The 66,580-nt window shown below is 38.2% G+C and overlaps 13 protein-coding genes across 34 annotated transcripts in view; 7 read left to right on the plus strand and 6 right to left on the minus strand.

Moving 5' to 3' along the window:
• Positions 1-3,617: 3,617 nt before the first annotated feature.
• Positions 3,618-6,411, minus strand: Pka-C1 (Protein kinase, cAMP-dependent, catalytic subunit 1). The gene has a single exon (XM_076692756.1). The coding sequence runs from the start codon at positions 5,526-5,528 to the stop codon at positions 4,467-4,469; it is 1,062 nt and encodes a 353-aa protein (XP_076548871.1). The 5' UTR covers positions 5,529-6,411; the 3' UTR covers positions 3,618-4,466.
• A 2,708-nt stretch (positions 6,412-9,119) lies between these two features.
• On the plus strand, positions 9,120-11,757 carry LOC117608344 (Decondensation factor 31). Its single transcript, XM_034333340.2, has 3 exons — positions 9,120-9,304; positions 10,515-10,705; positions 10,774-11,757. The coding sequence occupies exons 1-3, from the start codon at positions 9,285-9,287 to the stop codon at positions 10,932-10,934; spliced, it is 372 nt and encodes a 123-aa protein (XP_034189231.2). The 5' UTR covers positions 9,120-9,284; the 3' UTR covers positions 10,935-11,757.
• A 536-nt stretch (positions 11,758-12,293) lies between these two features.
• LOC117608330 (putative ATP-dependent RNA helicase DHX35) lies at positions 12,294-18,983 on the plus strand. 2 transcript variants are annotated; one of them, XM_034333289.2, is made up of 12 exons: positions 12,294-12,511; positions 12,606-12,820; positions 16,355-16,534; positions 16,592-16,732; positions 16,830-16,992; positions 17,167-17,328; positions 17,400-17,546; positions 17,617-17,758; positions 17,841-18,127; positions 18,188-18,493; positions 18,600-18,692; positions 18,812-18,952. In XM_034333289.2, exons 1-12 carry the CDS (start codon positions 12,481-12,483, stop codon positions 18,853-18,855), a joined length of 1,911 nt encoding a protein of 636 aa, XP_034189180.2. In that variant the 5' UTR covers positions 12,294-12,480; the 3' UTR covers positions 18,856-18,952. The 2 variants fall into 2 exon arrangements, with proteins under 2 accessions (XP_034189180.2, XP_034189179.2); XM_034333288.2 differs by having other exon boundaries at positions 12,295-12,511; positions 18,600-18,753; positions 18,812-18,983.
• LOC143305202 (ceramide phosphoethanolamine synthase-like) lies at positions 12,680-15,745 on the plus strand. Of its 2 annotated transcripts, none has more exons than XM_076692429.1 (2): positions 12,680-12,820; positions 13,004-15,745. In XM_076692429.1, the coding sequence occupies exon 2, from the start codon at positions 13,707-13,709 to the stop codon at positions 14,781-14,783; it is 1,077 nt and encodes a 358-aa protein (XP_076548544.1). In that variant the 5' UTR covers positions 12,680-12,820; positions 13,004-13,706; the 3' UTR covers positions 14,784-15,745. The 2 variants fall into 2 exon arrangements, with proteins under 2 accessions (XP_076548544.1, XP_034189181.1); XM_034333290.2 differs by having other exon boundaries at positions 12,688-12,820; positions 13,256-15,745.
• A 145-nt stretch (positions 18,984-19,128) lies between the features above and the next one.
• LOC117608340 (WD repeat-containing protein 89) lies at positions 19,129-22,564 on the plus strand. The gene is made up of 7 exons (XM_034333330.2): positions 19,129-19,600; positions 19,703-19,929; positions 20,086-20,420; positions 20,483-20,611; positions 20,672-20,766; positions 21,023-21,125; positions 21,351-22,564. The coding sequence occupies exons 1-7, from the start codon at positions 19,440-19,442 to the stop codon at positions 21,504-21,506; spliced, it is 1,206 nt and encodes a 401-aa protein (XP_034189221.2). The 5' UTR covers positions 19,129-19,439; the 3' UTR covers positions 21,507-22,564.
• Positions 22,565-22,712: 148 nt separating this feature from the next.
• Positions 22,713-34,673, minus strand: cyst (rho guanine nucleotide exchange factor 18 cysts). 3 transcript variants are annotated; one of them, XM_034333252.2, is made up of 18 exons: positions 34,263-34,673; positions 33,915-33,984; positions 32,482-32,775; positions 32,043-32,419; positions 31,839-31,988; positions 31,381-31,574; positions 30,926-31,063; positions 30,661-30,736; positions 30,416-30,545; positions 30,160-30,349; positions 28,314-28,367; positions 27,698-28,247; positions 27,396-27,625; positions 26,744-27,288; positions 26,418-26,623; positions 26,095-26,274; positions 25,346-26,037; positions 22,713-25,274 (listed from the first exon to the last, which is right to left on the minus strand). In XM_034333252.2, exons 2-18 carry the CDS (start codon positions 33,952-33,954, stop codon positions 25,034-25,036), a joined length of 4,287 nt encoding a protein of 1,428 aa, XP_034189143.2. In that variant the 5' UTR covers positions 33,955-33,984; positions 34,263-34,673; the 3' UTR covers positions 22,713-25,033. The 3 variants fall into 3 exon arrangements, with proteins under 3 accessions (XP_034189143.2, XP_034189144.2, XP_034189146.2); XM_034333253.2 differs by lacking the exon at positions 30,926-31,063; XM_034333255.2 differs by lacking the exons at positions 33,915-33,984; positions 34,263-34,673 and adding an exon at positions 32,988-33,132.
• Positions 34,674-37,417: 2,744 nt separating this feature from the next.
• Positions 37,418-40,174, minus strand: LOC117608339 (beta-1,3-galactosyltransferase 5). 2 transcript variants are annotated; one of them, XM_034333328.2, is made up of 3 exons: positions 39,265-40,174; positions 38,352-39,116; positions 37,418-38,261 (listed from the first exon to the last, which is right to left on the minus strand). In XM_034333328.2, exons 1-3 carry the CDS (start codon positions 39,395-39,397, stop codon positions 37,978-37,980), a joined length of 1,182 nt encoding a protein of 393 aa, XP_034189219.1. In that variant the 5' UTR covers positions 39,398-40,174; the 3' UTR covers positions 37,418-37,977. The 2 variants fall into 2 exon arrangements, with proteins under 2 accessions (XP_034189219.1, XP_034189218.1); XM_034333327.2 differs by having other exon boundaries at positions 37,418-39,116; positions 39,265-40,173.
• A 1,577-nt stretch (positions 40,175-41,751) lies between these two features.
• On the plus strand, positions 41,752-49,811 carry Cadps (calcium-dependent secretion activator 1). Of its 10 annotated transcripts, none has more exons than XM_034333256.2 (16): positions 41,752-42,890; positions 43,101-43,581; positions 43,653-44,195; positions 44,257-44,424; positions 44,785-45,276; positions 45,380-45,786; positions 45,855-46,319; positions 46,457-46,816; positions 46,912-47,151; positions 47,406-47,708; positions 48,016-48,182; positions 48,250-48,701; positions 48,799-48,957; positions 49,037-49,153; positions 49,284-49,519; positions 49,590-49,811. In XM_034333256.2, exons 3-16 carry the CDS (start codon positions 43,773-43,775, stop codon positions 49,792-49,794), a joined length of 4,194 nt encoding a protein of 1,397 aa, XP_034189147.1. In that variant the 5' UTR covers positions 41,752-42,890; positions 43,101-43,581; positions 43,653-43,772; the 3' UTR covers positions 49,795-49,811. The 10 variants fall into 10 exon arrangements, with proteins under 10 accessions (XP_034189147.1, XP_034189154.1, XP_034189151.1 ...); XM_034333263.2 differs by having other exon boundaries at positions 43,101-43,564; XM_034333260.2 differs by having other exon boundaries at positions 43,451-43,581.
• A 3,829-nt stretch (positions 49,812-53,640) lies between these two features.
• Positions 53,641-56,329, plus strand: Pdhb (Pyruvate dehydrogenase E1 beta subunit). Its single transcript, XM_034333335.2, has 5 exons — positions 53,641-53,810; positions 53,998-54,060; positions 54,487-54,693; positions 54,798-55,428; positions 55,498-56,329. The coding sequence occupies exons 1-5, from the start codon at positions 53,802-53,804 to the stop codon at positions 55,647-55,649; spliced, it is 1,062 nt and encodes a 353-aa protein (XP_034189226.1). The 5' UTR covers positions 53,641-53,801; the 3' UTR covers positions 55,650-56,329.
• On the minus strand, positions 55,789-58,077 carry Fibp (acidic fibroblast growth factor intracellular-binding protein). Of its 4 annotated transcripts, none has more exons than XM_034333333.2 (6): positions 57,850-58,077; positions 57,576-57,777; positions 57,263-57,490; positions 56,945-57,172; positions 56,580-56,691; positions 55,789-56,518 (listed from the first exon to the last, which is right to left on the minus strand). In XM_034333333.2, the coding sequence occupies exons 1-5, from the start codon at positions 57,932-57,934 to the stop codon at positions 56,580-56,582; spliced, it is 855 nt and encodes a 284-aa protein (XP_034189224.2). In that variant the 5' UTR covers positions 57,935-58,077; the 3' UTR covers positions 55,789-56,518. The 4 variants fall into 4 exon arrangements, with proteins under 4 accessions (XP_034189224.2, XP_034189225.2, XP_034189222.1 ...); XM_034333334.2 differs by having other exon boundaries at positions 55,789-56,532; XM_034333331.2 differs by having other exon boundaries at positions 56,580-56,834.
• Positions 58,074-61,658, minus strand: daw (activin beta chain dawdle). Of its 2 annotated transcripts, none has more exons than XM_034333326.2 (4): positions 60,598-61,657; positions 60,172-60,429; positions 59,390-59,772; positions 58,074-59,228 (listed from the first exon to the last, which is right to left on the minus strand). In XM_034333326.2, exons 1-4 carry the CDS (start codon positions 61,100-61,102, stop codon positions 59,061-59,063), a joined length of 1,314 nt encoding a protein of 437 aa, XP_034189217.1. In that variant the 5' UTR covers positions 61,103-61,657; the 3' UTR covers positions 58,074-59,060. The 2 variants fall into 2 exon arrangements, with proteins under 2 accessions (XP_034189217.1, XP_034189216.2); XM_034333325.2 differs by having other exon boundaries at positions 59,190-59,306; positions 60,598-61,658.
• A 198-nt stretch (positions 61,659-61,856) lies between these two features.
• Positions 61,857-66,580, minus strand: part of CtsL4 (Cathepsin L4) — a 4,943-nt gene continuing 219 nt past the window's right edge. Inside the window, exons 2-7 of one of the 4 annotated variants that reach the window (XM_034333339.2) lie at positions 66,227-66,571; positions 64,416-64,814; positions 64,164-64,340; positions 63,729-64,088; positions 63,154-63,314; positions 61,857-62,548 (exon numbers count right to left, since the gene is read on the minus strand). In XM_034333339.2, coding sequence (XP_034189230.2) covers positions 62,353-62,548; positions 63,154-63,314; positions 63,729-64,088; positions 64,164-64,340; positions 64,416-64,556 — 1,035 coding nt within the window. In that variant the 5' untranslated portion in view covers positions 64,557-64,814; positions 66,227-66,571 and the 3' untranslated portion in view covers positions 61,857-62,352. The other 3 variants (XM_034333337.2, XM_034333336.2, XM_076692430.1) reach the window with 3 other exon arrangements.
• Mitf (transcription factor Mitf) overlaps positions 65,838-66,580 on the plus strand; it is an 11,551-nt gene continuing 10,808 nt past the window's right edge. The window contains exon 1 of the mRNA XM_034333309.2: positions 65,838-66,145. Coding sequence (XP_034189200.2) covers positions 65,838-66,145 — 308 coding nt within the window. The remainder of the gene's footprint in view (positions 66,146-66,580) is intronic.

Below are 66,580 nucleotides of genomic sequence, written 5' to 3' on the forward strand. Positions count from 1 at the left end.
GACGTATTTGAAATCACAGAAGATCAAGATTGTTGATTCTGAAGAAGAATCATGATAAGCCAAGTATTAGATAACAAGGTTTGTTCTCGTCGAAAGTGTCAAGAGCTACCTATTATATCAGGATCGATGATAACATCTGGGAAGTAGAAATACTATCGTGAGCACAGCCACAGATGAGGAACATCGACTAAAAGAGCCGATGATTAATTCATTATAGATCAATGTTGCCAAATTCAATGATTTTTCAACTTGAAAAATCAAACCTGTTGTTTGAAACCAATGAAGGACTCAATGTGAATAGAATAAGAATCAATTTTTAGGAGCGCGGACCTTAAAGAGGGACCCACTTTGAACTAGAAAAATCAAAGTCATTTCTCATGATTTTTGTTCTGGCTGGTGTATGTACACTGATCAAATAAATGAAAAATTTCTACTGTGATTGAATTTTTAACTTGATATTATAATAGAAAAAAGTTGAATTAAAGGATGGATTTTCATCGAACAACTCTGAGAATAAAAGGAATAAGCTTCGGCTTGAATTGCATCCGTTGAAAACGATCGAACTTTCATTCTAAAGTTTCATCTTCTCTTGGTATTTTAACTTTTTCTATTTTTCAGTGATGGATTTCAGATCTGCTGGAATTAAAACTCAGGAAAACTGGAATGGAAATTCAATTGAAAAAGAAATTGAAAATTTCTAATTGAAAACATCCTATCCTAATGCAAGCTACCCTTTATAATTAATGATAAATAAATTAATGATATTAATTCGTATAGTTGTTGTTTAAAATATGCTTCAAAAGTTTTAATATTTTATAATTCAATTTCAAATAACAATAAATATTGCAAAAATAAGAAATCGTATAAACATTAATCAATATCTCTTACAATGTTCATTATTTTTGCATTTTTACATAAAAAGTTATTAAAAATGTTAGGAAATACATACTTGAAACTGAAAAAATGTTAACAGATAGATTTATCAGTTTTTCTGAAAAACATTCCCAAAGATGTTCGTGTTTTTGACTCTTCGCAGACACGCTATACACAATGGTATTTAATCGACATCGAAGACGAAACGTTACATAAGAATGGAACAATAAAATAACGCAATTGACCGCTTTTCATGCGTGGAATTGCACTTGATCGACATTCAATAAATAATTAATTTCAATTTCGAGAGAGCAAAAATGGCGGACAAAAACCATACAGTGCTAAGTTTCAGATCTATCATGTAAAAAATACAGAGCCAACGAAATTTTCGTGCATTTCTATGAATTTTAGAATAATTCTCAATTGAAACACTAGCCAAATTAATGTTAGGTTTTAATATGAGGAATTTCCAATTTAGATTTCAAATGGCACAAGTTCTCAACGAAAAGTTGAGAAACACTGGGCCTATAGAGAGTATGGCAGACAAAAGACAAACGTAAAGTACGTGAAACACAAAGAGGAACAAATTGTGATTACCGGCATGCGTGTTCACGTAACGGATGCAATTTACCACTTTACAGTACGAACTTGAACGAAGATGCTTTCGATGCGATTACGTAAGTATTTATACTACGAGAATATTTAAAATTATATAAAACACTCTCTAATAAATATTAACACTTTGACAATATTTGTATAATTTACGTTGCTAAACTACTCAATTTTATCAGTTAATAAATTCTATTAAGTTTCTATTAGTTTTCAAAACTAAAGAAAGCGACAAACCGGATGGCGTCAAAAGATGAATGGAACTTCAGGCATTAATGTCCTTATTACGTGATACCGGCCATCAAAGTGTTAATATCACAATTAGGACTTGATGATTCTATAATCATTCATAAATCAGCTTATTATCATCGCGATCACAGAAAAGTGATACGTCTTATCTCTTGAAATCCGAAGTATTCGTTACCGAGTAATCACAATCAGATATGATTCATTGCTGAAAACGCAATGATTAGAAGCAACTGTCTCATTCATAATGAAGCTCGATAATTATTTAATGATTTTTTTTCTTGATAGGTACACTTAGATATCACTGTTAGATGAGATTCTTTATAAATACATGGAACAGATTTTCTATTTACTTGATAGTTTCTCCAAAAACAAAAAAAACAAAAAAAGAAAAGAAAAATAAAATAACAAGTTTATTTGAAATGGCCAAGAAAGGTGCCTCATTATAATCCTAAATTTATATCCACCTATCTTAAATTGGCAACGAAATACCGAATTTCCCATTCAGATAATTATCATGTTAGCAAGTGTGTCAGTAGTACCAACATTATACTGTTACGTATATTATGCAGATAGAACCGTGGCCAAGATTCGACCATTTCTAAGCGTGGTTCTTCGCCAAGAATTTCACATCTCTTTGCCTCAATCTATCCTGTTTATATTTAAAAAAAAAAAAAAATTTCATTCATACAAAATGGTTTATGCTTGTATTATGCACCGTGGCCGACTCCTGGGTCAATTTGACCCATTGTGCACACGATGCGAGTCTCGTAATGCAATGTTATTTGTGTTACGTCCTCCATTTCATTCTCCCACTCACTCTTTTCCTCCGATCGTTAAATCCTGTTTCGAAGGAGGACGAAAATGGAAAGCAACCATACATGTCTCTCCCCCCTTTCACTCTCTCAACGATCAGCTGATCTGAAACCATGACCATGCCACCAGAACCAACGTCACTGATACGAATCGTGTACCCTCCCTAACTGGTAAGGGAGGGGGCACCTATGGTCGTCCTGGGTTCTCTCAGTTAAGGATCTAACTGTCCTTGTACTTTATTTGTGAGGGCAGGAGGGTTTAGATTGGATTAGGTTAAGTTCTTCTTAAATTGAAAGCAAATGTACAGTCAGGAGCAATGTAAGCTCCATTGGGGTGAGGATAGGGGTCAGGTAAGATTTCTTCCATCATTTGCCTTCAGTTTTGGGAGAGTTTAACCTATAATTCTATGTTTTAGGACATCGAGGATAGATTTACGTTAGATTTTTCTTAGGTTCTCCCTAAATTGAAGGCAAATGTGAATTTGGAAACAAAGAAGCTTCGGAGAATAAGAGTCGGAGAAGGTACCTTCCTCCATTTTAATTAAAATTTAGGAGAGTTTAACCTCCTGCTTTCAAAAATAAAGGGCTTGGACATTATAAAAAGCCTAAATGGCCGAGCACACTAGCCTTCCTTAAGGAAATGGCGACAGAAGGAGGCTCCACCACTCGACTGCCCTAGTGTTATCCTTCCAATTATATTAAAGATTAACACTTGACAGCTTTACCTGGGTATGATGCCCATTAGTTACTCGATAAATTTTCCAATTTACGACCCAACTACTCTTCTCATGCAAAGCAGGCATGAATGCCCCTTATGGTGGGCCTCCTGCCCATTGCATTCCTTCGCCTTAGGGAGGGCCACCGCGTTTGGCAGTGTCACTATGCGACGCATGCTTGTTCCATTGTGCAACCATGAGTTATTAATTAAATAATAGTAATCAAATTCCGAATTTTGCTACTGCTGCTGTTGCTGTACTGTTCGAACGATCTCATTATTGGCCCATCCCTTGCACGATCAGGATTGTCCGTATACGTTTACTAAAAGTGCAGGCTCTATATAAAAGATAACGTTGCTTATTAATTTTTTTTTTTTTTTCTGTTTCTTTTGCGCACAGCAACATAAGGCGATATATAATACTCTTACAATGTATCTATGTACGAACGCCGGTGGTCCTCTATTAAAAACGTTCCAAAAATGAATCCTTCTGTATTCTCTTCGTACTCTGCCGATCGTAAATACTCTCACTCTCTCTCCTATCGTTTAAGGTACAATAATTCAACAACGAGCATCTGCAGCCAGTATATAACGAGTATTTTTTTTCTTCTTTTTCTATTTTTTTTTTTTTTTTCTTCACAATATACTATAATAAAGATCTCTCTCTCTCTCTTTCTCTTTCTCTCACACACACACACACACTCACTCACTCTCTCTCTCTCTCACACACACACACACACGCGCACGCACACGCACAGTCTCTCTTGTTTGATGAAAAAAAGAAAATTAATCGTGTGACGACTAGCAAAATGAAGATGCTCGTACGACAAATAGACAACAATGCACGACATGAGACAATTTGATCTCCTCTCTTTCGGCTGTGCTAAAAAGAGGCTGAGGGGCCCGAAGAACATTCACATAGGTGGCTATTTATGTACAAAATAATCCCGGTCGAAGCTAAACTTTACACGCGCCATCTTTAGGGAACACACATATATTGAAAAAAAATTGAATTTTTCTCTTGTAAAAGTGGTGTTGGTTAGTGTATGCGTGTGTGTATACGCCTGGCCATGTGTGCCCTAATACACACACACAAGCATACTCTTACTCAGATTATAATTCCATCTTACTTCGTCCATCTCTCTCTCGCGCTTAATACAAAGCGTTACACGTGTGATCATCATCATCTTCGTAGGATCATTGGAACTTCAAAATTCGGCGAACTCCTTAGCACACTTCTCCGTCAGGGAGATCCTCAGGGTCTCCTCCTCGTAGTCGTCAAAGTTGCTCGTATCTCCGGGCCCCTTGCATTTCGGGATGAAGGGGGCCTCGATTTTCTTTTGGAAGACTGCTATCCAATCGGTACTGGCGAACCACTTGTGGCCCTTGATGTCGTTCACACCAGCCTTCAGGTTGCCATACCTTTTGGTCAGGTCGACTTGCAGCAAGTTACGGAGCAAGTCCTTTAAGTCCGAGCCGAAATGTGAAGGAAAGCGAGGTTTACCGTTCACGATCTTTTCGTAGATCTGTATCGGCTGGTCGGCGAAAAATGGCGGATAACCGGCCGCCATCTCGTACACCAGCACACCCAGCGCCCACCAATCGACAGCCTTGTTGTAACCTTTGCTGAGGATTATCTCGGGCGCTAGGTACTCGGGGGTGCCGCACAGGGTCCATGTTCGGCCCTGCACTCTTTTGGCGAAGCCGAAGTCGGTGACCTTCAGGTAACCCTGCGAATCGATCAACAGATTCTCCGGCTTCAGGTCCCTATAGATCAGGTCGAGGTAGTGTAGGTATTCGAAGGCCAGCACGATCTGTGCCGCATAGAAGCGTGAGTGGGGCTCTGAGAAACGACCGACCTTCCTAAGGTGGCTGAACATCTCACCCCCCGGTACATATTCGAGGACCATGTACAGGTACGAGTTGTCCTTGAAATGAAACCGTAGGGAAACGAGAAACGGGAAACTGATAGCCTGCAGTATCCTCTTCTCGTTCAATGTGTGCTCGACCTGCTTCAGTTTCACCACCTTCTGTTTGTCTAGGATCTTCATGGCATAATACTCTTTAGTCGGTTTGTGTTGAACGATCATGACCCGACCGAATGAACCGGTGCCAAGAGTCTTGATCCGCTCGAAATCATCGAGACCAGCAGTGTTGGTTGGATTTTTCTTCCACTTATCTTCGAACTCCTTCTTCGCCTTGTCGAGGAACTCCTTCACGCTCTCGGCGGCGTCGACCTTCTTATTAGCGGTCGCAGCATTGTTGCCCATCTTAGCAGCCGCGCTGGTGCCCGAGCCGGCCGGGGCTCTACGCAGCTCGAGAAGTTCCAGAAGACTGCGTCTTCGTTTTCCTTTATCCTTTACCGTAGCCGAGCCTGAGGCTCCGCCGTGCTCCGGCCTCCTCAGAATTTTTCTGCCCACTGTACACACCTTCGACCGATGACCTACTATCGTCCGGCCCTATGTCACACCGTCCAGCAGGCCACTAACACTCAGCAGGGCACACACGGTGGCTTATTTTTTCACTTAAGGCCGCCCTTACGAGCAACACCTAGCGATTTCGCGCGGAAAAATGGGTCAGCATTAATTCTCGTCCGCGCCTCGCGCCATCTTCCCTGTCAATCGTACTAGCCCGTCGTTCGCCGTCTACTACCGTGCTCTCGGTCTTTCTTATCCGCCTCCTTTCATGCACTCACCAATACACTGAAAACACACTGACTGGAGAGAATGTCGCTGTTCGATCGACTCTCAACCCTCCGACAGCTTGCGAAACTGTCGTCTGCTCTTCTGTACATACACGCCACTCACCACACTGAAATGAAAGTGTTAAACGAACATCGCGAACGACCGTGCGTTGTGTCTCTTCGCGCGACAGGAAACAATGTACACGGTATGGAGGCACTGGGCACACTTATCGAGACTTTTAAAGTTGGAAAAACCAAAGCAGTGAAGACAGTCAGTACCGTTCCTAAAGATGGCGACGCGGCTCGCTCACTCGTTCGTTCGGGATTTCGCACAGATGCGAAAATGACGAAGTGCCGCTCCACGAAGCGAGACAGCTACTGTACTGCACCAATCCACTGCTGATTCCGTTTACCACCGACAGATGTAGCGTGGACGGCAAAAAAGACAGCCTCGGATGGTGCTGCCACCGTACCACAGCGTCGACGTACTTTTAATTCAAAGAAAGTTGTTTTCCTCAAGGTTTTTTGTGAAAATTCTGCAAGAACGTAATATGATCAGGAGAATCTTCATAAGATATATGGATATATGAGACAAATGATAGGATTGAAAAAGCCTATAGGTGTTGTTCAGATTATTTCAATAGAAATATTCTTATACGAGCTCCTTGAATCTTCTTCTAATTACGCATGCGCATTAATTTAATAAATATAATATGCATTATGTGTAAATAACACTAATATAATATTTATATACAATATAATATTAAGGTATAAATTACATTTCATTGAGAAAATAAAATTTTCAAGAATTCTGAGGATTTTGTATTTCTTTCCCAGATATATTCAAATATGCCGCGTAATAGCTGTCAATGGCGACCAGGCATGCACCATAGACAAAGACGAAAGTTGGCATTATGCAGCATTGTTTTTCCATCTCTATAAATACATCACACTCTTCTTGGATACAAAATATAGACAGAAAGATACCTTGGGAATTTTAAGGCTTTTGTACTTTCCGCCACAGAGATGTTCAGATATAGCGCGCAACGCCATTCAATAAGCGATTCCGCATGCGCAGTTGAGCAAGGATACAAAATGCCATTATGCAGTGTTCTCTTTTCATCTCTACGGATAGACATAGGTAGTCTTTACAGATAAAGAATAAGAAAAACTAAAAACATTGAACTCTTTTTTTAATTAATAGAAACTCTTAGCTATCATTAAGGTTATTTTAATTGATTTTTTTTTTTTTTTGTATAAAAGACAACCAAAAATACTATACGCATGCGTCTATAAAATTGATTATAAATCTTATTTTGTTTAAGATTCATGATCAATAATGAATTTCCTTGACGTCATTAATGAATAATAAAAATTATAGTGAAACAAAGAAAAGTATACTGAGGTATGATAAAGTTTTGGGTTAAGGGTAACCGTGCATCCCCCACCACACCATTCAAACTAATTTTATAATTAATTTGAATTATTTCTTTTATAACTGAAAGGTTATGGCGTCGTTTAATCTCATGGTTAGTTAGAAATTAATCCGCCGTTCACAGTTTATCATTAATTCGGTGGTTTTCATGGCTATTAATAATAATCGAGCGGTTTTGTAGCGTGGTATTGAACCGTGCCACGCGCACGGAAGGTTGAACACTCGCTGACCTGTGATAATCCTTTAGCGATTAGTTTCTAACTGTAGATAGGGCAATTTTAGAGCGGCGAGAAAGCTACTATAGGTGGAGGCAGGGGACGAACCGGTTACCGTGCGATCAGGTCAGGCCTTTTCGGATACACACTGTATTTTTGTGTGAAGACCCGGTAAAAGACACTTCAACGTGTTTCTTCGGTTTTGTTTCTACCCTATGGGATGCGCGCGACCGCTCGCTCTATCGATTCCATGACCCGAGCTTGTGCCAGTTTGAAGGAAAGTAAAAATTAGGATTGCATTACTTTCCCTTGGCCACTTTCTAATACGCCGCAGTAAAGGCACGCAAAAGTAGGAATTTAGTCCAGCGAAATGAAAATTTAGACGCGTCATTCTATCTTTAGTTTGACACTGCAAAGTCCGTGGAAATATAGGTTACTGTCATCGAAATAGCCTGCGCCTGAACACTTCCACTGACCCACTAAATTTAATTTAAGACGAATACCTGATTACCTTCAAATATTTATTTTGGAACAGAGACATTCATATGAAGGACAAAATAAATACGCCTTCCATGAAATTCTAACTCCATGTTTTATTGTAAGGAAGCATCTGCTTTCTTCACCTGCACGAAGCAGCTGCCTCGTATTATCTTCGTGCTTACGTAGGCCTCTGGCACGTGGTATAGAATATACATATGTATTTTCGAAACTGACACGTTTGCACAATTTTTTGCTAACCCATAGATTTACCTGTTGTGCCTCGTTAACTTTCCCTTGTCTCGTATTGACCCTACCTAGGCAAAGCATTATTTCGTCTAAGAACATAGGCAACCTGTAACATGGACGTACATAAATGCAACGGAGCCTTTCGATGCGTAGATCAACCTGAAAGCATCGCGCACCTTTTAATATACACCGGAAACGGGGTCGCACGCGAATCTTCTAGAACCTTCCTTACCCCCTTCCCATTTGTACATAACCTATACTGTATGTAACATTTTATTACAATCAATCCATCTTAAATTTTATGTAGAATTGAATAGTAAGTACTTTTGAGAATAATTCTTAAGGAATATGGTCGGCAGCGCCGGAAGCGCGGGGATTTTTTATGGGTTTTGTAAGAAACCCTCTGATTGGTCAATACAGAAACATGGTGGGACGAAACTACCATTTAAGATATTCCTTATTTCAAAAAAGAAATAAGATAATATAAGAATAAATTATGTAAATTAATAAATTGTTTAAATTCTTAATATTATTTTTTCAGGAAAGTATATTGAGTATGGTTGTATTTATAATTAAATTATAGCGCCAAATTTATACGTCTTTCTGTTGGAATAAGAATTGAGGTTAGGAAATATTCCTTTGTATGGGGATCAAAAAGTATATTAATTCCAATTGTATAAATATGTTTTTTTGGAAATTGTATTTGCGAGAAATGGCTGATGTGTGCGCCATCTGTAAACGAGCGGGAAAGAAAAGTGTTTGAAGGCCGCCGGCCTGCCGGCCGGGCCGAGTAACTCGGGTCTCGGGCGAATCAGTGTGCGAGTCTCTCTGCCATTTGCGCGTCGGTACGCGGTAGTGGTGATACCAGAATTCTACGTGTGCTTACCGGTGCGTAGAGAACGCAGCGTTTATTAAGTGCGTCTTCTTATCAGAGTGCATTATCGACCATATAAATAAATCGATCAGCATGGCGGATACAGAAACTAAGTGAGTATTTTGGAATAATATTGATTTCCAACGTCCAAAAAATCGCACGCTTCCGTTATCGAATTCAGTAACGAACAGGCGGGCTTGAACAGACTTTCCTCATTAACTTTCAATGTAAATATTTTGGTTTCTTTTTTTGTGTTATTATTATGATTGTTATAGTTTAGGAAAGTGTAAGTACATACGCAGTTTTGTACGCAGACACGAGAAAGGGACAACTGAGGGGCTAGGGGGAGGGGGGATGCCCTCTCTACGTGATATTCTCAGCTTGATTCGTAAGACGCGTTACGTTCTCAGGATTACCTGCTTTTCCCATCATACGTGTTCTACTTTTATTATTTTATTTTTTTAATAGGGCAATAACAATATTATAATTACATTTATTTTATTTTTTAATATAAATTCATCCAATTGGCTGTTTGAAGTTTATGGAAATTTTATAGGAAAATTTTTTAATTGATTGTACGCGCATCACCTTAAAAAGAAAATGGACAACGTATCGATCTGCTCTCCCTTACCAACCCGATATTCAAGATACTATTTTAATTTGTAGAAGAGATACATTGTATGTGTAGTAATAAAAAGTCGTGTTATTCAAGTTCCAACTGTTTCGGAAAAAATATCTTTGTGTAACATTGATGTGTATATTTACGGTCCACGAGCATCCACGATTTGCCGCGCCGAAACATTCTCTGTGTGTTTGCGTACGTGTTGGGAAGGGGGGAGGAAAGCGGGATAATATTAAACATCGGTAGGTGCCGCCACGGCTGGCGTCCTATCTCTGTTTCTCTCCTTTGTCGTTCCATCTTTGTTCAACAGCCGTGAAGTTTCGACAGGCGTAAGGGGAGACATTGGGTAACGGCCATTTTGCTTATTTAGCTCTCTGATTGGTTGATTCATAGCAGATCGGAAGCGAAAGAACGCGCGCGCGAAATTCGTAACACACTTTCAAATATTTTTCATAACAACTGTGTTGCAGATTTATTAGATGAATATTTAACACTAATTTATATATAATAAATGTATGTTTAACTGTTAAGGAGTTTATTGAACGAGTAAAATTATTTATTGTATACGAATATCCGAAATTGCGTTTGTATTAACGCGCTAAGCCAATCAGCAAAAAGCAACCAAAGTTCAAATATCATCTAAGCAATATGACTGTCGATATTTATAAAAAAAAAAGAGAGAAACTAATTTTAATTTTCAGAGATACCAAAGTCACAACAACCCCTGAGAAAAAGGTAGTCGAAGAAAAAAAGGAAGTAGTAGAGGAAGTGGACGAAGATTCAAAGGCATCTGAAAACGGAGACGCCAAAGAAACCAAAGAAAATGGTTCGAACGAAGAAAAAGAGGTAGAAAATAAGGAAGCGGAATCAACAGAGAATGGAGATTCTACAGGTAATATTCCATCTGTAAAATTAATAATTATTTAAACAATAGTATTAATCTGTTGTTTCATTTTGTAGATGCTCCTGCTGATAGTTGTTGTATAAAAAGGAAATCAACAACTCTAAGTGATTCAACAGAAGACACTGCCACTGATGGTGCAAGTCCTGAAAAAAAATCAAAACTCGACGATAAGTGTGCCGAAACAGAAAGCAACGGCGACGCGGAAGCTACGGCCTAATATTTTTTACGTTTCATTTAAACCATAGATGCAATTTTTACCAGTTAAAGTCGGAACATGAAAAATTTCTTATCTGTGCATCATTACTTTATGTATTAACGACTTCCTGTGTTCAGATACTTGTATGTACGTTTGTGACTGATTGGTGACAGTATTGAATATATCCACAGCATCATCATACATTATCTTATTCATGTTTTTTGTTTTACACACTGACGTCCATGTGTATATATATATATGAATATATATTTTCACATATAACGAAGATGCAATAAATATTACAAATAATATATTTCTGATACGTGAAAATAGATGATGGCGTGGTGCTTGATAAAAAAAAAAAAAAATGTATTAGGTGTAGAAATTAATTTGGTGCCTTATTAAAATCGTATTCTCGCACCACTTTTTAATTCTACCGAAGCGCGGGAAATTCAAAATGCTAAAGGCACAAAATTCATTTGTATACCTAATATATGAGAAATATTTCATTTTTTTCTGATGCACAGATATGACATACACCTCATATCGGAGATAGAAACAATATTTTTCTGTAAATCAAAATACATTCCTAAAATACATTGAAACTCACCCAGTGATTATTAAGAAAAATTCTGACAACAAAGCACACTGTTTTACAAACGTATAATTTAACCTTCACGAGTTGTCATGTGTTTGGGTGCGTTAACTTTGAATTTAAAGTATGTTTAATAAAAAATATGTACTATTCTTTAATCATCAAAATTCACTTTGTACTTTTTAGCAAGATACCTGACAATATATAAGTGTATGTACAAAAGCCATTGATGAGTAAAAACATTCAATGTTACATATCAAAAATTTGAACTTCGTGAAAAGTTTAAAGCAACCTAATGTATACTGTATAAATGTAATGTTAAACATTGTTTAAAATGAATAATTGGTTTATGTTTATAATGTTACATGCCTACTATTCAAATACAAATCAGATTGTCGTGTATTATTTTTCATGTAATAAATACTTGTGAATTAGGAATACATGGTTCATGTATTTACAAAAGAGTTGTTATAAACTATCTATGTACAAATAAAGGTCAAAAACATTTTCTATATGTTATAAAAATAATATATTAGACTCAGAATATGAATAAAGTTGTAGAACAATACATCATTGTATGTACTTAAATTATTTTCAAACTTTGAAATAACGATACTGAAGCGTCCTCTGCTGGTGAATTACATATTAAAAAATTCAAAGAATTCGTATCAGTATGTATGTATGTATGTACATACAATACATGCAATATCATATCAACGTGACCGGCCGCCGTGTGGCGGCCGGAAATTTTGGTCGGACCTAACCAAACCCAGATATGCGAACCAATCAGAAGATAGGTAGAAACAATATGGCGTCGTACTAACCTGTCAAAGCACGCTAAATACACTTTTTTCACATAATCGTATTTTTTTAAAAAGTGGTTTCCTAAACTTTTAACTGGCATTTTCGAATGTTTCAGGTCGAAAACTATAAAATTTGATATTTTTTATATGTAAAAAGTAATTTTACAAAATGAGTTCAAAACCAGTATTCTCCAAACCTGGTAAGAATAATTATTCTGAACTTATAACCTGTAAATTTTTGTATGGTTAACGATCATAACCTACACATATAATAAACAATGTTTAATATTATAGGAGATAGCATGTGGCAAGAAGATAAACCAGACATAGATGTCCATTCATCGACTCAATTCGTTTACAATGCTCATCATTCCCTTGCCCTTGATATGCAACGTAAACGTTTACCAACATTCAACTATAGAAGCCATATTATTTATTTATTGGAGAAATACCAAACGTTAGTTCTAATTGGAGAAACAGGATGTGGAAAAAGTACACAGCTTCCTCAGGTATTTTATTATTAATTTTATATTTATGTATCATATATACAGAACGTTGTTAGATATATAACCTTAAAATCTTCTGATAACACGAGTATTTTATATTTTTCATTCCGTGAGTGAACTTTTGGTATTCGCTGACTTTTTTAAAATTTTGAAATTTATGTTTGACTGATATAACATATACCGCAGTTCACCAGAGTCCATAACTGCGAAAAGACCAGTTTTCGTTCTTCGCGCATCTCCAGTACGCATCTTCGCCCTGATTGGCGATACTCCCAAACGAAGTGGAAAGCGATTAGCAGAGAGCTCGCTGCGTTCCCTCACCATCTTCCAACCTGCGCGTCGCAGTTATGGACTCTGGTGAACTGCGGTATAGTTATAACACGTGGCATTTTATAGTACGCATGCGTACAAATTTATACCGCCATTCTATTATTGTAGAAACAAACAAGTTCAGATATGTAATATATGATTGTCCACCGAAAGTGCAACGTACAAAATTTCTTAATCTAGTGAACAGTCATATTTTACAAACACATACATCATTTAAAAGAATGAAACCGAAAGTTATGTGATAACAGTGCAATAAGATACTGGCTATCAAAATTTTACTTAACCATATGTAACCCCACCACGCCAAGACTTCCCTGAATATCCGACTGAAACACGCTCGAAAATCTTTCTATATATGTATATATATATATATAGTGTAATAATAACGATATAAAAAAGATAGACGTTTTTGAGTGAGTCACGCGATGGGTTCAGAAGTCATATTACGTTTATTAACTGTGATACGTCAATCGTTGCATCGCAAAATTTTGAGTAACAGTAAATAAAACTTCTTTCGATTTGAAAGTTAACCAAAGAAATCATATAAAAACGTGCCAAAATGTTCGGTACAACTACTTTGATAAGCAGATCGTTCTTAGCGCTTTTGATAATACTGACATTATATTTCCTTGGAATGGATCTTCTGTTATATTCCAGAATACAGAACTATGCTATAAGACCAATACCAAATGACACACAATACACCTCAATTATACCCTGTGATTTTAATCCACTGTGCACAGTGACTGTAAAAGGAATGATGTTGGATCATCCAAATCATTTCCTTCTAAGCCCTTTGGCAGCTATAATGGACAATCTGGTACAAATAAGCAGCTCCTGGACATGGGTCACACCAAACATGATCAGTTGTTTCCATGTATTAATAGCAATATTGTCTGGCAAATGTGTTTCCAGTGATTCATTGTCTTATAGACGGCTTGGTGTGATACTGTTTCTAGCAAGAACTTGGTTAGATGATCTTGATGGACATGTTGCCAGAAAAAGAGCAAATATTTCTGGAGAAAGATCAGATGCTGGCTCTACAGGATATATGGTCGATGGACTTTGCGATGCTGTTGGCTGCGTTGCTTTGATCATTGGCCTATACCAGTTTCTTGCACGTAACTCAAGCAGACGCGGAGGGTATGACAAGCTTTCACAGCTTCCAGTTTCCTCAGTTGTGGAGCCTGGAAATCTGACTTCAAAGACCTCTAATGCAGCTCTTCGTAATATACTATTCATGACCGTCCATTTGTTCCTGACTAGTGCTGCTTGGAACCGGTATATATCCTTGTACCAGGATCTTTTGGAGACTGAATACAGAACACCATCGATTAGCAAGGAACATCTCTATGTCAAACAAACAACTATATTCAGAAGTTTGTCTTTTTGGGTGATAGTACTATGCTGGAAATTTGTCAATTTTCATGCAGCTATGGATTACCTGCTTCTGGCAATATTTTTTGATCGTCTGAGGGAATATATGAAACTTGTGAGATGGTCTTCGTTTGTAATTATATTGCTACTTGTTTATGTAACCGAATTTCATTTTTTACGGGCCTATACATATGTACAAGGTGTACCATCGTATATTGACGAAGAGATATCTTCTTCTGATGTATTCATTCAGGGATGACAGTGCGAATGGAAGAGGCTATTTTCTATACTTGCTCATTATCGGTGATACACGATAACACCTATTTGCCAATTTATTTATCTGTAAAAATTTGACTGCATGTATTGTATAAATGACTGACTAATGTATAGTGGAATGTATATAACCCCTTAAATATCTTTGACTTATTGTTAAATTTCATTTTAATATATTAGATTATTCGCTGGTTCAAGGTACTTCGTTCCTTCTTAGATGTATTTTGTTAGGTGTTCAAATTATTCAAATTCCCGCGCTACTTTTCAAATCTATCGAAATGCGGGAAAATTTGAACATACTAATATGTGTACTTACACCTAGTGCTATGTCGCAATTATATTTAATTGATTTTCGTGATAATACTCTCTGATCTTCAATATTTACTTCCTAATTTAAGGGGTTAACATGTATATTTAATGAATCACATATTTCAATGGATATTTATTTATCCATGTTGTAAGGGTTATTTAAAAAATAATGTATATGTGGTATAAATATGTATTTGTGTTAAAACATATGTACAATAAGCTGGGTAAAATATGTTGATATGTGATATTTAAGTACTTGCTACTAACTTTCTATTTATCATGAATTAATAATTCACAATGACTCTTGCCTTTTATCTGGATATTTTGATGTGATCCCAATTATCTAGTTACAACATTTGTAAGTTTGCCGAAGTTACGTGGTAAGCTGTTATAACGAGCTTTGAAATCTGATATAAATATGACAGATACTTATGTGATATATGTAATATTCTTCCATTACAAGATTACTTATATTAAGGTGACAGATAAATTCAAGCATACATAGAGCTTCACGGGAAATTTAAATAAGCGTCCGGTGTATTTAATATAAATGTACTAACAATCAATTTTGTGTGAAATATAAAGTTTACTTACCTCAATTATTATAGTTTTAATTGACCTTTGTACAATCCATGGTAGTATTTATTTTCAATAATATAGATTGTGTTAATTACAAAATTTTCAAGGTCTGCAATTTCAGAATTTTTAAATTCAAAAATTTCAAAATATTATATCCGAGTGACCTGTCCCGTCTCATTGAAAAATCCTAATTACACCAATGGACGTAATAAATATACTAACAATTATACATATTTGTATGAAATATATAAAGATTACTTAACTCGAACTTTGTCCAGTCTATGATATTATTTATTTTCAGTGTTATAGATATCATACAATCATAATTTTAACGCGAAAGTACTCTCTTCGTTTGAGATAACACACGTGCTGAACCATCTGAATTATGTACCGCATCTTAAGAGGATTTCTCTTATGAATTAACGTAATCATGATGTGATTTGTAGACGTTCCTTATTAATTATTTTTAACGTGATTGACGCAACACTTCATTATCGTGGAATGTAGAATATTATCAGCTGACAATTAATTTATTTCATTAAAATTATGCAAATTTATAATTGCTCGTGTTGATTAAGTATTAACACGCTTACTGCCTCTCATCCGATATCGCGATTGCAAATCATTTAAAATAACGATTTGTAATATTATTTTGTACATTTATTGCAGTATCTTCTGGAGGCAGGATGGTGTACAGACGGAAAAATGATCGGTATCACGGAACCGAGAAGAGTCGCAGCCACCTCTTTAGCTAATCGCGTCGGCGACGAACGAAATTGTATTTTAGGCACCGAAGTTGGTTATTCTATTCGTTTCGACAATTGTACAGATGAAACAACAAAAATCAAGGTATTCAACGATATAAATTGCGCTTATATAGCGGTCTAATATAACAATTATTTACAGTATATGACAGAAGGAATTTTGCTCCGGGAATTAATGAATGATCCTCTACTGACCAGTTATTCAGTCATTGTTGTAGATGAGGTACACGAAAGAACTCTTCTTACCGATATTATCATGGGTCTCTTGAAGAAGATCATTAGGGTAAATTGAGAACTGTAAATTCAACAAAGAGAAATTCATATTATACGTTAAACTGATGTATTTTTTTTATTTTTTTTATTTTTTTATTTTATTACAGAAAAGGAAACGATTAAGGATCGTTGTTTGTTCTGCAACGGTTGATGCAGAACAATTGAGGGATTTTTTTAATACGAATACTACTAAAGACTCAACGAAAGATACGGCGATAATTTTGACTGTTGAGGGAAGATTATATCCGGTTGATATTTTTTATGTGAAAGGTGTGTATTTAAAATTTTTAGAATTACAAGTTTCTAGAATTTTCAGATTTGATCCAGATTTGTAAAATTGTAGAACCTCAGTATTCAACGGTTCCGAAACCAAGTATTTACAACTGGCTTAACTCCCCATCCATTAAACCCAAAAATCATTAATGCTATTTTTATGCTTTCCAGAGCCAGTAGCAAATTACGTAACAAGTGTAGTAGACACGGCATTGAAGATTCATGAAACTGAAGAATCTGGCGATATTTTAGCCTTCCTTACCGGTTTAGATGAAGTAGATCAAGCGGTTTCTCTTTTATCAGAGCATGCAAAGCTTATAAAAGAAGGCAAACGTGAGTAGCATTTAAAACGTTTGCCCTGTTACATAACAATTTAATTTAGCCATTGTGTTGTTCTTTTTCAGAGAAACTTTTACCTCTGGCTATGTACGGATCCCTTCCGAACTCGGAGCAACTGAAAGTATTTTGGAGGGCTGCCAAAGACACTCGTAAAGTAATTGTAGCGACAAACATTGCTGAAACATCTATCACCATTCCGAACATTGTTTATGGTATTATAAAGAAATTTTATTTTTTCACATATGATTGTTATAGAATGTTAATAATCATATTACCATTTAGTAATTGATTGCGGTTTTGTCAAAATTCCTTGGTATGAAGTGGAAACTCAGACAAATTCTTTGGTAATTGTTCCTGTATCTAAAGCTTCTGCTGATCAAAGAGCTGGTAGAGCAGGACGTGTTAGAACAGGCAAAGCATACAGGTAATTAACTTGTATTTAAGTATAAATATAAGCCACCGAATTAATTTTTCTCCACTTAATATATTTCTTAATCTTTGCACAGATTATACACAGAACAAGCGTACTCTGAATTATTCGAATCAACTCCACCAGAAATGCAGCGTTCGGATCTAGCACCAGCCATCTTACAATTAAAAGCTTTAGGGATTGACAATGTTTTAAGATTCAATTTTCCCTCTGCTCCGCCAAGCAAAAACCTGCTCACAGGACTAGAATTACTTTATGCATTAGGTGCAATTGACAGTAATGGAGAATTAACAGCACCATTAGGTTTAACAATGGCAGAAATGCCTTTAGAACCTGTCTTGGCAAAATCGCTCATAGTATCAGGTAAAATTCAAACATCTAATCAATTGAGCTACAAAAATGATTAATTAATTGTTCTTATAGGAGAAATGGAGTGTTCTGAAGAGTTGTCGATCATTTTAGCAATGCTTCAAGTGCAAAATGTCTTTATTAGACCTGCTGGAGGTCAAGCTGCTATTAAAGCAAGAATAGCGCACAGGAAATTTGAGGTCGAAGAAGGAGATTTGTTATCGTTTCTTAACGTGTACACTGCGTATGAGAAAAATAAAACGCCAAGCTGGTGTCAGAAACATTTTCTTAATCATAAGGCATTGAGGAGGGCTACTGAAATTAAAGCACAAATGCATTGTATGATGAGAAGATTGGATATTCCATTGATTTCTTGCAATGGTGGGATAATACAAAAACGCGGGGAACTCAATTTAAAAAGCATGATACCAAAGGCATTGAATTAATTTGTACACATAATACAATAATACTTTTTTTAATTTTATAGGAAATGTGCAACAAATATTGAAGTGCCTGACAGCAGGTCTTTTTCCTAAAGCGGGGTATTTACATTACACTGGAGTATACAAAACAGTGCGTGGTAATAGAGATTTGTACATACATCCAAACAGTTGTTTGTATACGCTTCAACAACCTCAATGGTATATGTTTTATTGAAATATTTATATTTATGTGAAATTAATTAATTTTTTTTTTCAGGTTACTTTTCTGTGAAGTTTTACAGACAAATAAAACTTATATGAAGGACATAACTGTGATACAACCAGAATGGTTATTAGAATTAGCTCCGCATTTTTATGAAAAGAAGTCCCTTGAACCCATTTAATTCTATTTTTGTAAATTACTTTAATAATAAAAAAGAAAAAAAATTAATTCATAAATGTTTCATGGCGTGATTAGATTAGAATTGATTACGTTAAGTTCAAAATTCAAAAATTCCACAAGTTTAATTCAATGGTAGATCTGTATGTATGTAAATTATGTATATATATATTCCAATTTTGAGGGTACCGTGGACCCCCAAGGTGCGGTTAGGTCTGCATGTATGTACAATAATCTAACCTCAAAAGCTGAATGTATAATACATATCTATATATATATATATATAACTTCGCAGTCCACTGTCTGTACATACCGACATTTGAAAAAATAACGTCTTAAACTCCTTTGCGCTTTATAACCTCATAAATCTACATTAAAAAGAAAATTTGGAATAATACTCTTATTTACTTCGAAGTGGCAAATACTTTGCATTTATATATAAGAAAGACGTATGGCTGCATTCAGGACGTGATATTGACTTTAATTTTGTGATATCTTACTAAAAATGGCTAAAATAGTTGAATCGCTGAAGAGATTGAGTGTTGAACATGACACAAGGAAACCTAATGACAATAGAACCAAGAGAAAAAGCGAATTAGTATCATCAATAGAGGAAGCAGTATCTATTAATCATAATTACATCCTTGCTGTCTGTGGAACACAAAGGCAAATCTTTATTTTTTTTTAAACTTATTTTTAAAAAGCATGAATTTTTTTTTTTATGTACATTGTTCCATAATTACAAAGTGATCTTAAAATACTTTACAGTGATCCAGAATTCAGGATTGGTACTGCTCTATCCGATCTCACATGTGTAATATATTCTGTTGGAGAGAGAATCAGCCGGACCATTACTCTAACTTGTATCAAGTCACCCATTGTTGATATGAGGTTTAGTCCTACTTCCAGAAACATTTTTTATTTAGCAACAAACAGTGGACTAATTACAGCATGCGATTTGCGTGCTAAGGGAAAGGTTGTCGCAGAGTTTAAAGGTGCATAATTAATTTATGACCAGTATAACTAAGAAGGAACCAGGGTAAAACTCCCAAAATTCCAGAATTTCACAATTCCAAATTTCAAAAATTTCTAAGATATCTATCCCATCCCCAAAAAATCCTATTTACATTTCTTACCATTTTTATTTTCAGATAGTACAGAAGATGGAAAAATGAAACCCCTCTGCAGTTTCGATATGAGTTACGACGAGAGGATTATAGCAGGCGGTACCGAGCACATAGGAGGAGACGCCTTTATATTATTTTGGGATATAAGACATGCTAACTCAAAACTAGATGACAAAAACAGTCTTCTTGGTGGGTACTGGGAATCTCACATGGAGGATGTCACCTCTTTGGCATTTCATCCTAATAAACAGGATATCCTAGCTTCTGGTAGTACAGATGGATTGATTAACATCTTTGATCTTACACAGCCATCTGAAGAATCTGCCCTAACTTATTCCTTAAACACTGAATCATCTGTGGTGAGTTAATATTTTTAGTGGGGTAAAGTAAAATGTATTAATAATGCTTTTTTAAACGAAAGGATAGGATAGGCTGGTTGAACGACGATAATCTCTGGTGTACAACTCATACACATTCATTGCAACTTTGGAATTGCGATGGAGTGGCTCCGTATGCTAAATTCGAGCGTAGTAATATAGCTGTTTCTCAGGTTAGTGTTCATAAGAGAAATGGAGTTTTTTAATGACTCAGGAATATATTGTTATTTTAGAATGATGATCCAGATAATTGTTATGTGGTCAGATGTCATGCTTCCAGCGTGCTGGAGCATCCGTTTCTATTAGCAGGTTCCAATAACGCGAAAGGGTAAATAAATGTATAATTTAACTATTACCGATGAGGACAAATTGATTCCAGAATTTCAAAAGTTAGCATATTAACTTTTCGCGCGCATCAGTGGATTCGAAAAGTGACGCGAAAATATGAGTAACGATAACGATTATTCCAATAATTGAATAACATCGAATTAATTTGTACGCCTAATTAATGAATTCGTCACATGTTTTAATATTGACGCATTGGTGTCAATTAATGAAATAGCATTTTTAATTAATTCTTCCAGGGAAAATTTAAGGTGTTTGAATATCATAAATGATAGATTAGAAGTGGGTCATAACATGATTGGAAATAAACAAATAGTGCGGGATAGCTGGTTACACGAAAAGGTAAAATGCCGTTAATAATACCGCCTTTAAAATTTCAATTTTACGCGCTTTAGTGGATTTAAAAAGTGGCGCGAAAATTATGAAAATATTTTTAATAAATGAAGTAACAAGTAATAAATTTAAAAAAATAAATATTCAATTAATCTTCAATATATCAAAATAATATTGTATTAATTAATATTGGAAACATATAAACAGAAGCTAATATTTTAATATGAATTATAGAGTGGTTCCTTAATAACAGTAGGCGAAGGTGCGCTAATAAATATTTGGAGGCAAACAGAAACAACGTCCATTGAACAAAATTCAAGCCACAAGTTAGTGGCAAAAATTGGCACTGGTAAAGGACGTGAACGCCAACATAGGACTAAGCCATATTAAAACGATAGGATTAAAATTTATAAATCCAAAATGAATTTTTGTAAGTAAATATAATAAACTATCACGTAACATTTCCCTCACGTTCTTCTTTATTACAATAACAGTTTGTATGTACATTTATAATAAATAGATATTATTTTTCTTTTATGCGATTAATGTAGCATATGTGTGTGTATATAAACGTTAAGGAATGTAAATCACATACTAGTATATATAGAATTGAAACAGGAAGAAAAATACTTGTAAATACTTGTTTAGTTCTGTCAAGTAATAACGGATCGTCTTGAGGAAAAATTAGGAGCATTATGACGTGCATTTGTTGCAAAATAGACGCATGATATATTCAAATAAGTAAAAGAAATCTCAAAATTCCCTTCCCCCAATTCTAGTTACGCTTCTAATTAGGATTTCGAAAGACCCTTCAATTATAAAGCAAGGACACTGTGTGAAAATGTGAAATAAAGGGCAGTAATATTTTTGAAAGCAAATCCACGGAAGAACGTTAGAAATTTAATTTTTAATTTAAAAAGATGCTATAGTGTACTTTGGATTTGTATTTTCATGAATAAAGTCGGAACGCAATGACGCAGCGACGGAAGGACAGTAATTAATTCACTTTGCATGAATCTCATCAAAAATTTCGGTAAATTAAATGCAGAATCTGAGATTGCTCGCGGGCACAGACTCGAATTAGTAGTTTAATAGTGACAAAACCACACTAGAATAATCGCAAGCCCATAAAAAGCTCACAGGCACCCGAGTGTGTCCCAGGGGCAATTTTATTAAAAACCGTTTTAATAATGTTTTAATAACCAAAAAATCAATGGAAAGTGATGTTACGTATATACGTGTGTAGGTATTTCTTAAATATATTTAGCGTTAAATTCCCGAAATGATTTCATAAACTTGTTTCCTACAATAATAACAGTTAATATTACATATTATATATAACGGGCCTTAAACTTGAAGAGAATTAATGTGAACGCGTCTTAAAACAAATACACGTCCACTTATATAGATATATATAATTTTACATTAACATTTTCCAAAGACGATCGCAGTAGCGAGTATCACAATGATAACAGTAGATATATATAATTTTTAGAGTAAAATAGTAGGTACAGAGTAAACGTACAAAAATACTTCCCATGAGCATCAGGGGACGTAAAGATTCATTAAAACGTGGAAAACCGCGTTGCTAATCCGTTTTGTTTTTTGTTTTTTTTTTTTTTTTTTTTTTCTTCTTAAAACTTATGCTGTCACGAGACATCGAACATGATGGATGTCATCGGACGCATTGTAGGCCGACGCACTACTCCTTATTTGTTATTCCAATTTGATTCGTTACCCTGAAGATGGTATGCGACTTCATTGCACAAGGAGGGTAACAACAGTAGTGCAATTTATACTTGATGTCTCGAGAGTCCATAATTAAGCGCGCAGGTTGAAAGATGGTAGGGGAATGCAGCGATGGTGGGGGAAAGCGATCCGCCAATCGCTTTCCACTTCCGCTGGAAGTATCGCCAATCAGAGCGACAATGCGCAGAAAAGAACGAAAACTGGTCTTTTCGCAGTTATGGACTCTCGTGACATCAAGTATAGAATGATACAGTCAACCTCTCCGTATCCGCGGTAGGTTTTGAAACGTAATGCTGTGGATACTGGGGACCGACTGTATTTCTTGAAATGAAGTCGAACACCCATCCATAAAGGATCTTAATAAATTTATGCTCGGCATTTTGTTAATTATGTTTGTTTTTTTTATCTCTGCTCTCGCGCTTTACGTCTTATTGGAAATACTCTTTTTAAGAACTATTGTCACCACGATTGATTGAGACAAGTTAATAGCATTATTTATGTTTCCTTACGAAGATATCGGGGATGCAAATGAATTCGGTGACTTTAGCAGTTTGAATATTTTCCCGCTTCGGTGGATTCGAAAAGTGGCGCGAGAATTTGAATCACAATGGCAACCAAATTCATTTGTACACCCGATTAATTAATTAGCCACGTGCCTCGACGACGCTGCCCTTTTACTGGATCATATTGCACGCTACAGCATCTTGTGAGGCGAAACGGAAATTCTGATTTTAAAATAACGATCTACATTCTAGGATTACCTTAATTAAAATTAATTTCAAACGTGCAGTATGATCATTCTTGCACTGAAAAAAGTCTCGTATAAATAAAATATTTTTGCCCTTGCACAATGCAATAAATAAAAAAAATTAAAAAAAATTAAAAAAAAAAAAAAAAAAAATGGTTACACAACGTTAATGGCAGTGAATAATCTCAAATTAAAACGATCAAAGGAATGATAGAATGATAGTGTAAAATCAATGATTTCTGTGACTTGGCACATTACGATAACATTATTGTTTATAATAAATCTTATCCGTCGTTTTAGCACGTATTAAAATACTTTTAGAGTAAGTGGTATAAGAATAACGCGTTCGTTCATGCATACACATCTACAATAGTGTATGTGTACACTTTTTTTTTAATTAATTGTACACGTACACCTACATTCATTAATTGCATTCGCACGCACGCGCCTTCTTTTCTTCAACATACGTACACATAGTGTCATACATATGTCATGAAAAAAGTATATATACACATCCATGTATATGCAATGCTAATACAGGGCATTTTCGGCCTGGTGGTTTAAAAAAGGTAAATCTATCTTAAAAAAAAAAAAAAATAATAATAATAAATAAATAAAAAATATACAGCGACATTTTTTATAGAGAGCTCTACATTTTTTACTTATTTTTTCAATTAGATTCATCTTTTTGGACCACCTAGTTGGAAACAACCTATATAATTCTCTATCTTGCTTTTTTTTCTTTAGCAAGCAGTAACAGATTTGCTTAAAAGATTTGTCTAAAATCATGTCAGTCAGCTTAACCTGTTAACTGGATTATTCAAGCAGAAAAAGAGTTACTTCCTTCCAGCGGATGTGATAAAAAGTGAGCGAAGAAGAGTTCATTTCTCTCATGCAACTCGAGACAAGTTGCACCCAAGTGTAATCTATATACTACTGCATACCTTGAATGCACGAGTATAACAATATATTATTAAAGGCAAAAATCTTTCAGACGAGTTAATTCGTCATTCCCGGTTAACAGGTTAATAACATAAGGATTCAACAAGATCAACCCTTTTAATACTTCCTTTTCTCTCTGAGCATTTCTGTGAGACTTGGCATAAAAATGATATTATTGCCCTCGGTAGCAGTTGAAAAAGAATAATATGTATGTTTTCTTATTGACAGTCACGCCATTATCATGGACACGATAAATGCATCGCTTATGTACTAGTTTCAATATACAAATGAAATAAAGGGGGAGAAAAACAAAGGATTCTTACCGAGAAAATGTTGAAAGTCAAAATGACTTTACACGACTTCTGGGTTGAGCATCTTTTGATTGATTTCGGGAGGGAGTTAAAGTAGTAGTCGGAGTCGCCTCACCGGCTGCAGGGCGAGAAGACCGAGAATGCTTCCGGCCGAAACGAAAGAGTCGTCAGAAAAAAATTACTTCCTCTTCCATTGGCTGTTGCTGTTCGCTTCGTTGATGCTGTTGCTGGTGGGAATATTCTGGGGGTGATCGGGTTATTCGGAGAGAACGATTCGAATGAGTCTGACTCACTCCTGCGTGATTATTGCCTAGTTCTGGGGAAGAATACGTGGAGCCAGTTACTATTGCGGGACTACTTCCGGTACGGGAGTGGCGGTCTGGGCTGTTGTTGCTTGTACTTCCACTTCTAAAAAAGAATTTTAATATTTAATAATTCAATCTTCCTATATATGCACATATATCACATAGTTCAGGTACCTGGTATTATTGTTACTTCCACTGGCAAGTTTTAAAGGCAGCTGTTGCTTTACCGGCAAATTACTCTGCACCTTTTGCTGGTTAGTGGCGCTAATTAGATTCAAAGGTATCCGTTTAGCCTCTGGCTGTGATTTTCGCGACTGAACCACGTCATTTCCCTGTGTCATATGAGCTAAATGGGAAGCAGTGGCACTAGGCGCAGTTCCTGTAACCAATGTAACTCCCTGTCGCTCCAATGCTTCCAGTCTTCTATATAATTGATCTCTTTGCTGAGTTACATCTCTCTGTTCAGCCGCAAGTTGTTCTCTTTGCCTCGCCAATTCTGCTCGCTCTTCCCCCAACTGTTTCTTCTCTTGCTGAGACGTGGCTCTGAATGCTGCCTTCTCTCTACTCAACTGGTCTTGTAAGTTACGCAGTTCTTCTAATTGGCGATTCGGATTGGGTCTATTGTTCGACTTTCCCATACTCCCTTCTTTGCAGGCGGCTAACTGAGCCTGCAAGCTGTCGATCGTCGTCATCTGGTTACTTATTATACAAGCCAACGTATAAACGTGATGAGACAAACGAATTGCCGCCCATTGTTGATCCTTGTCTTGGTTATCTTTATCATCTAAATTTTCTTTCATAAATTCTACTTTTGGGAGAGATACTAGGGAGTGGATAGCGACTGAATCTCTCAATGGATATTTTTCCTAAAAATTGAAAGCGATTAATATTTTGGATTTATCTATGGGATGTGGGGTATTTACTTTATTGTGATCGAAACCCGCGAAGGTCTCAGCTCGACGAGGAACACAGAGAGCAGGAGGGACGTAGGCCTCGCTGTGGCGTTCGCCTGCGGAACTTAGACTTCTGGATAGAGTAGCACCACCCGCGCTAAAGGATAAAGAGCTGGCGAGCTTTGTCGCTTCTTGAACTGCGCCAACCACCTATGGTTGTAAGTTATTATTTTAGCATTTATGAAAGGATTATAGTGAAACAGTGGCGTAAGTAGGGACCCATCCCACCCCGTCAAAAATTTTAGTTTCGCCACTGAATAAAGAAAAAAAAAAAGAGAGAGAGAGATGTTGACCTCTTGTCGTAACTGTGTAGTATCAGTTCCTTCATTGTGAACTAATCTAGTGTAATCCGGAATCTCTTTATCAACCTTTTCTAATATTTCATTGTCGCTACTTTCATTTCCGCTCCAAATGTTTGCGACGTGTAATAATTGCATTTGTAAATTGATTTTTTCTTCGAGTAACAATGCTTGTTCTGCATCCTTTTTACGTAATTCACCTAAAAAGTTATTAATATGAATATTACTGTTGTCGATAGTATATAAAATGCATGAAAGCGCGGGAAAATATTTGAATTTCAATTTCAATTTCAATTTCAATAATAACCAATAACACATACCAACAATCTTCAGAACATGAGACTCCTTAGTCTTAACTAAACGTTGCCTTTCTTCAACAGAAAGTAACGATAAAGAAGACGATCGTGTATCCCTTAACTCGTTATTACCGTTATTTTCCGTCAACGCATCACTTTCATTTTCAGATTCTTGAGGACATGCTTCGACAGCGGATCTAATCGCTTGTATCCACAGCTGTTTATCTTTCGGTTTCTGAATCTTCAACTCAAACATTTCCGGTTCGGCTGGATTGCTACTTATCAAATAAATCCCTCTCGATTCCTGGCCCGCTTTTTCACGTACCAATAACTTCTGAAGCGACACTATACCAGCCTTATTGTCAGGCACAAAGAACGCGTACTTCTGATCTCTCTCGGCCAAGAAAAATAATATATCAGAAAGAACAACCACTACGATGGCAGTCATTTTTCCACGGCCTTGCATCAGATACGCAGTTCCCTCGAATTTTAAGATTCTATTGAACGCCATTATGTCTGATTTTTTGAATTTGGCACCGCGATATGTTGCAAAAGATTTTGCATCGATCCTAAAGCAACGAATAAAGAAAAAAAATATTAAAAATTTGAATCCGCGACAGGTCTTGGGACGTAATACCGGAGATACGGAGAGCAGACTGTACAGAATTTCTCTTACTTATTATAAATTTCTAATTTTCTATCTTCCCTTTCTTTATCAGCCACGCAAGCATCAACGTCTGCCAAAATTTCCTTAACAAGAATCAAAGCTTTACGTAAATCTTCCCCTTCGTCTTGAAGAATTCCCGTTTTTATTAATGGCTCCACTAATAGAGGATATTTAGTTAAACGCTGGGTGACAAATAGAATGCATTCTGGTATTCCCTTTTTCTTCAGTAAAGGGTGAGACTATAAGAAACGTGTATTAATTATACATTCCTGTATGTAACATCGATTTTTTTTAGAAAGCTTTGTTTTTACCTGGCACTGGCGCACGAACCGTGCAAATCTGGGATCGTGCCGCAGGTAATACTTGTAAGCCTCGACAGCGTCTCTGTGACGACTACAGAATTCCCCATAGGCGCTCTTCATGCGCTGCGCGTTTTCCCCAGAGAACTGATCAACCAGTATATCAGCAACGGTAGAAACAACAGAGTTTGTGTTTTGTCGCTTGCGCAGCTTCTGGAGAAATCTTAAATGAATATCAATGAGATCGCGTAGTCTAGGGAACATGCGCTCGAGATCCGGCTGGCCCAGGCGAAAGTGACGTCGCAGACCCTCCACGAATATTCTTTCCATAGCTAGAAGCACTAGACAATGGTGTTTCTCTGTGAGGACAAATTCGTAAATGTGCTCCTGCCTTTTTACTTTTCTCTCGCAATTGTCAACTAATCGTAGCGCGACACTATGGCCAATAGCGGCACTCCACGAGTCTGGTTCTTCTTTTGCTAGGCCCAATTCGGGATCCAAACCCTCTAGGTCACCTACGGTGAACTGGTAATCTTCTCCCAAGTCATATCCATCCAATCCACTAAAAAAAAGTTATTCTTAATATTCTTAGTCAAGAATGTTAATTGATGAATATTTTTATATGTACCTGGATATGTCTCGATGTTGACCATCTCCATCTTTCTCTTCATTTATTGTTTGACTGAAAGAAAAATACAATTTATGATTCAAAATGGTATATTTCTTTCTTAGTTAAATAGAAAAACGTTACCTTTGTACTTTTAATGAATTTTTTTTCTTTTTTTTTTAATTATAACATCATAATAGTTGATTAATGAAAAATTGTGTACAACGCTGGATATGGAAGCTTTCTTAACGAAAATGGTGATATAAAGGGAGAAAGTCGTTTACTAAGAAAAATTTTATTTTATATTAGTAATATTCTTCAGTTATATTGTAAATTTTCTTAGGTGTAGGTGCCTATTTATCAGAATTTTGAGCAGCCTCCATGCACGATGTTGTACAATATACAGACATAATCTTATTACCTTTCGTGTAAATATATTTTTTTGTAAAGCAGCTCCTATTTTTTTTTTTTTTTCCCGTAAATGTATTTGTTTATGTTAATTGTTAATACATTTATTACTGTGTCAGTATTCCTACTATAAATGAAACTTAAACTTGCGATGTCAATAAATGATGAATGCTTGATAAACTCGACTCAGAAGTTTTATCACAAAATGAACGAGAACATTGAGATGAATTTTGAAATACACTTAGAAACATGGAAGAAGTCATAAGCCAAGCTACGTCAAAAGAGATAAAATAATAAATAAATTTATATCAATTGTGTATTCATTCCTGATGAAAATGCTATTTGTCTGAGGTCATGATTGATGTAGCGATAGTTCATTGTTTATTAAGAATACAAATAATAGAAGCAAGCATATTAGAAGCATGTAGGCAGGGCAAGGTGATGTCTTTTTTCAATTGCCAATTTTAAACAATGTGTGCGCATTGACGTAACCAGGACTCCCCCCCCCCCCCCCCCCCCCCCCCCAAACCATTCTACAATTTCAAAAGTTCAAGTCAGATTTTGAAAATTCCAGAATTAAAAAATTTCAGATTTCCAAAATTCCAAATTTAAGGTTTTCAAACATTTGTGCTCGATACTGTATACATTTACAAAAAAATTCCTAGTCACGCCAATATGTGTGCGAGAAAAGAATGGAGGAACAGACACGGGCCATCCTACTTTCCCGTAGGATTGATTAATATACGAACGCTTCAAGATAGTATAGGAGGAACACATCAGACATGATGGACTTACTTGACTCCGAGCTTAGTAGCAACTCGCCGCCAAGGGCTGTAGCTTGTCACGGCTTTCTTGCTGTTAATTTCCCTTTAATCGTCGAACAGAGGGAATGCACGGGGAAAGGAAAAAGCACACACTGCATTAGGGCAACCTCACTTTGCCTTTTCTTTCCCTTCCTTCTTCAGTTTTCTTATTCTTTGTATTTTAATTAGGGTTTATGTACAAATTTTGCAGTTTATGTATACCTTATTTAATTCAATATTAAATGGCATGTTATTTGAATGATTGAAGAAGTTTGGGCGTGTTTATATTGTTCGTTATAATTTGTATGTTAATATCAGAAACACGCTGAAGCTTGCCATACTATTTGACTAAATTGCAAAATTAATTAGAAACAATAAGCTTCTGAGCCAGCCAAAGCTTCTGAATAAGCGATACAATATCTTCTCTAACTATTTATCCTTCATACTGCAGAGAAGTGTAATTGGTCGTATTTTAATAGTTAATTTTTATTAGAATTGAGATTTCTGAGCACACGTGTAATCCTCTAAATTATACTTGTGTTGAAAGAAAAATCTTTGTTTATGCCTAGCCATGCCAATTGCGTGCGAATCTTGAACCACAGATACGCCGACTGAATGCAGAAAATCAGTAATTTTTTAATAGTTAAATGATTTACCTTCCACTCCCTGATGTCGGTAGAGGCAATGACGCTGTTGATCCTCTTTTGACGTTATAGCTACTCGAGGTTGAAGATATACTTGATGTCGATTTGATGGCAGCTTTGCTAGAATGGTGCTTCGATTTTATGCACTCTAGTACGAGTTGATCTTTACACCCTTGGCTTTGGTGCACGGAGACTCCACAGTCTATTATAAAAAAAATTAATTAAAATTTCAATTGTATCAAAGAATATGTTATAATATGATACTTACTGTCGCAATGTAAAAGTGGTTTATTTGTCGACTGTTTCATACAAACATCGCATAATAAACCTCCCTGAGATCCTACCATTATTGTCGTCCATAAATGCTGTTGCTGACTAGTTTTTTTACCACTCTTGTCCTGCAATTTTAGTAGAAATTTTCTTTTATATATATTTGAATTTTTTTTTTATTAGCTTGGTGCGTACATCAAATTAATTTCCACTCATAACACGATATTAGAATTATCTTATTACCTTTTTCTTACGAAAGAAAATAGAACCCCTTTTTCTTCTAGTTTTCTCTGAATGATGATCATCGTATACGGCTCCACTGAAAATCAATTGTTATAATTTATAACATGAATGTAGTTGGTTAAACTTACAATTAGTAGCTTGGTGTATTTACATTAAATAAATAAATAAGATACACGTAAAGAGAACTCTAAAAAATTATTATGGAATGAATAATTAATACAAACCTTTGCACGTTGTTAGCAAACTAAAAATATAAAATACTTACTCGGTTAGCAGTTCATCGAGAGATATCTGTGCATTTGGCGTGCCTTCTCTATCCTCGTGGAACTCGTGGCTGTGTGGTGTATGGAGATCCTCCGTTTCAGTCTCACTTCCGCTACCTTTTTCATTTCTTTCGCGTCGTCTGTACCATGCAGGATGGTAGGAAATTGTCAAGTACAAACACAAAGTATGCGACTATTGTGCCATAAAGATCAAAGTACAAAGAATACATAGGAAAGCTTCAATTCGATAAATTTCATTTGAATAAAGTGCATATTAAATTTTGAAAATTTCTTAAATGTGCGATCATGCTTAAATACTATAATCTACAAGCATTAAATCTAATTTCAATAATTTTTTATGAACATGCATCAATAATTTCAAAATTGTCCGATGTGACGTAAAGATTGGAAACTTATTATTAACTCTGCAATCAAAAAATGTTTCGAATTAACTCACGCTGTGAGCGATGGCGTAGTCCTAGTCACAGACTCTGCCAAATGAGCGTTGACTTGTGGTGTAACAATTGAAGGCGTCGAGATAGATTTTTGAAGGGGTAAACGAGAGCCTGTGATGCCAGGCATTAATCCATTACTCTCTGCTAGTCTCTGGCTACCTTTGAATCTTTTTGTGACTATTTTCTGGTATTCACTCTATAAAGAAAATATTCAATATAAAATATAATACAGAGTGTTTTACAGGGTGATTTGAAAAAACCGCTATACCGCTTCTGGCGGACCTCAAAGATCTTTTTAAATCGATGTCATTTCAACCTCCTCGATTTATTCAGAAATCGAGCTTGCTACAAAATGATGTTACTATATGTATATTTTTTATTTATTATTCGCGTAGATTTACCTTTGTTAGGCTAGCAGGTCGGAAACAGCCTGTTAAAGAAAATATTTGGTATTTCTTACCTGTACGAGATCAGCTTCGTTAAGGGAATGAGTGCTCGCTTGCGATCTGCACGCCCTGCTGCCAACTCCGACAGGTCTAGCACAAGATTTTCCGTGCAACTCTATCTCCATCTCACTGTCTAAACTACTTAGACTAATACTGCGCTGTCTCTGTAATAACAGTGAAATGTAACATTGCAATAGAAAGAAGTAAAGAATACTAACCATATTTTGAGCTTGTAGGTGATTCTGCCCAGAATATCTACGCCTCCCGCACCTTGTATCTTCCAAATCAGTCCAGCTGCGTCTCCTATCAATACCTTGAGCATTCTGTGAACGTGGAGCCACAGAGGGAAAATGAGTAGGAGAACTATTGGTAGAACAATTAGCAAGGAGGTCTGGATCAGAGCCTGTATCATTGTTACTTGATCGTGGCGCGATTTCTGGTAGGATTAAGGGACACAGAGACGGACAGGACGATGTTAATCTTTGAGGTACATCATTATGGGATGTACGGTGATTGTAGCTCCAATTACTTAGCGTAAGATCCCTCATTCTCTGAATGCAATCATGGATCTCGTGCAGATGCTGCAAATTATCCTCTACAAGGAAGCTAATCATTAGTCGCAGAAGCACAATATTGTATTTAATGAAATATATTTACCCAGAACAGGATAGTTCTTAGCCAGACCAGGTGAATGGGGTGTAACACTGATGATTGGCACCAAAGGGTTAGGCTGAATTTGACTATTAGCGCTTAGTGCCTGCTGATGTTCCTCGGTTCCTTCAGACATTGCGATTACCTTCTCTGTATTGTCTTTGGTGTAGGTGCTTATGTTCCCTCGTAGGTTCAGACCAAGATCTCCATTAATGAGAGGTATACGGTCACAGTCAGATGAGCCTAGATAGTCGGTTATTACATCCTCTTCGCTGTCTTCACCACTGTTTGGACACTCATCTATAAATACATTGTAAACTGCATCAAGATAAGGGAAACCGATATCCAATGTACTCGCTAGGACAATTGCGGCAGACGTAAATGGGAATCAGGTCAAATTTTTCTAATTCGAGATTTCATTTCGTTAGGTCGTCGCGGCTGAGTCAAGGTCAGTTAAAGGAAAATTAAAACACACATTTTTATGACACTTTTTAGGGAAATTTTATACGTACACGTATAGATTGGATAGGTTTATTGTCATTCTTGTGATAACAGACTGGATAGGTGGAATTCTGGTGAGTATCTTTAACGAGACAGACACACTGTTGCTTTTCCCCGTAGCCTCCGAACACGAATTGATCCGTTGGCCGCGCGTGCCACCCCCTCCTACATGCACCCCCGATCCTTAACCGACCTTCAACCTTCAATCTAATATCTTTACCAACCCCCCCCCCCTTTTTTTTTTTTCTTTTACTTCCGTGTTCAAATTTTTTATTTTTGATAAATTATAAGATTCAAATTGAATTACTTATTTATTTTTAAAATATTCTTTATTAAGTACAAATTAAAATTTTTAAAAAATTACAGCAATTAACGAATAAATAAACTTTAATCCTATTATTTTTCTATCATAATAGAACCTATATGTATCAAATTATTAAAACAATATTATTTATACAAGTTAAGGAATTAATAGTCTTGTAACATTGTTATAATCCTAGTAACATTGATCCTATTATTTTTCTATAATGTAACACTGTAAAATAACAAATTGTTTCCTAGTAAATTACAGAATTGCAGAAAATCAATTTTAATATGAAAATAGAATTTAATTTTCATAAAAAGCATAGTACAATTCTGATAACATTCATCTTATTATTTCTCTAATATAATAGAACATTACAAAACAATAAAAACAACATCCCAACAAATTCTATATACAGAAAATTAATTTTAATATGAAAATAAAATTCAACTGCTATAAGAAACATAATAAAATTCTAATAAAATTTATCCTATATATACAAAAAAAATGAGGATATTAATTCTAAGAAAATACTTATTTTCTCCAACATTTTATTGTATACAATGATATGTATATATAATATATACATTAAAATTAAAATCCCTTATATCTTCATTATGTATTATAAACTTACCAGAAGAAAACGGAGCTAGAATTTCCTGCCGTTTCTCCATCTTCCTTCTCTGGATGAATACTTATTTTTCCTGAAATATTTTAAATAATAAAAAATAACAATAAATAAAAATTTACAATTCCATTGCAGCTTACAAATTGGATAAATCTTACCATATTAAAGTTATGAATAAAATGCATTTAAATAAGAAGAATAATACTTGAAATGAATTATTGAAGAAAATATCAGAATTTTGTAGACTGATAAGGGCGACGTTTACTTTGTTGCTAAAGGAAGCCGTATTGACAGGTAAACGTTCCACTGAATGATTTTATTTATTATAATATTTTTTTATATTAAAATACATACCCTTAACGCAATTATTTTTATTAATCCATTAATGTTACACGAGATCTACTATATGTAGCTCCTACATGGGAAATGGAAATATTGTATCTAGCAATCTGTATCATACATACAATCAAGGCACGTCAACCATTTTGTATTAGTTGAAGTATATAGACAGGGATGTGGTAACTTAAGAATTCATCTGGTGGAATAACAGTATATTTAAAATTCTTTTACTGAAAATGAAAATGAATTCCTTTGTAACTATTCAAATCATAATAATCAATTATTTATATATGTATATGAAGTTTATATATGTATAGCATTGGGCAAAGTAAGTAGGCTTCCTTAAGAAAGATGATGTTCTATGTACATAGGAAAGAAAGAAAAGGATGTAGGAAAGAAATTTTTTAATTTTTAGCTTTGGGTCTTCTCCTATATCACCATTTTTTCTAAAGAAACCTATCATACTCGAAACATATATTGCAGATATTCAAATACAGTAAATTTTCCTAGTGAATTTGTTTTCTAAGTAAAGTATCCTGGTCATACTGGAAAATCTAGTCAAAGTCACTGGTATAAACAAGAACTTGTCGACAGTTGTCGACCAAGCGCATGATCTTTTGTATGCATGTACATACATACAAGGGTGATCCTCTCGCTAGTAGACTAAAAAAGGAAGTGCCCCCACACCAGTATGAATGGACCTAAGCCCTTTTCTCTATGGGGGTGCATACTGTAGCGGTGTCCGTGAAAAGGTATCGATGACAGAAAAATGACTAGGGCTACTTCATGCTATTATGGCGGCACTTCCTTTGAGTCTACTAGCGAGAGGATCACCCTGTATATATGTATGTATGTATGTCATACATACATATGTAATGCATACAAGAAACATCGGATAAATCTGAAGTTAATCCTTTATGCGTACCAGCATCGCAGTACCCTCGACCACGCTCGGCATCCCTTTAGGGAAAACGGCAGTCTAAGCCAATGGAGGAGAAGGTGTCTCTACAACTTGAGTATGATACCACGAGGCTCGAGACAAATAAACAGTCGCTAAATGAATAATGAGCTCGATTCGAAAGTCGGTTGACAAAATAATTAATCATGTATATACATAAATTCTCCGCTATAAAAATCGTTTCTTTGCCATTACTGCTATTACTGTCACCGTAACTCATCGCCGATGATAACTTTCATTTTTATATACTATGTGTAAAGGAAGAGGGAGGAAGGAGCCCATTAATAATTATTAAACATTTCAGTTATTCCACAAATTATAAAATACGTAGAATAATATCGTTGGATCAAAATTATTTTATACATAAAAAGCAATTGTAAACTGTATATCAACTTTTAGTTGAAATTATACAACGAAATCTCATGGTTGATTACAATGTAAAACGATGTTTAATATTAATGGGAACAAAAAAAAAAAATTTAGTTCACAGATCTGCCTCACTTTTTCCATTCTGTTATTACTTGTCTTAAAAAGTTTTGTACTTACATACTGATGTATTATATATGTATGTATATAAATAAAATTACAAGATTAAAAAAGTTGAATAAATTTACTTAACAATAAATTCAAGTGTACGATAACACCCGAGCACGACTAAACTTATTCTATATTATGTATGTATGTATGTATACCGCAGTTCACCAGAGTCCATAACTGCGAAAAGACCAGTTTTCGTTCTTCGCGCTTCTCCAGTACGCATCTTCGCCCTGATTGGCGATACTCCCAAACGAAGTGGAAAGCGATTAGCAGAGAGCTCGCTGCGTTCCCCCACCATCTTCCAACCTGCGCGTCACAGTTATGGACTCCGGTGAACTGCGGTATATGTATGTACACGAGTAATAACCCTTTCGACACTACAGATATCATCATTCGGCAAAGTCCGGCTACACGGAGCGTACAGATCTGCGGGGTTCTATTCCGAAAGGGTTACATAAACAGTACCTACTGAAAAATAAGGCAGATTCGTATAATTTAACGATCATACTTTTTCTGCCCCGCAGTAAAATGATGAGGAGTAAATTTCACGTTACGTAGAGAAACGCCTCAGTCGTAGTGTACTTTTATAAAATAAATTAGTGGGGCGAAATTCGTTAAAAAAATGAAATATACATATATGTATGTACAGTGATGCGCTGCGTAACAGCGTTTCGATCAACGACGAACGGCATACATGTATAAGACGCAGAATACCATATAATCTAGGTGTGTACATACAGAGTAGAGTAAAGGATCTAGATCTGGATAAGTATTTACACTGCATGATTTTCGTATAACGACGCGTTTCTTACAACGTACCCTTGTCGTTAAGTGGCGCATAACTGTACATATGTATGTATGTATGTGGACATTTTCATGCAACGCGATAACGATGCAACTCGATTTTTAATTAACTCTTTAGCAATTTCGAGTCAATATTTAATTTCATTTCCGCGTTAAAATTATTGTAAAATGATAACAGTTACTTTATCGAAACTGTTCGTATCGTTTACAAGTTTGCACGCTCGTTACAAGACACTCGTAATAGAAACTGTATAAAAATAAAATGTAAATTATTCAGGAACAGTAGCTACATATGCCTAGCAGCAACTGTAGGTAATGGAATGTAGATAAATGATACTCGTATACCATACGATTGTCAGTACGAATTGGTGATCTCGAAACAAGCAATCGTTTGATCATTTTTCATTGCATTTCACGCTCGCTACTCGGTAATACTGCTAGTATACACGAAGTTGCCATAGAACGTATACGATATCGTTTGATTTGAGAAAGCAAACATCGTGAATACTAGAAAACATACTGCATTTGTTTAAATAGAAGTAACATTTTCAAGGTAGCGCGTCGCACAAATGCAAAAAAAAATAAAAAGTTAACTTGCAAGCTTTAGTGTAATTTTTGAAAAAATTACCTATAGCGATGCAAAAAATTCGAGTTTGATCAATCACAGACTACAATAGGTCACTTATAAATATGTACATGGATGTACGCACGCTCACGCTCACGCTCAATGATAATTTCGACTGCAATTTTATTTTTACGCAATAATCTCATTTAAAGAGAGCCAAGGTCACCAACATGGTGTAATAATGAAATTATTGTGTAATCGCACACAATTAACAATGAAAAAATGACGAGGAACTGACTGTTATCATTTTTCTTTTCTTTTTTTTTTTACGTGTATAAAGCTGTACAACGGAATATCGAGTACATGAGAGTATTAAATCGACAACATTATACGAGTAAACGAATCTGCTATAATTATTCTGATTGTGAGAAAGAAGGATAAGACACGTTTTCATGTTTAATCGCAAACAAATTGGGGAGTAAAGATTACGTACGTTACGAACGATTCTTTACTCGTTACCGCTCGAATAGGAAAGCTTGGAAACTCCATAGTTATTACTACGATCAGAGGCAAATGTTTGCGACAAATAACGAGAAAATAACGATTCGAACAAAGAATTACAGTCTGTTGATAAAACATTTCTTTCGATCTATCGTCGATCGTCGATCGTCAATCGCCCGTCAACGAACAACAAACGACGAACGACGAACGACGAACGACGAACGACGAACGACGAAGGAACAAATACTGGATCGATGCGTAGAAAATAGAAAGTGATGTCGCTGGTCTACGATAAACAAGGTAAACGAGGTACACGAACTAAAAGACAAGTGCCGTTTGGAGGATTAGCTTGTTATAGATGCTTATCATTTACATTTGCTCTTTCCGTCCAGTAATTTCTTCCAAAGATCAAACTGTTCAACATACTTGACCATATGAATGCTGATACCACGTTGCACGTTGCATGCGCTGTACGATATTTTTTTATTTAAAAATTCGTTGGCATGCGTCCTCTTAATTCCTAGTTTGTCGGCAACGATACCGGTGACAAAAACGTCTTCAAGCTTGAGGTACGTTTGATCGAATGCAGCGTCGTACAATTTGCGAACGATGTCGGTAGACAATAGATAAGCCGGACCAGTGGTGAAATCTGGAAAAACGGTATGTTTGAACTGCGTTTGAGAAACATAATATTTGCTTTTTTTATTTCTAATTGGTTTCCACTTTTTAGCCAATCTACCAAATATCACGTTCTTGTCTTTCGCGTGTTTCATTATGAAAGCCTGTAGACGCGGAACGTTAATAAACATATCGTCGTCGGTTTTTAAAAGAAATTTAACCTTCGGGCAATAACTATCCACCCATTCCAAGGTGGATATCGTTTTAAGCGTCAAGTTGGAGTAAGAATCTAAAAATTTTCCACGTATTATATTGTTGTAAGTCTTTTGTTCTTTCCTTAAAATCATTTCCACTTTCGGGTCTAAAGTTGCACCCAACATAAACAAGATCGCAATGTCGTTCCTCTGACCAAAGTGACCCCACGTTTGTCGTATGGCCATTCGAGCCTCGAGATGAGTCGGCGCTGACATTATTATTATAACAAGATCCATTTCTTTGCCAAAATTTGGGCAGCTTTCCGGAATCGGTACCGTGTGACCAGCTTCGTAAATAGCACGTAAAGAGTACTCGTTAAAAACTGTCGAGGCTTCTTTCGTTTCATTGTTGAAAGCCTTTTCCGCTCGCGCTGCAGGCTTTTCGCTGCTTTGTTTCGAACCAACTATCGATATATTATTAACGAAAGACAGAGCTTGAGAACTACTAGAAGACGGCGACAGCATCGTAACCAGAGAATTTGAAACGTTGCTGGTATTTTGCGAATTATAAGAACCAGCTGCTGCTGCTGCTACTGAAGATTCAACGGAAGCGTTCTTTGACGGGACAACCATACGTGGCTCTGCGCTTGCATTTGCTCGCTGTTTGTACATTTCTCGAAACGGAGAATAACCTAAACAGAAAGAAAGAAAGAAAGAAAGAAAGAAAGAAAGAAAGAAAGAAAGAAAAATGTTTTTTCTTATCGAATACATAAGTAAATACAATACTTTGTACACATTACATATGTGACACTCTACAAGGAATAGAAAAAAATAACTTACTAATATTCCGAGATACGGTGTATTGAGTTACATCGTAATAAGTAGTACGATAATATGCGTAAAAAGTCAATGCAATTAATCCTAGTATTAGGGTTTGCAACGGCCGATTACGAAGATGTAACAATTGATGCATCGTGAAACTTTTCGCTGCTCGTTTATTATTTCCTTTCGATGCTTTCGAACGAATTCTTCGCTTACGTTGTTGCAATATACATACATATATTTAATATATATATCATGGAACAATTCCAAGAGCGAATTCCTGCGTGACGACGAGTCCTCGCAAACTCCAGCAGAGAAACAAGGTTGCTTTTCAAGCGAATCGAAGAATATTTCGCTAAATAAATCATTCCCATACTGCTTCGGTAGAAGCAACAATATTTAATATCCTCGAATATTTCCTTGTTTTATCTAACACTTTCCTGAACATGTTTACGAACAGATGGTTGTTTATCCTTTAAATTCGCTTTATGCGAGTTTTGTGTTTAACAAACAGCCAAAGCATGGCAATTATTCACACGTCTTGCTTTAACTCGGTACGCACTAGTTTCTTACTTATTTTTTACACAACAAGGAAACATGTACTTATGTACATGTATGTATACATATAATTATAGAGGCAGCAAACTAGCGTAACACGTAACCGTAGCATCAAACGAAATGATCGCCATCGTTGCTGCGTTGCTGCCTGCCGCATCAACGATGATCAACGATGATCAACGACACCACGGCACCAAGACACCACGCAAGGATTATTTCTATGCTGCTATGCTGCGAGAATATCGATACACGTTGTATCGATGGCGTCGATGTTATCCTCGATTGTCTGCCATCACGATTCGTCGCGATCACTTTTTATTACGAGAAATTTCGATCTCACATAACGTTACGGCGACATCTATCGACTATCGAGAGTATCGAGTCGTATCCAGTTTGACCAACTTTGCCTCATGCGATGACTACCGACTATGTTCACATCAGAAGATATTTCTTGTTTCGAATTACTTACATAAGTATTTGATCTTGTAATTTACGCTTACAATTAGTTGCTTATAACTGATGTTTTACATTTTTAAAGACAATTTATTAATCTATCGAGGATAATCTGTCAAACTTTAAATTGATTAAGCCGAATTAATCAGCGATGGTAAAAAGTCAAATGAAATGTCTAACGCTAACAATAAATAAGAAGGCATGGTAAAATATCTGTAAAAAAGAATAGAGTTTAGTCAAGAATAAAAAAAAAATGATGCTTTTGTTTTTAAAGACTTACAGGTAAGCCAGGTTTGTATGTATGTATGTATGTATGTACATTTATCCAATCGTCAAAATTCGATTATGTATATCGAACGATCGAATGATCGATTTAAATATCTTCGAGACAAATGAAATTGAAAACTGATGCAGGATGAAAATGACGGTGCTGCAACAAAAGCGAACAAATTATTTGAAATGATCGGGAAGCAGAAAGGAGGACGGTAAGGGAGAAGAGAAGAGATAGGGAAGAAGAAAGAAAGCATAAAAGCATGAAAGCATGAAAGCATGAAAGCATGAAAGTATGAAACTGGGCGGGTAGAACGGGCAAAAGTATTTCGTTTGAGAGTTTGCGATTATAGCCATTGGGAAGTAGGAACAATTGATCGATAACCTATTTTTCTGTAGTTGGCAGAGAGCCAGAATTTCAGAGAAATACGCTGACTAAATAGGAAGGCGAATGGCGTAACCTCGTCCTAGGTCACGAATGTTTCCAATGTTGTTGGGTAATTTCAACATATTACAACAAGATTCTTGATAAAAAGCATAGCGAGGGGAGTTTATTGTATCCAAAACGGACGTTTTTCTTTACAGAAGAAAAGTAAAGTGTCCAGTAAAGTTGATTGAAAATGCGTAGATATGTAAAATGAGAGAAAATTATTCGAATAAATTGGTCGGTCGTTAGCGTTTTTAACATGCCGATATTAGTAGGAAGTAGTAGGAAGATGTAGGAGACGGAGTCGGTCTGAGTTGGAATCAGAGAACCGTTTTGATCGCTAGTGACAGCAACACCGACCAACCACAATGCTACCGCTACCGCGCGCATTCGATCGATCTTCCCCCCTATCTATATATGTACATCCCATCTCTTCGTACCATATCTCTACTTTTCTTTTCACACCCCTTATTCTTTATGTGCATTCTTATCTTTCCTATTATCTACGTTAATTTGATTTTCATTCAGAACATACATCTCTGTTTTTGCACGCTTTTCGAAACCTTTTTGTGTCGTTACACCCTGACGTGTACTTTATCCGTTCTGTTTACGGTAGTTGTTTCTTAAATTTTATTATTTTTGTTCGTTGTGTTCCTTATCCTCATCGGTTACCTCCCTTATTCTCTTTCTATAGTTTTCTATGCCGGTACTTACTTACTTACTTACTTACATACGTGAGTACCCGCGTCGGCGTCGGCGTCGGCGTCGGCGTCGGCGTCGGCGTCCGAGTCGGCGCTATCGCTTACATGGTTAGTCAGTTGTCGAGCGGAGTCGGACGAGAACGTTGGTTGATTGCGATAATTGGAAGTTGAATCCGTCCACTCTCTGTTTCAGTTTGTTTGAAAATCGAAAAAATTGAAAGAATCGAAAGAATCGAAAGAATTTCCCTGAATCAAGTGCTAGGGAGTGAAATACAAAGGGTACCGAAGTTTCTTCCCTTTTATCGACGCGATCGCATTGTGTTTTTTTCTAGTGCCCCTGAAGAAGTGCGTTTCAACGTGATAATATGAACGCAAGATGATTTGCCGATATTCAGGGTCATTGTGGCCACGCATTGCTTGAGAGAAAAGAAAAGGTTGGTTTTCTCTGCTTCGCAATAACGATCGGGAAAAGGTATAGCACGTGCGCATGCACGGAGAAAAGCGAGAGAGCGAACTAGATACTGTTTACGAGGGAAAGAGTGAGCGAACGAGTAAACGATCGAGTGAGAAAGAAGAAAAGAAAGAGAACGGGAAAGGGAAAGGGAAAGGGAAAGGGACCGGAAAAAGGAAAAAGAGGAAGAGAACGATAATAGTAGAAAATTCGCTCCAATAAGTAAGTAAATTCTTATCGTTAGTTGAAATGTTCTCGTGCGATGACACACCCATCAAATCGGTAAAACATCGCATTCAGCCAAATATGTAGCCGAAAACTGTTTTCGATATCTCAACAATTTTGTCGATATAGCAAGTTATTTAATTTCACGGGAAAACAATCGACAACCCTCGGAAGATTTTCGACGCCAGATACATCTAAACCAAGAAATAATTAAAGTTTTTTCATCATTTCCTCGATGGTTGGTGAATAAAAGCTGAGGAAAAGAATAAGGTGTAATTACACGTGCTCTGATGTCGCGGCAAAGGTAGCGCAGCATGGACGGAATCCAGCTTTGATGTTACCTTGATTGTCTCTAATTATATTTCACACTGCTCGTTATTTTTTCTTCTTCGACTCGATCTTTCGATCACGCTTTCCCCAACAATTCGCAAAACAATGATCAATCGGAGATAAATATAAAAGAGACGGAAGCGGAGAATCTAATCTTTGTCGCTCGATTAGAATAATCGTGACAAGTTGGCTGTAACGTTTGTAGGTCGAGTTAACTCGAAACTAAAAGGTACAACATATTTTTATACTTCCGTTTGTCATCGCGTAAAAGAAGAGATATTGTTACACTTAACACAAATTCGCAATACTCTTTTACGCTTACCTATATTTTTCTACCTGTACACGCCGTGTAATTATAAAGTGTAAAGAATCGATACGAAAAGAAATTAATTTGGTTTGTCGAAGGAGATGAAAGGATGTAATAGTATGGTGTTTGCAGGAGGAACGACGAGTTATCGAGGTTGTGCCAGAAATATTTACATATCGGTATACGGGTGGTTGAGATTCGGTGGGCTGGTTCCAAGCGATGTTTTCTTTCTGGTCAATTTAGCTTGTAAGACCGTCGTAACATAAATACATAATCGTAAGATCGTTCGTTGTTTCTTACGACATTCGGTCCCGCGGATTGACCGCGCGAGCTGACGCGCAAGTCAATCCTCGATCGAAGAAGAAGGAGAAGTAGATTTGCGAAAGAGCAACGAGGAGGATAGGAGCGAAGAGAGAGGAACAGTGGCAATCGATATTCGTCGCGGTTGCACCGGCAAACCCCTGTTTGTTTTTCTTTTACAGCCGCAGTCCGACCGCTGTCTACCTATTCCTTTGCGATTCGAATCGCAACCAACCATGCACACGATATTATACGTTCGGCTTGACTACTCTCTATGAACGAGCCAGAGTGACAGGGTAAAGATAATTTAAGGGTGAGGGAAGTAAGCGAGGCAAACTAGGAGGCGCGCACCGGTTTAAACAGAGATTTAACGTTTATACTTAGGTGTCTCGAGCTGGAAGGAATAAGAGAAGAAGAAAGTAAGGAAGTAAGGAAGGAAGAAAGAAGAGCGGTCAGGAGCAAAGTTCCCTGAACGGTCAGAAAGGTGATTTCTGACGGAGCAGAATGATCGACCCGAGTTCGTCGGAGGCGGAAAGCGAGGAGGATCAAAGTCCTCAACACGCCGGAGGTGGCGGCGGAGGTGGCGGGAGTGGTGGAGGTGGACGTTCGTACGGTTCCCGCCGACAGATCGGACCCGCAGGAAATCTCGGTGGCGCGAGCGGTCCTGTCTCGGGAAGCGCGAATTCCGTTGCCTCGGGATTGACCTCTTCGCCCGGAGGCTTGAGCCATGGCACGGTCTCTACGCCACGAGCAGGTGCTGCAACCACCGCCGGTCAGGATGCCGGTTTCGATGCGTCAGCTGTTGCCGCTGCAAGGAACTCTCTATCGCCGTCTATGTCTGCCGCGCAGGACGCGGCCAATTACGCTCAGAGACCCACCAGCCCTTCGCCGTCGGTCGCCAGCGAGAAAACCGAAGTGGACATTCAGGTAAATAAGCCAAGCGAACACGTTCATTCGATACGAATGATTCAACTTTTCCGAATCGTAGGACAAACAAGAGCGCGAGGAAGAGGAAAGAAAGACCAGGATACAGCTGTACGTGTTTGTTTCGAGATGTATCTCTTATCCGTTCAACGCCAAACAACCTTTAGATCTACCGAAGCGGCAGCTAAAAGTGACCAAACAGCAACTCGAGACGATCAGCTCGCGTTTCCAGGTGATTCTCCGTTCTTTTCCGTCCGTTACCACCGTTCCGTTCTTCCGTACATTCTTGATACGATTGATACGATTGATACGGTCGATACGGTTCAGCCGATAGCGGATACAGGAGAGACGCGAAGGTGGAGGCGATCAAAGAAACCTTTCGACAGAGACACGTCGCGTCGCGTTTCCGAAGCCGTACTTATTGTTAGTCCTATTGTTAGGAATTCGCCTCACCCTAATAACCTTCGCCTTCGCCTTCGCCTTCGCCTTCACCTTTGTCTATGTTTTTCATTTTCATTTCACCTGAAGAGAGTCGAAACAATATGGGGTAAGAGTGAAAATGGTGTTAAGTGTCGTTCGTTATTATTTACAGAGTTTTCTGAAGGGAGAAACACAGATAATTGCCGACGAAGCATTCCGCAACGCGATTCAGAATTACTACGACGTCTTCTTGACGTCGGATCGCGTGGTTCAGATGGTTCAAAGCGGTGCTTGCTCGCAACTCGACTTCCGCGAGGTATTCAAGAAGAACGTTGAGTTACGTGTTCGACGCCTCCCGGAAATCGACGGACTGAGCAAAGAGACTGTGCTTACGTCCTGGTTGGCCAAATTCGATTGTATCATGAAAGGTACGGGCGACGAGGAGACCAAGAGGCCTTCCAGGATGCAACAACAGTCTTTGATTTCGGAGATGATATTGTCAAAGGAGCAGCTGTACGACATGTTTCAGCAAATACTCGGCATCAAAAAGTTTGAGCATCAGCTTCTGTTCAACGCCCTCCTGTTGGACTCAGCCGACGAACAGGCTGCCGCCATCAGGAGGGAGCTGGACGGTCGCCTTACGAAAGTGAACGAAATGGAAAAGGTAAATGGAAAACGTTCGACCTTATCACGTTCGTCGCTCCTCTTTATCTTTATCTTTATCTTTATCTTTATCTTTATCTTTATCTTTATTTTGTTATTCGTAGAACCGCAAGCTCATGCCGAAATTCCTCCTAAAAGAAATGGAGTCGCTCTACATCGAGGAACTCAAGTCGTCTATCAATCTGCTGATGGCTAATTTGGAGTCGTTACCGGTCTCGAAAGGTTCGATAGACAGCAAATACGGCCTGCAGAAGCTGAAGCGCTACAATCATCGTCGAGAGCGCTCCCGCTGCCGCGGCCAGGGTTCTCTCGTTAAATTGGAGAGCGATTCCGCCGACTCTGAACCGCAGCTGAGCAAAGTGGACGTCGGTCTCACTTTCCAGCTGGCGGTGGTCGTGATGGAGGTAAAGGGCTTGAAGAGCCTACCACCCAACAAGATAGTTTATTGTACGATGGAGGTTGAGGGAAACAAAAAGTTGCAGACTGATCATGCGGAAGCTTCGAAACCCACGTCAGTATTAGTCTAGCCTTTTCTAGTCTTTTCTAATCGCATCGTAAATCGTAATTGATTTGAAACAGGTGGGAAACTCAGGGTGATTTTACGACCATGCACCCCTTACCAGTGGTCAAGGTTCGTTTGTATACCGAGAACTCGGCGATGTTGGCGCTCGAGGACAAAGAGTTGGGCAAAGTCATCCTACGACCAACTCCGTTTTCTTCGAAACAACCGGAATGGTACAAAATGATCGTCCCGAAAAATTGTCCCGATCAGGATCTTCGAATCAAGATCGGTTGCCGAATGGATAAGCCGTTCAACATGAAGCATTGCGGTTATCTGTACGCGATGGGCAAGTCCGTTTGGAAAAAGTGGAAAAAGCGGTATCACGTGTTGGTCCAAGTGTCCCAATACACGTTCGCGATGTGCTCCTACAAAGAAAAGAGAAGCGAGCCCTCGGAAATGATGCAATTGGACGGTTATACAGTTGACTACATCGAACCCGTTTCCGCGAATCTGATGGTCGGCATGGATCTAGACGATGGAAGGTAAATTCAGTCGTGCCTTTCCCGAGTCAAGTATCATTACCTCTCCAAGTAACGTTTTGTACCGTTCCGTTTCTTTTCTTTCCTTTTCTTTTCTTTTCGTTTCTGTTCTGTTCTATTCTGTTCTATTCTGTTCGTAGGTTTTACTTCAACGCTGTTCGCGAAGGAGATAGCATCGTGTTTGCATCGGACGATGAAAACGAGTGTCAAACTTGGGTGATGGTTATGTACAGAGCGACCGGTCAGTCGCACAAACCGACCCCACCGGTTTCCGTCGCGGACAAAAATTCGGCCATCAGTAAAATACAAGGCGACGCGGATCGTGCAAAGAAACACGGAATGGAAGATTACATAAGCGCCGATCCGTGCAAATTCGATCATCACGCTTTTTTCAAATTTCTACAAAATATGGTGCTAGATTATCGACTCAACGATCCCTACTGCTCTCTCGGCTGGTTCTCGCCTGGTCAGGTGTTTGTACTCGACGAATATTGCGCCAGGTAATAATCCCTACTCTTCCTTTAATTTTTTTTCAAGATTTCTTTGCAAGAGTAAGTTTTTACCTCCTCCTTCTCTCGTTGAATCTTTTGCACAGGTACGGCGTACGCGGTTGCTTTCGACATCTCTGTTATCTAAACGATTTGTTGGACCGAATTGATAGAGGACTGATGATAGATCCAACTTTGCTACACTACAGCTTCGCCTTTTGCGCCACCCACGTGTACGGTAACCGAACCGACAGGGTAGGTTCCATAACGCACGAGGAGAAGGAAAAGTTTCAAGAGATCAAAGAAAGGCTTAGACAGATTCTCGAGAAACAAATTACCAACTTTCGGTAAGTAGAGAAATTTTTTCTTTCCCTCGCGTCGTCGTTTTTTTCTTTGCTCTGTGTCCAGCAGCAGCAGCAGCAGCGAACAGGATATCGAGCGGCATCCTTTTTCGTCTTTTTCGTCTTTTTCGTCTTTTCCTCATTTCCTCTTTTCCTCTTTTCCTCTTTTCCTCTTTTGACCAAATTCGAGTTTAGGACAACGACTCGCTGATACAATAATAAGAGGAATTTAATTGGATAACGGCACGATCACGAAACAGGTACAGTTTTCCGTTCGGCCGGCCGGAGGGTGCGTTAAAGGCTACCTTATCCCTGTTGGAACGAGTGATGATGAAGGAAGGTGTCAGTCCGGTGACCCAAGAAGAGGTGAAGGCTTTGATCAAAAGTTGCCTAGAAACTGCTGCTCTCGTTAATTACACGAAACTCTCGGCCGAAGCTAAGATCGAAGACGATCTCAGCGGCGAAGTCTGCGTCCCACCCAGCAAGAAGCTCGAAGATCTTATACATCTCGCCGAAATGTGCGTGGATTTGCTTCAACAAAACGGAGAGCATTACTCGGAGGTATTAGTTGGGTTTCTATAACTGAATTAAATCTTTTCGGATTCTCGAGGTTCGAGCATTTATAAAAAGGAAATATTCGAACCTTCTTACTTCTCCTTCTTTTTTATACCTTCGTACTTTCTTCCTACGTTTCGAAGACGAAAAAAAGGAGAATCGCTTGGTTTTGAATAGACGCACCGCGTACTCGAGAATCCCCTTTGCTCAGGGCAATGTTACGCGATTTCCCGCTTGCCCTGAGTTTAACGAAACCCGTGCCCGTCCTCGTATATGTGTGATGTCCAATATTTTCACGATCCGCTCCTACTACACTGTACCGCAGGCGTTCGCCTGGTTTAGCGACCTCATGGTGGAGCACGCCGAGATCTTCTGGTCCTTGTTCGCTGTCGACATGGACAAGGTGCTCGCAGAACAACCACCGGACACCTGGGACAGTTTTCCGTTGTTTAAAATCATGAACGACTACTTGCGAGAAGACGGTAACTTTCTCTACTCGATTTTCATTTCGATTTCGACTCCTCGATTCCTTATTCTTTTTTCGTACAGACAATTTGAAGAACGGCAGATTTCATCAGCATCTTCGCGACACTTTTGCACCGTTGGTCGTGCGTTACGTCGACCTGATGGAAACGTCGATCGCTCAATCGATTCACAAAGGATTTGAGAAGGAACGTTGGGAGATCAAAGGAAATGGATGCGCCACTTCCGAAGAACTTTTTTGGAAGTTGGACGCTCTCCAGTCGTTTATCCGCGATTTGCATTGGCCTGACCAAGAATTTCGCCAACATCTCGAGCAAAGGTTGACTTTGATGGCCTGCGACATGATCGAATCTTGCATTCAACGAACGGATACCGCGTTTCAGCAGTGGCTGAAGAAAGGTGTAACTTTCATATCAACCGATTACATCATCCCATCGGAAATGTGCGCAATGGTGAACGTTATTCTCGATGCGAAAAACCAAAGCTTCGAACTTTGTACGATCGATGCTGTTGACGTGGTAAGCCTGTTTACCTTTTACCCAAAACCCTTAATTATTTATCATTTATCGCTTATCGCTTTCCATCAGCTAACGTGATCTCGTTTGCTGCTTATAGCATCAGTATCATGCGAAAATTGACGATTTGATAGAAAAAGCATCAGCCGCAATGACCCAAGGGATGATCAACAAGCTGGTTACGGTCTTGGAGACCACCCTGTCCAAGCTGTCTCGTTACGACGAAGGATCCTTTATAGGTTCCATTCTCAGCCTTACGGTAATTTATTTCACCCCGTCTACCACTTAATTTAATACATGGCGGCCTTTTAGCAGATTTCTAACGAAAATCTTTTCAGAAGGTATCGGGCAGCGGAAAAGAAATGGGACAAGCCTACGTAAATTTCACGAGGAACTGCATTGATCAGATTCGTGGTAAAGTGTTGGACGAACTGTGGATTTTAACATTTTTCGAGGTAAACTCACGATTACCTAAATTCCAGGTCCAGGCATTTCGTTTTCGTTTTCGTTTTCGTTTTCGTTTTCGTTTTCGTTTTCGTCTAGACGGTTCCTTCTCTTGAAAATCTCGAAACCTTGTCTTTTCAGCAATGGTATACGGCACAAATTCAAATGCTTTGCAATTGGCTTTCCGAAAGGCTCGATCACAGCTTACACCTGTACCAGTGTACTTGTCTTGCCCACATCGTGAAGAAAATTTATTCCGACTTTGAGCTGCACGGTGTCATAGAAGAGAAACTGAATTCGATGACATATCAGACTATATCTAAGAGAATGCAAACGGAAGAAGCGACTTGTGCCTTAACGAGCGTTCAGAACGAAGAGTAAGTAGCCAGCCGTGAATCGTGAATTCCGTTTCGCGTTTTCCGTATTGCTCGCCTTTCCATTTTACAGGGGACTTTCGGAGAACGGCAACGATGACGAGGTGGAGCGACCAAAGACCAAGGTAACAATCGTGGAAACGATGCCTGGCGAAGACGCTAACTACGTCTCCAATATTAGCAACGTTACTTCGAACGTTGTTGGAAAAGTTGGAAGTATGTTCGGTAAGGGCATCGGTGGCCTTTCTACGAAATTTGGCGGAGCCAGCTGGTTCTAATTATTATTATTACTTCCTATTTACTTTATTACTGCTATTATTATTATTATTATTATTATTATTATTGCCATTATTTATGTTATGTCTGTTACCATTTCTCTTTATCGTCATATTTTTCTTCATTCTTTTTCTTCTTGTAATTACTTATATTTATTATTATCATTATCGTCATCATTATCATCATCAACATCATTATCATTACTGTTGTCATTATTATTGCTATTACCACTACTATTTTCGTGTTCGTTACTTTTAGTATTTTGCGAGTGTACGTCACAGCCGGCGATTAAGTTTCTTTGTCTATATACATACATACGTATATATGTACATACAAAACAAAAAGAGAGAGTTACGACAACAGGATTGTCCGCAGTACGTTTTAGGAACGTATTTAAATTACGATTGTTTGAAGAAAAATCGTCGTTCGGTACGATGGATCGAAAGAATAATCCCTACCGTTTCGACCCAAAAATGTATTTTTATTTCTAAGTGGATTTCTAAGTTTATTTCTTGTTTTACTACGTTTAACCGTTCGTTCGTTCGTCCGTCCGTCCGTCCGTCCGTCCGTCCGTTCGTTGAAAATTGAAAATAGTTGAAAGATTCGAAACGATTAATTATTATTATTAGATAGTCTGGCATTTAATAGCAAGTATTGTCGGACCTACACGTTGTACACATTTCTACGACACTACTATTCTTCTCTTTATCTTTCTAGATCAATGTTAATACATTACACCATTCGATATAATATAATGTAAATATGTAGATCTTGTTTCGATGTTTTAAAACAAAGGTTTATCAACGAAAACGCGTGCCTATTTCATCTCATCTCGTCTCATCCCGTTTCGTATAATCAATTTCAAACGATTGAATCGCTTTTTTCCTTCTATTCTTTCGCGTTAATTATTGGTAGGTAATTTTTTAGAAGAACCGTCCAACAGTTGACATTAGACTCTGTTTCAATAACGAGACAGTGTCGATTCACCAAAGAAGAGTAATTCGACTTAATCATCTCGTATCTTTTTTTTACCGCGCTAATGAAACATATTTTATTTATTATTTATACGTATTTTTCCTAATTTCTCCTACTTACGAACGAACGAACGAACGAACGAACGAACGAACGAACGAACGAACGAACGAACGATATATATATATAATATAAGAGATATCTCGCGATCTGTCTTCCGATCGACGTGTATTTTGACATATCGGTGTGCGCGAAACAAATACGCGTTTCAACGTTTTGTTTCTGCCCGGCACACTAGATAAAAAACGCTTGTCGTTGATTGCAATATCTGCATTTAAATATACCTTTGATCGGGGAGAATGCGTGCTGCATTCGCAAACAGTTATCGATAGCCGTTTCTTTGTACATATTTTAGCAAATTCGTCGATAAACGAAGGAAAGGAGATTTTTATATAATGTAAATTATCGCGTTTAAACGCATTTAATCGTAGAATATGCGATTCTACGCGTGTCGATGAATGGCAAAAAAATGTCTTCTCTTCGATTCGACGAGACTCGAGGAGGCTCGTGTAAAAGAAAAAAAGAAAAAACATGTTTCTTAGATTACTCTTGGCAGGAGTTGTTTACGCGTAACTTGTATTACTATCAATTAGATGTATTTAAAATTGAAGAATTGAAGAAACGCGTGTCAGTTACACTTTGTTATTTCGTATCAGAGATGCCTTTCGTACTCTTTACACAAAAAACAAAACATATATTCATTGTTACACGTTTAGCGGTATTGGCATGGGACGTGGGACATGGGACATGGGACAGATTAAAGCGCTCGACAAATTAATATAAGCCGTGATTAGAATCGATTTACGGAGAGAAATCTTCTTAGAATATTTTGCTTCTCTTCGTTTCGATGATTCGTCGTCGCGCGTGTCGTGATCGATGTCCCTGAATAAATGCCAAAAGTGGTTAATCGAGGCCTTGATGAGAAAAAAAAAAAAGAAAAAAAAAAAACACACACACCAGAAAAAAAGAAAAAAAACTTAACTTTATGATTTTCGACGGCAAACGCTAAACGTAAGGGGCACTTTTTCAACTCAAACGGACACGTTAGAGAAGAAAAAATGGGAAGAAAAAAACAAGCAGTTATGTAAATCGTTGTAGCGTACTTGCAGCCGATGCTAACGGTACTACACACTTATTATGATTATTATCATTCTTACTATTGACTATTCTCTTGTAATCTACGACTAATTAGACTAGAACGATTAAGAAAGGGTCTCCTTTTACTCCGACGATAATACTCGTGCCCTTTCTCTCTCTGTCTCTCTGTCTCTCTAACTCTAGCCCAAGTCTCAGCAACTTTTTCCTATTATTCTTGATGCCCTTTAATTATTTTATATTTCAAACTTTCACCTTTTTCCATTTTGTTGGTTATCACTCAGAATCAGTAATCGGCATCCTTTCCTCTTCCTTTCTTTTCTTTTCCATAGCCGCAACGCGGCGTATACGCGCACACGAGTATGTATGTACACAGTAAAGAAGCAGATTTAGATAGAAATATGGATACATACACGGATACGGATACGGATACGGTGGAAAAGAAACAGATACCTTAGCGACACTTAGCCTGATATTTTCAATCCTCTATTCGTTCCTTCGTCTCACTATTTCATTTCGATTGTGTTTTACTATTGTTTTAGTTAAAAATCATTGCAGAGAGTCTTTTACTACTCTAGCCAGTGTTCTACTCGATTAAACTTTTATGCAGTTGTTGTTCTCTCGTTAATAAAATATCCTCCGACAAAAAGAAAAAGTTACGGTAGAAATTTCATTTCCTTCTTGAGATATCGGCGCACGGAACGTCATGCATATTGTCATTCCTTCATGTAAGTTTCATCTAGCACCCTTTTGTCCGTTTACTGGCTATTATCTCTCTGTGCGTGTATACTCGGAACGAGATCGTAAACCAGTTAAAAGGCAAGTTGTCTTCGCGTAGAACGCTCTCGTGTGAATGTTAATAACGTATGCATTTTCTGTAAAGGCATTTTTCATGCACGCACGCAACACGCATTTTCACATAGCATCGTCATTGTACCAAGAGCGAATACTTTTTGTAAATAAACAATATGCTAATGTTGATACTTTGTATCCTTGCTCCAAGGATTTTTAATCCAGCTTCGTTCGTTAGATCGTATTACGTATGTATTTTCGATTTTCTTCTGACGCGCGCTTTTTTTTCCTATATTAACCGATCACGAGTCCAAACCATTAATTTCATTCCCCATTACTCATTCAATTTCACGTCACTTTATTTCCTAACGTCGTTATTATTTTTTCTTTCCACATCGTGCATCCTCTGCTATGTAAGCCATACGTAAGTACATATACGCACTTACCTACTATCTCTAGTTAGCGAAACCTTTTTATTCTAAATTTTTAATTAATTCAATTTTATGGTAAATGCAGTGGTAAAAGAACAACAATTATCTTTTCTTTTCAATAATTTTCTTCCCTTTTTATCGTTAAACTGCATATACCGCGCTCTTATTCTATCAATCTGAATTAACCGCCAATCTATTTACTTACATCGTTCGTGATTAGTAAATTGGCTAGATCGTAAGTTTAAACGCGATTCGTTGGTTAAAGATATATCGTTGTTATCGTTGTTAACGCATTAGCACTAGATTTTCTGAAAATTTTATAAAAAATTATTTTCTGCACAACGGAAAGCGGCGAGTGAAAATTATGATAACGTTTGAAAAGCGAGAGTTCGAAAGTGTAGCGCTGCGAGTTGTTCTTCGACTGGTTGCGTGAGGTCGCCGCGTAGAGGAATATCATTACCATAGTAAACGAATTTCATAAGAGCTCGCCTACTGACCTTGCTTTCCTTAGTACCGTTCCGCGTTTCGATTCGTGGTTAAGATAAAATCACGAACCAGAAGATCTAGCGATACACGTGAATAAGAAGTAGAAGCAATTCGATCGACTGGAACGCTACCGACACTCCAGGATAATTAATCGAGCAATTCACGGCCTACAAATGTTTTCGGTAAATATTTATATGTTCGAAAAAAAAAGAGCGCGAGCTCGAATTTATCATTTTTATTATATGTGTGTGTATATATATATATATATATCCTATATTTTAAAGAAGATACTTACGATGTTCATAGCTTAGATAAAAGAAAAAAAAAAATGAACAACTATACACTTTACTACTTGTTTATTGTTTCTAGTCTGTCGTGAGCAAAGTTGTTCGGCGCTCGTTTTCGACATCAAAATGGACTGCCGCACAACAGGTAAGAATTTTATTTCATCGAAATATCTTTAATTTCTACTCTTGCCAGAATATACGAACCTAACCTCTTTCGTTTGACAAGATCGTTTTCGCGTGTACGCTTCCCTTCCCTCTCGCAATGATGTTAACTTCCTAAAAGACCTAGTTTTTCTTTCTTCTTTCTTATTTCTTCTTTCTATACTTATTACATTCAATTTATTTGTTTGTTTCTTCAATGATGTACTCGACGTGGCTGTTTCGCGTTGAAGGGCAACAAAGGTCATTCATTTTCGATTCTAATTATTCAATGTTCGTTTCGACAGATGAAAATCTATGACAACGATAATTTGCGTTGCGCATCGTTTCTAACGATTTCGATCGTTATCGCAACGAAATACAATAACACGTTTTACTTTCTTTCGGCATACACGGTGATCCTGATATATAGATGACTGTACGAGATGCTTTGAACTCGGCCTTGGACGAAGAAATGGAACGAGACGAAAAAGTATTTTTACTTGGCGAAGAAGTGGCACTCTACGATGGAGCGTATAAAGTTAGCAGAGGTCTTTGGAAAAAGTACGGAGACAAACGCGTGATCGATACTCCCATTACCGAGTCAGGATTTGCTGGTATCGCCGTTGGAGCTGCTATGGTAAAGAACTACTATGGTTCTTTCCTCGTAGCGTCTTTCAATTTTTTTACTCCTTACTCGAACTCGAATTGGAGCTCCCTCTGATCGAAATCGTATCATTTCAGGCTGGACTACGTCCGATTTGCGAGTTTATGACATTTAATTTCGCCATGCAAGCGATCGATCAGATAATCAATTCCGCTGCGAAAACATTTTACATGTCTGCTGGCAGAGTAAACGTACCTGTCGTGTTTCGTGGACCAAATGGAGCTGCAGCAGGTGTAGCGGCACAACACTCGCAATGCTTCGGTGCCTGGTACAGCCACTGCCCTGGTCTGAAAGTGGTATCTCCTTATAACAGCGAAGATGCCAAAGGACTGCTGAAAGCTGCCATTCGAGATCCCGACCCAGTCGTTGTATTAGAAAATGAAATTTTATACGGTCTTCAGTATCCCATGTCCGACGAGGCTTTATCGAAAGATTTTCTTCTTCCAATTGGTAAAGCGAAAATCGAACGTGTCGGTAAACACGTAACATTAGTAGCACATTCGAAAGCAGTCGAACAAGCTCTCGAAGCAGCAAACGAACTCGCGGGAAAAGGAATAGAGGCAGAAGTGATCAATCTCAGATCTTTACGACCGCTAGATATAGACACCATTGTACAATCAGTGGTGAAAACGAATCACGTTTTAACCGTTGAACAAGGTTGGCCACAATGCGGTATCGGAGCAGAGATTAGCGCTAGAATTTCCGAAAGTAAGTCTACTTATACCGAAACTAGTTCACTCGCGCATCAATCTGTTTTCACGTTACTTTTCTTTTCAGGCGAAGCGTTCTATCATCTGGATGCACCGGTAGTTCGTATCACAGGCGTTGATACTCCTATGCCTTATACTAAAACGTTAGAAACTATGGCTCTACCGCAAATGAATGATATTGTATTCGCGGTAAACAAAGTGCTAGGTTTATCCCAGTAGTGGTAACCAACCATTTGTATAGATTGCTAGGTAAAATTACAATTGCCCCTCGAATCCTTGTACCCTCCTCTTCAGTCGTATGGCCTCCCATAGGTATCTCTTTAATTACAAAATAAGTACAAAGATTTAACGATCATAGGATAAGTAGTAGAGAATTGTTTCAGCGATAGTGAACACGTTCGCGACTCGTGGTAATCAACAAGTATACCATGATTCGTACAACATACATCTATGCAAATGAAGAAAAAGAAAAAAAAAGAAAAAAAAAGAAAAGAAAAAACGAAACAAAACAAAACAAAACAAAAAACAATGTGTTCGTTCGAATTTTTCAATTAGTGCGTGTGTGTATGCGTCTATGTGTGGAAGTGACCGCGCTATCTCGAAAGAAATAACAGTACGAGCATTGAAATGAATAGTATCAATAACCAACAACTCTTACTTTTGATACAAAGTCAATCGAGAGTACAGATTTACTGCTACATGTATATATGTATACGTACAAACCAGTTTGAAAATAATTCGAAAATTCTACGTTCAGCTATGATATGCAACTAACAATAAATTGTAAAATTGTAAATTATATCAATTTCGAAAACAAGCTAATTAATAAATATGCTGCATTTGTTTATTAATTATTTATTATGGGAATTGAATAAATTGCAGTATACATATAATACAAATGGTCGGATTATTTATTTATAATTGTATCTTCTTTTTTATTTATGTTTCAACTGCTATCAACGTTTGTTGCGTTCAATTTCTGTATACCATCATCTTCTTGCATTAATAGTCACGTATGATACATACGCAATAAGCAACAAGTTACAACATTCATATAACGTTCAAAGGCATCTCTCAACTCGGTATCTCTGAAAATGAAAATCTATATACTTTTATCTTCTTTTACGCTAATTTGCATTTATTCCATACCTAAGTACATCCATGTCTAGAGCGCACTGAGTATAAACCGATAAGAAATTTCGAAGATCGGTATGGGTCCAGTTTACTTGACGCCATGGTTCGATGCATCTTTCGACTAACTCTAGAAAGAAAAACCGTAAATCTCTAGATCGATGAAGGTTACATCCAATTCCCAATATAGCTCTCGTGTATGAACGAAAATTCGAATCTATTTCCTGATACGAACGCTCAAGAAGCATCGGTTTAAGTTTGATGCATACTAAACTGTTTGAAACAACCATAATGTATAAGTTTGAATAATATACATACCTACCTACATAATATGTGTATATGTAAGTGAAATTTTATGCATATTTAACCAATAGACAACTTACTGTTTATGGTGTTTATCGTTTTCCAACAATATCCTACATTCTGCTAATTCCAATAAGAACTCTCTATCCAAATCGGTGTCAAAATATTCTGATCCGATACAGCGATACGTCCATGACGACATCATACTGTTGGCACAATGGTAGATATCAGGAAACGTTAGAAACTGCAGTTTCCTTTTATTCATCTCGAATCGAAGACAGGCAATGAATACCACCGCAGCGTATCGCCTAAGCGATCATATATCATAAATGTTAACAGAAATTTCGATCTATTCCATAACCGTGTCTACTATACTAGCGAGTCTCTTATAGCGTTACTTGGAAAGATCTTCGGAAAGTAAAAAGTGTTGCTCTATATTGGCAGCCAGAGATCCTGGCAAATCTTCCACCACTTTGAACACTCTCTTCACGTTGTCGTATTGTCTGCGACAACTCTTTAGCGTGATACCCGTCTTTTCTGACACTTCATCCAGGTCTTTTCTACTTTTCGATGTTAGCTTTTTCCCTAATAATTCTCTGATCACAACATCGTCGAATTCATAGTACCTAGAAATCAATCGGTGTCGATCAGAAAATCTTTTATTAGAAAAGAAACTGTATTTTGATGGTAAACAAACAAGTGTCTGATTACATTTCTATCAGCATTTGACTAGTTTGAGGTTCTATTTGAAAGGCAAGTTGTTCGCTAGCCAATTTCGTAGGCGTATGAAGCAGCTTTTCCAGAAGAGCATACGTACGATAATGATCTAGAATGTCGGAAGCAACCAATTCGATCGAGGCACTCGTTTCATGACATATTCCTCGTTGATGTAAAATGCTAACCGCTTCGCTCGCTAATTTTATGAAAAGAACGGTTAGGGTTAGGTCAATTTACAGATTTACAGATTCTGCTACAATAAACTTACAAGAATGACCATCAACCCAAAGCTGATATATTTCAGGATCGACAAGGGTATAATTACTGATGAACACGTCCACTTCAGACAACATTGTTGTCACAGTCTTGACGACAATACGAAACTGTACGAAACGATCAAACGATACGCTAGCTCAGCGTTGCTGCTTGATTACACTTTATTCCTATGTCCATCAATATCTTGCAACTTGAAATACCTAACGACAATACCGACAATACCGACAATACCGACGTCGCCCATTTTTCTCGGCTGTTCAGTTGCGCACTCTACAATTTAGAGCCATCATTGTACGAACTACATAACTTGACTACTTACAACATATGTAAGTAAGTACTTACTTATGTGTCAAGGCCGAATTCCGAATTCCGAATTCCGAATTCCGAATTCCGAATTCCACGCCGGTAAAACAGCCCACAATCTTCATCGAAGATTAGGCCGAACCGAATAGAAATTGATTTAAGCGCCACCTCAGTTATTTCATCCAACTAACGGCATGCAATACTACGTCACTTTTCGCATACACCCATGCATAAGTAAGTAAGTAAGTAAGTAAGTAAGTAATGTATGTATAAAAAAAAAAAAAGTGTTTGATTTGAAAAAATATATTTGTTATTTCATAGGGTAATAGGTAAAGCAAGAAAGCGCAGAATGTTTCTCGGAGGATCTACTACCTGTGCTCTTTTCTTCTGTGCCATTTCTTGGAGAAACCACATTCATAGAAGAAACGTAAGTAATATGTAGCCCAGCAAGAGAGAAATTATAAATCTGGTCGACTGATCCGTTCGAATGTATAAAAAGGTAGATACTTAGGTACGATGAAGGTGAATTTGATCGAATAATAAATAAATTTGATCGACGAGCACGATTACATTTCTGGTAGATTACATTCATGTTAAATGTAAAACGGTTGCCAGGTTAAAGGAGCACGGTTCGACGGCAACCGTATATACATACACGTAAGTACTTACTTATGTACGTAGATAGAAGATGAATACTGTTTCGCTCGTTCGCACGGCCGCGGCCGCCTGTGCAAACTGTATTATGCATACGTGTATGCTCGTACACTCGCGTCTCTCTACATTTACCGGAATGTCTTTGATACTTGAAATGTCTTTAACGATAAGATCGTAATTCAACTAGCGAACAAGGTGTTGGAAGCATTCGAAAAAGATACGATCGTTGTTTAAAAAAAAAACGAATCACATACAACCACAGGCTTCTACCACCATGTTTGGCAATGTTTTTTGCGTAATCGTATTGTTAGAATCGACGTAGAGCAGCTGAATCGGTGATAATTGGGTGGGCGAACAACACGGAACGATTTCGCCTTTACGATGCATCGTGTTACCGTTTCTAGCCAACAATTTCTGAAATCAAAAAAAAAAAAAAAAACACAAAGAACGGAGGAAGGTGTCATCCTTCATCTTCTCTCTTCTCTCTCCTCTCTTAATGGATAAAGGATTGTTAACGGTCGTTAACGAAAAGACGAAAAGACGAAAACATATAAGAGAGAAGGTAGCATGCTCACTCTGATTACGTTGCTGTAGGGTGATCCGGTGATGGTCAAAGATGCTGCGGAGGAACAAGAGCCTCGACAAAAGTATGCGTGATAGCCGCTCGGATGAAGAATCCAGTCGTTCCAACCGATATCTTCGAAATTGATGTACAGTTCGTCTCTGCAGCATTCTTTCATTTCCGGCAGGCAATTTGAGTTTCTCTTAGGTCTGTTTTTCTGCGGCAATGGCGACGTGTGTATCACCAGAAAAGGTTTCAAAGTCTGCTGAATAGAAACTGGTGCGGTGTCTCGGTCAATAGAGCAGGTGCTACAGGCTATCTGAATCGCTTGGTTCAACCGAAGTTCCTCCACCCACTTCTTCAGCGTAAAGCTCACGTCGGCTTTTACCCATCCCTCTGAAACATTGAAACAACGACTCGGTTTGGTTGTTGGTTATTTTCGTTGTAACGTGTATCAGCAACTTTCTTTCAACTTTGTTCGCGTTACAATCCTCTCACCCCTATCTCGTCCCGCAATTTTACTTTTTTATCGATCAGTAGTAATCAATTCGAAATCGTCGTCGCGCTGCTCGTATGTTGCTCTACTCGATACGAGAACGCTTTTCTATCATCTATCAGCAGAACGTTGCGTTTTTCCCAACATACCCTCTCTCGGTCTAAAGTCCTTACCGCCAGTCAACAAATATAAATACATATATGGTACATACTTGGACGTGTACTTACAATTAGACAAAGAAAAGAAAGAAAAGAAAGAAAAGAAAGAAAAGCTGTTGAAAGTTGTTTCGCCTTACTTACCTCCGATATCTGTTTCGAAAATCGCTACGATCGTGTTCTTTTCGAAACTTCTGTCCAGATCCCAGTGATCAAGTTCGGAAAGCACGAATGTTTGATTCAGATCGTCGTTCTCGTCGTGTTCTTTGTAAAACCATAATTGTGCCGAAGTCACGTCTACAAACTGCATTTCGTTTGGCAAGTAAAAGGTGAAACAAGCGGCAGGATTGAAGCCCGTCAAGTGGTTCGATTTCTGTCGACATTTTTTCGAATCGGCAATTCCTGAAACATTTATCACGAATTCATTTATCAAGACTTGTTTGGATGTTCCTTGTTCCATTCAAGCGGGCTTGATATAGTTAATTTTTACAAGCGTATTTGTAATCGTCCATCTAGAGAAAGGAGAATTAGAAAAGAAAGTAAAGGAAAGGAAAGGGATCGTAAACTAACCTTCGTTTGGAAAAACGACAATTTGATCGGTTTTTCCATAGAAACTGTCAACCGATCTTTCCGGTTCGAGTGGTGTACCGGGTCGAAGTTCGAGCACACGACCATTTATCAAAGGCTTCGGCAAGGTCGAGAGCGACATGGATATCTCGGGTGGCTTCGAGAGTCGTAGCTTCTTGAGAATTTGCTGTTTCACGTACTCGACCCTTAACTCCGTTAAAATCGGATCGTTGACCAATAGGGTAATTTTGTTTTGCGTCGAACACCCAACGCAATTCTCTTCTTCGAACTTTGAAGAGGGGGATATGGAAGTAGAAGTGGAAGCGGTAGTGGTGGCGGTGATAGGAAATAAGGAATTCGAGGAGGTGGTGGCAGTAGTAGTGGCAGATCGGGAGTAAAAACTCCACCAAACGGAAGACAAGGGGTTTGCGACCTTGGGTAAAATAGCCTCGACCCGGTTACCCAGCAAAAGAAGGGAAAGAAGCAGAAGCTGGTCAACGAGTCGCATCGTTGCGAAATTCTTTTTCGATTTCCCACTCGTGATCCTCCCGATTCCTCTCTCTGTCTCTCTTCTTCTCGCTCTTATTTCTTTCCTCTACTCTTCTCTTTTTATCTTTCACTGATTCCTCCTTTCAGACGGCTTCGGGGATAGACGCGGATCGTTGAGCAGCCGCTCGTTTCCCATCGAGCCACGCTTGCTCATTGATTGATTGATTGATTTGATTGATTGATTGATTGATTGATCGATCGATCGAACGAGGTAAATTCGCCGAGGATCGAGATCGATCGCGCTAGCGCGGATTACTCTCGTCCATACCTTTCGATACCTTTCGTTCGTTCGTTCGCATTTTTCTTGTCGCTCTCTTTTTCTTCACGATACGATGCGATGATGTCCTCCCCGGTGATACGAAATCAAAAGGGATTTCTTCACCTTCCCTTCCCTTCGTCCCGACAATGTCCTCTTCGCATTAAACTTGTTCCCGATACTTTTTATAATAATTACGACCGCGATACTTTTTGCCTATCCGAGCGACTATCCAACCAACTCATCCACGAAGACTGAAGACACATCGTTCAGATGGTTTAGTCACGCATCGGTTCTCGGTATAGTCTGAACTTTGCTCTATAAGCGGGGGGATACAGCGGATTGGACGAAGACGAATCGTACTGATATCGTTTGATGGAAACACGCGCCACGAACATGCTTTTCTTTCTCGTCTTTTTCACCTACATTCTCGACCGTTCGCTCCTCTATTCCTAACATATACGTTTCATCGTCCAGTTCGCCGTAATTGGTCACCGTTTATTCCCAGCCTGTTTGAAAATTTAGTTTCAACTTCGTGTCACGCAGTGACTACGCGTACGCATCTCCTCCCGATAAACGAATTGCTCGGTGTTTTCTTGAATAGCCAAAAGATTTTTGTATAGTATCATCGATACCACTGCTCGTTTCCTTATTTGCGCCATCGTACATTTTAAGGCAGAACTGGTCTCTTCGTTTAACCATCCACTCCTTTTTTCCACTCTTCTTTCCGTGTATTCCATGAGATACCGTTTAAAATAAGGAACAGGGAGAAAATGAAACGCGGCACAGCATTGGTAGATATTCTAAAATCAATTTTAATCGTTACAATTTTGTCTCCGTTCAAAGTCGAACATAAGTAAGTAGGTAAGTCGAGCGTAAGCATAAAATTACGAAACGAAACGAAACGAAACGAAACGAAACGAAATGAAATAAAACACGTGTAGAGTTACTGATTACACTTTTGCATATGCCGCATAATTAGCTATGCCGCAACGATTTTTATTTTTCGCCAGACGCATGTAACCGTTTTCACCCCATCCGTCACCCCACCAATTTTTTAAAATCCATTCGGTCCGAGTATACCCCACGATTAGCATTGCGTGATTTACCATGTCCGAGCTACATACTTCGTCGTCGTAAACTCCATTGCTGCGAAAGATTAAATATTAGGTACACGTACATTTTGCAAAATTAAATGAAAAAAGAAAAAAAAATAAGAAAATAGAGAAATGGAAAGAAATTCTATTTTCGGGACAGCTAAGCTGTTGGGTACCTACTTTAAACGAGAAAACGAAGAAAGAAAGAAATTTGTGTGATCTGGGCTCAACCTTCGCGGTATTTTTTTCACTTCCGAAACGCGAGTTCAGCGACTTTAATTTGGTTCGTTGCCGTTTCAGGGTCATCGCATAAACGATGCATCAAAGGTTATCGCGTAACTGGACCAATTTCTTCGAGTATAAACCATAAAAAGAAGAATACACGATTTTTCGTATTTTCATCTTTCGCGTAAACACGATCAACCACGAGTCGATCCCGTGTCAAAACGTTTCCCTTTTCTTTTCTTCGCTTCCGCCATGTATTGCCTTTCTCTACACATACTCGCAGACTCACCCCTTTCGGGCGCTTAAAGAAATAAATAAAGAGAAAGTGGCACGTGGTATGTAGGAAAATTCAATCTCTCAACTCACGGTCAAACTATTTATTGGACTTATACGAAGTACATACAGAAGGAAAATAGAAGGAAATATACTCACTGATAGAGTTGAAAGGTCTTCGGACTGGCGTTTACCGAAGCAGCTATCGGACCTATAGTAGCTACGGCGGCTTCCAAAGCTTTCTCGTCGCGCGCCGGTAAGACAGCCCACGAGGTGATGTTGACCACGCTCAAGTCCTCTTGAAAACGGCATCGACCTTGCTGTTTCAAACGCGGGTCAATCCTTTCAATTTTCTATTATATTATTCTATGTATATTGCATATACGGTATCGAGCATTTTCATTTCCGAGAAAAAAGATTCTATTCAACTGTTCGATTTATTTGCGTAACGTTTGTTGACGCTTGCCAGTTCTCCGTGTATACGTTTTGCAGCAACATTTTTTCATTACATCAGCTATAAACGTGTACTCGAAGATAAGCATTCGAAGATAAGCGTTACGAAATACACGAGTAAAGAGGGAGAGCACTAATGGAAATGGGAAATGGGAAATGGGAAATGGGAAATCGGAAATCGGAATGCAAAGCAGCTTTGCTGCTACATGTTCGCGTCAGAGACGAGCTTCAAAAACGTTACACGACCGGAAAATCAATGAAAATCGAGCAAAACCGCATACTTTTCCTTTATACGGATAATGAGCTTGACTCATTAATCCTTTTGCCTTCTCCAAATATCTCAATGTATTTCTCAGGGATCCACCAGAACAGCCTAAATTTCCCGTAGATGTGCTACAGTCGATCAACTGTTGTTCGCTCAATGGGATCAGAATGCCGGTTTTCTTAAAAATTTGTCCTTGAATGCTACCAGCTATCGAATAGGCGTAGCAACTTCCGCAGTCCCTTTGATTTTCCGGTCGGGTAAGAAAGCCTATATCGCGCCAGTCGAATTGCAATGGGACGCGTCGAGGATCGTGCAGTACCGCTCCCACCATGTCTTTCGTCGACACCCGACGCTTACGACTAGGCATCAGTTTCACCTATTAACAAGATCAAACACAATCCATGAAAATAATCGGTTCGATAATTATGTTTCCCTACGTTTCTCTACGAACCATCTCTCGGATATATTGTCTGGTAGCGAGATCGGCCATGTGATTGTCTCTCAAAGTGTAACTGTGATGACCCGCTGCGGCCATCATGTTGTGTTTGTAGATCGTTACTAGATTCTCCTCCCAAGTCGTCCTTCGGTCGTTCTCTTCGCTTCCGGAGTAACTTTTATTGTAACGAGCCTATTGAAAAGTCATTGAAAAGTCATTGAAAAGTCATTGAAAAACATATCATGTTGTATCTAACGTTTACCGTACCTTGTAAGAGTTCCAGTATTCGTCCAGTTTCGCTGATATTTCTGGCGGGAAGCGTTGCTCCTTGCCAAACACTCGACGACTGCCACCAATACTCCATATCGTTATTAAAACAGTGGCAAATTTATAAAATCTAATACACATTGTGGATGAAATCGAATCGAGTCGACGTCGATTAGAACAACGAATAGCCTTCGTTTCAGACCTTAACGATTCATCGACTGATTCGAATAGTCGTTACTTCGATTCCATTTGGTTAAGTTACCGCTGAAAGTCGTCCATCGTTAACATTTTTCACGCTGTTTGTCAGCAATTTTACGAATTTCGTAAACTTTCAACGTTTTCTGTATTCCTCGAGCTTTGCGTAACAACAATTACGGCACTCTTGTACGATACGTATACCTGCCGACAAATATAAGTTTCTGCAGTTTCTCTTTCAGTTTACTATAATTACAGCTGATAATTCCTCATAAGCGATAATGTTACTTGGTTTTAGTTTCGTTTAGATATGTTTTACCTTTGAAGCCAGAGGTACGAAACGTCTTTTCACGAAACGACGAAAAATAAAGCCAACAGTTTCGTGAAATATAGGAATAGGAATATTTAGATAGCCGCGTGAAATGAAGTTACATGAAAAGGGTTAAAGCGTTAGTCGCGAGATGGCAGCATCAGTACATAAGGAATCGCGGCAGACTCGAAAAGAAGAGAGTTTGCGTATTTTTGCTTTTCGTACTGTCGTGCTTTCGTGTTTGAATGATCTTAATGATCACGTACGTGGTGGTGAAATTTTGTTTCGGTTGTTCACTCGATCATCGGTCTAACGATCGTCTTCTGTTTACCAGCTTTCTTGGACGTGACGATGGTGATAACGAGCAGAAGATGACTGATGTTTTTTATCCTCCCCATGAACTACAGGTCGGGCATCGGGCATTTAACAGCAAACAGCGAACTGTAGACAAGCTAACCGGCAAGCAGCGCGGTTGATCGAGAATCTCGAGAGAGAAATGAGGAGAGATAAAAAAAGAGTAAGAGAGAGTGAGCAGGCGAGCGAGCGATTTCCCCGCTGGCTGTAAGCTAAACCCAAGCAGCCGGTTTGTATTGTAGTTGTTGCTGGACTGGCGATCGTCTCGTCTCGTCTCGTCTCGTCTCGTCTCGTCTGTCGCGTCGTCGCGTCGGTTCGACGATTATTGCTCGACACGCGTTCGTCTCGTCTCGGCTCGTGTCAGTGGGGAGGCGCCACGCTAGAAAGCAGAACTCGAGATCTGGGATCGTCGTTTCGGTGTCTCGATGTCTCGGTAATCGCGGTCGTTCGTCGCGGTCCGGAAAAGAATCCAAGGTCCGATTTGTTGGCGACAAGTGGCGTCGCGACGGCTCAGTCCGCGCTGCGTCGCGCTGCACCTTTTCTACGGTATCGCAAACGGCAGAATGGACGAATCCGGGATCGACATGGGTTTCGATCTAGCGGCTCTGACAGCTGATCTGGAGCATCGGGAGGCAAGTTTACGCGACTATCGATGCTTCAACAAAGCAAACGGAGTTCCAGCAATCGGTCAATCGGATAATGTAAACGAGATCGAGACCGAGAACGAAAACGGAAATGGGAACGGAACCGGAACCGGAACTGGAACTGAAACCGACCAACACGACTGGGAACAGGCTCTTTCATTTTTGTCGTCGCCGTTGCAAGACATCATGTACTACGAGTTGAAGAGCCGAACACCGAATACCGCCAGGTACGTGATTGGCTGCGTTGAAAAACACTTTGACGCAACTCGGAACGATTTTCAACGATATCTGCATACGAACGACTTTACCATATAATCGAGCATCTCCGTGCACACTCTGTCGACGACGGGTGTAGATCTAGGTGTAGTTGTAAGTAAATAAGTACAAGTAAGTAAGTAAGCAAGTTGTACATAGTACGTTCCTCGTTTGACCTCTTCTTGGCACATTCTTGTCACCGTTCGGTTCGAGTCGGCTCTGCTCGATTCTCCTCGATTCTCCTCGATTCCGCTCGGCTCGACTCGGCTCGTCTTCGGTTCTACCTTCCAATTCGCGTCGAATCCCTCTCACTCTCGCTTTCGCTCTCGCTCTCCCTCGATCTCGATCTCGATCTCGATCTCGATCTCGATCTCGATCTTAATTGAAGCAAAATTAATCTGAAATGA

Source organism: Osmia lignaria, chromosome 15, assembly GCF_051020975.1.
Source record: "Osmia lignaria lignaria isolate PbOS001 chromosome 15, iyOsmLign1, whole genome shotgun sequence".
Taxonomy (NCBI): Eukaryota; Metazoa; Arthropoda; class Insecta; order Hymenoptera; family Megachilidae; genus Osmia; species Osmia lignaria.

Excerpts from the sequence above, each read along its gene's own strand:
- Cadps (XM_034333256.2), top strand. The coding sequence starts at position 43,773 with ATGATCGACCCGAGTTCGTCGGAGGCGGAAAGCGAGGAGGATCAAAGT. Across the intron at positions 45,277-45,379 it reads AAGTGAACGAAATGGAAAAG|AACCGCAAGCTCATGCCGAA; the intron begins GTAAATGGAAAA and ends TGTTATTCGTAG. Across the intron at positions 49,154-49,283 it reads GGATTTTAACATTTTTCGAG|CAATGGTATACGGCACAAAT; the intron begins GTAAACTCACGA and ends TTGTCTTTTCAG.
- Pka-C1 (XM_076692756.1), bottom strand. The coding sequence starts at position 5,528 with ATGGGCAACAATGCTGCGACCGCTAATAAGAAGGTCGACGCCGCCGAG.
- daw (XM_034333326.2), bottom strand. The coding sequence starts at position 61,102 with ATGCGACTCGTTGACCAGCTTCTGCTTCTTTCCCTTCTTTTGCTGGGT. Across the intron at positions 59,773-60,171 it reads TTTCGAAACAGATATCGGAG|AGGGATGGGTAAAAGCCGAC; the intron begins GTAAGTAAGGCG and ends TCAATGTTTCAG. Across the intron at positions 59,229-59,389 it reads CCTACAGCAACGTAATCAGA|AAATTGTTGGCTAGAAACGG; the intron begins GTGAGCATGCTA and ends TTTTGATTTCAG.
- LOC117608339 (XM_034333327.2), bottom strand. The coding sequence starts at position 39,397 with ATGCATCAATTGTTACATCTTCGTAATCGGCCGTTGCAAACCCTAATA. Across the intron at positions 39,117-39,264 it reads CACCGTATCTCGGAATATTA|GTTATTCTCCGTTTCGAGAA; the intron begins GTAAGTTATTTT and ends CTTTCTGTTTAG.
- LOC117608330 (XM_034333288.2), top strand. The coding sequence starts at position 12,481 with ATGAGTTCAAAACCAGTATTCTCCAAACCTG. Across the intron at positions 16,733-16,829 it reads TCTTGAAGAAGATCATTAGG|AAAAGGAAACGATTAAGGAT; the intron begins GTAAATTGAGAA and ends ATTTTATTACAG. Across the intron at positions 17,759-17,840 it reads AGAACAGGCAAAGCATACAG|ATTATACACAGAACAAGCGT; the intron begins GTAATTAACTTG and ends ATCTTTGCACAG.
- LOC143305202 (XM_076692429.1), top strand. The coding sequence starts at position 13,707 with ATGTTCGGTACAACTACTTTGATAAGCAGATCGTTCTTAGCGCTTTTG.
- LOC117608340 (XM_034333330.2), top strand. The coding sequence starts at position 19,440 with ATGGCTAAAATAGTTGAATCGCTGAAGAGATTGAGTGTTGAACATGAC. Across the intron at positions 20,767-21,022 it reads GGTTCCAATAACGCGAAAGG|GGAAAATTTAAGGTGTTTGA; the intron begins GTAAATAAATGT and ends TAATTCTTCCAG. Across the intron at positions 21,126-21,350 it reads ATAGCTGGTTACACGAAAAG|AGTGGTTCCTTAATAACAGT; the intron begins GTAAAATGCCGT and ends TATGAATTATAG.
- cyst (XM_034333252.2), bottom strand. The coding sequence starts at position 33,954 with ATGGAGAAACGGCAGGAAATTCTAGCTCCGTTTTCTTCTG. Across the intron at positions 31,064-31,380 it reads ACTACGCCATCGCTCACAGC|ACGACGCGAAAGAAATGAAA; the intron begins GTGAGTTAATTC and ends TGCATGGTACAG. Across the intron at positions 28,248-28,313 it reads CAACATCGAGACATATCCAG|TGGATTGGATGGATATGACT; the intron begins GTACATATAAAA and ends ACTTTTTTTTAG.
- LOC117608344 (XM_034333340.2), top strand. The coding sequence starts at position 9,285 with ATGGCGGATACAGAAACTAA. Across the intron at positions 9,305-10,514 it reads ATGGCGGATACAGAAACTAA|AGATACCAAAGTCACAACAA; the intron begins GTGAGTATTTTG and ends TTTAATTTTCAG. Across the intron at positions 10,706-10,773 it reads AGAGAATGGAGATTCTACAG|ATGCTCCTGCTGATAGTTGT; the intron begins GTAATATTCCAT and ends TTCATTTTGTAG.
- Fibp (XM_034333331.2), bottom strand. The coding sequence starts at position 57,934 with ATGTTGTCTGAAGTGGACGTGTTCATCAGTAATTATACCCTTGTCGAT. Across the intron at positions 56,835-56,944 it reads AACGATAAACACCATAAACA|TTTAGTATGCATCAAACTTA; the intron begins GTAAGTTGTCTA and ends TGTTTCAAACAG. Across the intron at positions 56,519-56,579 it reads CTAGACATGGATGTACTTAG|AGATACCGAGTTGAGAGATG; the intron begins GTATGGAATAAA and ends TTTCATTTTCAG.
- Pdhb (XM_034333335.2), top strand. Across the intron at positions 54,694-54,797 it reads TCGCCGTTGGAGCTGCTATG|GCTGGACTACGTCCGATTTG; the intron begins GTAAAGAACTAC and ends GTATCATTTCAG. Across the intron at positions 55,429-55,497 it reads TAGCGCTAGAATTTCCGAAA|GCGAAGCGTTCTATCATCTG; the intron begins GTAAGTCTACTT and ends TTTTCTTTTCAG.